The 72,089-nt window shown below is 36.9% G+C and overlaps 3 protein-coding genes across 3 annotated transcripts; 1 reads left to right on the forward strand and 2 right to left on the reverse strand.

Moving 5' to 3' along the window:
* Positions 1-36,474: 36,474 nt before the first annotated feature.
* LOC104249273 (protein NSP-INTERACTING KINASE 2-like) lies at positions 36,475-41,152 on the forward strand. The gene is made up of 11 exons (XM_009805663.2): positions 36,475-37,049; positions 37,176-37,305; positions 37,393-37,464; positions 37,554-37,697; positions 37,783-37,854; positions 37,949-38,008; positions 38,349-38,443; positions 38,562-38,711; positions 38,804-39,145; positions 40,001-40,380; positions 40,651-41,152. The coding sequence occupies exons 1-11, from the start codon at positions 36,962-36,964 to the stop codon at positions 40,978-40,980; spliced, it is 1,863 nt and encodes a 620-aa protein (XP_009803965.1). The 5' UTR covers positions 36,475-36,961; the 3' UTR covers positions 40,981-41,152.
* Positions 41,153-42,423: 1,271 nt separating this feature from the next.
* Positions 42,424-45,272, reverse strand: LOC104249274 (F-box/FBD/LRR-repeat protein At1g13570). The gene is made up of 4 exons (XM_009805665.2): positions 45,116-45,272; positions 43,306-44,142; positions 43,012-43,170; positions 42,424-42,922 (listed from the first exon to the last, which is right to left on the reverse strand). The coding sequence occupies exons 2-4, from the start codon at positions 44,116-44,118 to the stop codon at positions 42,626-42,628; spliced, it is 1,269 nt and encodes a 422-aa protein (XP_009803967.1). The 5' UTR covers positions 44,119-44,142; positions 45,116-45,272; the 3' UTR covers positions 42,424-42,625.
* Positions 45,273-46,660: 1,388 nt separating this feature from the next.
* Positions 46,661-47,068, reverse strand: LOC138889503 (secreted RxLR effector protein 161-like). The gene has a single exon (XM_070172817.1). The coding sequence runs from the start codon at positions 47,066-47,068 to the stop codon at positions 46,661-46,663; it is 408 nt and encodes a 135-aa protein (XP_070028918.1).
* Between the last annotated feature and the right edge of the window lie 25,021 nt (positions 47,069-72,089).

The following is a 72,089-nucleotide window of genomic DNA, read 5'->3' on the forward strand; positions in this document are numbered from 1 at the left end:
ACACCATTTATTTATTTATTAGGCAATACCTAGATAGTTCGTCCGCTAAGCTATCGTCAGATGTTCTACTGTATATATTAAACAGCTACATGATTCTGATTAGAGTAAGCTAAATAATTTATATATACAAATACAATTCAGAATATAATTAAATAAATTTAGAACTTCAACTCTTCATTTTGTATCCATGCTTCATGTTTCAGTTTACAGTAACCAGCGTGTCAGTTGTGTACCTGATATTGGAAGCAAAAGAAAAGGGAGATCAGCAGAAATTCAGTAGCATACAACAACAGCAATACCCAGCAACCAGTAACAACCAGCAACGAGAAACTAGTGACAGATTTTAAAAACAAGATACAAATCTAGAAACACCAACAACAATCAACGGACAGAAGCAAAGGGAATCTTTTCAGCTTTGAAAGACTAGTTAATGTTTAGCCCTTAATTTCTGAATCCGTATATCAGAATAGTTAGATTGTATATCAGGTATATACTACTCTTCTTTTGAATTTCCAGAATGTTTTTCTTTTTATTTTTTGAAGCCTTAATATTTTCGGAATTTTTCTCTCTCTTCAATATTTAGCCCCCTCCCAAAATCTGTTCAAGTCTATCCTATTTATTTCTCAAAACAGACCCCTTAATCAATTAATCAAATAATAAAATCATCCACTTTCTCTTACCAAACCCACTACTACATAAAAAAATGTAATTATTATTATTTACTCAACTTTTCTTGAGCCCCGCAATCTTACTATGTCTTGTCCCCCATTTTTTATTAAACAAGTGCATTATTCCCCACCATTATGTCTTGTCCCCCACCATGTACTATTTTAATATTATTAAAATATTATTTAATCTTAATGGACAGAGCACTCAAAATAAATAATTGTTCAGATTTTTAATTCCAAAAATATCCCTCCGACCTTACTGAAATTACCATTTTTCCCCTGAAAATACTGCAATTTACCAATCTACCCCGTCAGCTATAACCAATTCACCTAATCAATTTTAACCAAAATATAGCAGCTATAACCAATTCCTAATCAAATTTTATGAACCAACTCAAACTAAATGATGAACAACAAAGAAACAACTGGAATTATTTTGACTGAACAATGTTTTTAAACAACAAATCTATTTTCAGATTCAACAACAATAACAAACAAATATATTCAAAGCATGAGCTCAAATTCAAATTAAACTTAAACAAAATAAATAAACAGATTCAAATCACTAAACTCAAAATAATTAATTGAACTTCAACTTAAATCTAACAAGATTATAATTAAACTAACAATTTCTACATAAAAATAAACAAGAACAAATGAAACAATCCTGAAGAAACAATCAAGAAATGATAAACACGAACAAAAACAAGAATCAAACATCTACTGATTTAAGATCCGAGAATATCAAAACAAAACTACGGACAGAAATGAAACTTAAACCCACTAACCGGGTCGGAATGACGACGAACTTGAATGAAAACAAAACTCGAACCTAGACTGCCAACGGCCTAACGGATCTTGACTTCAACGACAAACCCACCTTCCTTTTAACCTTGACGAACTCAAAACGACAAACGACGACCTCGACGGATTGAAACTCAAGATCGACGAGCAGCAGTTGTTTGTGGTTGAGCAGTGGCAGCCATGGATGCTGCACGAAGCTGGACGAAGCAGCAGCATCGAGCAGCAGCAACACGGACGAAGCCATGGCAGCAGCAACGAGACGGAGCAGCAGCGACGTGAACTGGTATCATGGTCGTCGAGCAGTAGCAGCCATGGTGAGCTGCCTGAAGCTGCGACTGGAGCTGCGACTGGAGAGGAAGAAGCAGTAGCGATGGTGGACGTAGTAGTTGTTGATGCTGCATCGCCAAGCTGGAGGTCGTTTGGGACGTGAACGCTTGGGTTTTTCTGGAGGTCGACGAGGCAGCTGGGGAGGTGAAGGAGGGCAGTCATGGGGGTTTCGTTTGAAGCTAGAGCTTGGAGGAGTAGAAGAAGAAGAAGACGCAGCAAGGGCAGCCATGGGAGGAAAGTTTTGAAGCTAGAGCTTGGAGGAGTAGAAGAAGAAGAAGAAAAAAAAAATGGGTGGGGCGGGTAGTTTAGGTTTTGTTTAAGTTAGGGTTTTCTAAATAAAAAAACTAAATAAAAAAATGGGAAGATAGGGATGGGTCGTTGGGCTATGGGGCAGACCGGGTCGACCCGGTTTGAAATGGACCGGGTCGTAGGGGAAGGTTGGGTATCTTTGGGCCTGTGATTTAAATTGAAGAAAAGGCCCAATCCGGTCTTCTTCTATTTTATTTTTTACTTATTAATAAAACTAAAATGTTAAAATTAAATTATAAAAACCAAAAATTATCTGGAAATACTAATTAACTCTTAATAACAATTGACACACAATTAAATAACAATTAACGATAAAATCACACAATTTGGACGTCAAATGCTAAAAATGCAAAATACATATTTTTATGATTTTTTTTCATTTTGTAAAACAAACTTAATTACTCCTAACTGTAGAATTAAATATTAAATGCAAATGCGACATATTTTTATATTTTTTATTAATTTAACAAATAAACATGCACAGACAAAAATGCAAACAATACAAGAAAAATAACACAAAATTCACAACAATTGCAAACAATTAAAAAATTGTTTTATTTTTGGAATTTTTCGGGAGTAATCATCATATAGGGCAAAAATCACGTGCTTACAATAGCCCGCATAGCAATCCACAAAAGACCCAATCTCATGTTTGGCACAATTATCAATCAAAATGTGGATATTTGGCAATGGAAAGTTGTCCTTTGGATTTGCTTTGTTGAGATCACGGTAATCAACACACACTCTAGTCTTACCATCCTTCTTTGGCACAGGCACAACATTGGCTAATCACGTGGGATACCGCATGACCCGAGTGACCTTTGCATCAAGCTGCTTTGTGACCTCTTCTTTAATCTTCGCACTTATGTCAGTTTTGAATTTTCTCAACTTCTGCTTGACGGGAGGGAATGCTGGATCAATTGGAAATTTATGGACCACCAAATCGGTACTTAAGCTTGGCATGTCATCGTACGACCATGCAAAAATATCCTTATACTCAAGTAATGCTTTAATTATTTCTTCCCTGATTTGTGGTTCAAGATGGACATTTATCATAGTTTCTCGAACATTATCTGGGTCCCTTAGATTGATTGCTTCCGTATCATTCAGATTAGGCTTGGGTTTTTCTTCAAAATGACTTAGTTCCTTACTAATCTCTTCAAAGGCCTCATCCTCATCATATTCTGATTCATTATCACACTCTATTTCTTGGATTATTATTTCAGAATTAGATTGACTTTTAAGACTGGGCCAAAGATTCCTCATGCATTTCATGTCATTGAAACCAGCATAAAAAGAACTGTACAGAGAAGAAAAGAAAATAAAAATAAAACTATCAAGAGTGATGGAAAGGGAAAGTGTATTTCATTAAAATAAAGGATAATAGGGTTTGTACATGAACAAGAGGAAAATAAAAGTTTGAGTCACAGCCTTGGAATGACTCAGATAGAAAGGAAAACAAAACAAACTTCCAAGACTCCTTCCAGGTAGGGAGAGGAGTAGCCTTCCAATTGTTAAGCTTTGCATTCGGCCCGATGAACTGCACGTCCGCTTTGATAGAACCTTCTCCAACTTCCACCATGTTCACATCATCAAACAACCTCTGGAACCTTTCAATTAACTCCTCATCAATGTCAACCATAGAACTTGGAATTGTCGTCAATGGGCGTTTCCTAGCACTGGGCTTGACAAAAGACCTAGAGAGACATGGAACGGGCTTTTGAAGTGCCCACGCCTTCTGTTTCAACCTTTTAGCTCTTTTCACATCTGCCGCTATAGGTTTGAATCCAATACCGAATGTACCCAAATTCTTAGGGAGGGACACTGGCTGTATGATACCCTGCAGAGATGTACCCAGACCTTTACTAGGCACAAAGCCATTTTTCAGCATTCAAGGGCCACCATGACTGATGCGGAGGTTATCTTTGGGGTTGGAATACATTTCCCTTCTGGAACTTTCTCGACCAGCATTGTTTCAAAAACCTGATAGACCTAGGGCCCTTTGTCATCTTTCAACCTCAATGAACGGGACAGAGGCATCACTGTGAGCACACAAATTATCTTTGCCACACGATGATCTCCTGCCTATCCCATTCGAACTTGACCATCTGGTGCTGAGTGGACAGGGCTGCTTTAGCGGCATGAATCCAAGGGCGACCTAACAGCAAATTGTAGGAGACGGCCACGTCCAGCACCTGGAACTCCATGGTAAATTCCACTGGTACAATTGTCAACTCAAGCAATATATCACCGACCGAGTCTTTTCCTCCACCATCAAAACCTCGGACGCATACGCTATTTTTGTGAATCCTCTCATCATCAACTTTCAACTTGTTTAGAGTAAAGAGTGGGCAGATGTTTGCACAGGACCCATTGTCAACTAATACCTTGATAACCACAGAATCTTCACATTTTACCGTAAGATAGAGAGCTCTGTTGTGTTCAGTACCTTCCATAGGCAACTCATCATTAGAGAAGATGACCTTGTTCACCTCAAATATTTTGTTGGCGATCTTTTCCAGAAGGTTCACTGAAATTTTGTCGGGAACATGAGCCTCGTTCAGAATTTTCATTAGGGTTCGACGATGCTCATCTGAGTGGATTAACAATGACAACAATGAAATCTGAGTAGGCGTCTTTCTCAACTGCTCCACGATGGAATATTCTTGTACCTTCATTTTTCTCAGAACTCATCTGCCTCTTCTTCAGTCACTGCTTTCTTCACTAGAACTGGGTTATCTCTGGATGTTTTAGCTTTCCTTAACTCTTCTGGGGCAAAGAATCTCCCCGAACGAGTTAATCCCTGGGCCTTATTGACTTCTTATTTCACTTCCTTTCCCTTATAGGTCACTATCACCTATTCATAGTTCCATGGGATGGCCTTGGTGCTGATTACCGACAATTAGGTTACAGGCTTGATGATGACAGGATCAGTATGGGCACCCTCCACAATTATGATAGGCTTGTTGTCTACTCCTGACACAACCATTTTTGACTTTTCTTGCTTTGCTATAACATCACTTAGGGATCCTTTCTTAGTTACCACAGATAGTTTGCCGTTTGTCATGCTCAACTTGTTCACTGATTCTTCAACTGTTGATTTTTTAACTCGTTTGACCTCACTGGACCGAATCATCATGATGGTCTATGAAGGCTTCTTGGGCTCCCCTCCCTTATGTACTATCTCAATCATGTTTGTTTCCTGATGGGTTGGCAGTGGGTTCTGGTTGATGTTGGGTGCCTCTGGAGTTTGGACTTCAATCTGGTTCATGTCAATGAGCTCCTGAATGGAATTTTTCAGGTGCCAGCGCTTCTCTGTATCATGCCCCAGAGTACCAAAATAATATTCACAGCTCGCGGAGTAATCAAGATTCTTTGGGGGAGGGTTTGGCAATTTCGACTAAATTGGCCTCAGCATATCCAATTGCCTCAATCTATGGAATAAACTGGTATAGGACTCTCCCGGTGGGGTGAATGTTTTCTTCCGCTGCAACCTCTCATTTTTGAATGCTGGATTGGGTCGAAAACTTGGACCAGCAGGATTCGGTAGGCTCGTAGGGGTGGGTAAGCATTTTGTGGAGCTGGGTAGGTGTTTTGTAGGGCTGGGGCACGCCATTGTGCGTAGGCAGGAGGTTGAGTATATATCTGGGAGTGGTGGACAGAAATATAAGGGTCTGGTGATGGGAAGTAGTGCGGACTATATGGGGTTTGGGTGTAGATTCGGTATTGGGGTTGAAGCTGGGGATATTGGTGTGATGGGCCCCTGGGTCCAAACCATGATCCTGAATCAATTGTCGCCACGTCTTCTTTATTCTTCTTTCCAATCACTCCCCAGTACCGTTCTGAATGGCTTGGGTAGTTGCCTTGATAGTCGAGTAACTCATGATTTTGCTTGATTTAAGCCCTTCTTCCACCATACTACCCATCTTTACTACCTCATTGAACGATTTGCCTATGGCCGATATCAGATGGCCAAAGTAAGTGGGCTCCAGAGCCTGCAGAAAGTACTCCACCATTTCGCTCTCCTCCATTGGGGGGTTAACTCTTGCTGCTTATTCTCTCCAACGAAAACCATATTCTCTGAAACTTTCACTAGGCTTCTTCTCAATCTTAGTTAAAGACAAATGATCTGGAAAATTTTTAATGTTGTACTAGAAATAACGAGCAAATGCTTGGGCCAAATCATCCCAGGTATACAATCTGATGTGATCTTGATGAGTGTACCACTCCAATGCCGAGCCACTCAGACTTTGGCTAAAGTATGCCATCAATAGCTCATCTTTCCCATTGGCTCCTCTCATTTTACTGCAAAATCCCCTCAAATGGGTCACCAGGTCTCCGTGCCCATCATACAAATAAAACTTCGGCGTCTTAAATCCCACAGGCAACTGAACATTAGGAAATAGACACAAATCCTTGTAGGTTACACTCACCTGGCCTCCCAATCCCTGCATGTTTCTGAATGACTGTTCCAGACTTCTAACATTCCTGAACATATCCTCCTGTTCTGGGTTTTTAGGTGGTTTCTCAATCTCAACAGAGAGGTCGAAACGATGAGTGTAGGGGTAAGGTTCTAAGGCCTTGAAAGTAGGCTCCGGGGGATAGTATTGGTTATTTTGGGTCTGGAATAAAGGCTCACTAGAGGATCGGTGGAGTGTAGCGGGTGGGGGTGCCACGAAAATAGGGGTGAATGGTGGAGGAGGGTATGGAACTAGTTTGGGTGGTGGAGCTTGTAGTGTTTGGGAAGTGGTTCCCTGGTAGTGGTGGTAAATGGGGAAGCCTGGAGATGAATCAACAGTGGGAGGTTCTTTGGATTGAGCAAGCAACGGGACGAAAGCAGGGTTGGCGGGGTAGAATGGTGGTGGATGCCCTTTTACCCATGCCTGGTATATCTCTGTCGTCTAGTGTTTCACAACTCCTCTTTCAGGTTAACATCAGACTCATCCCCCTCTCTTGACAGGTCAATAACACTTACATCCAGTTCTTGGTTAGCCATGATCAACTTGTCTTTGGACCTGGTGTTGCACGGATGAGTTGCCAGAATGCCAAACAAACTAACCACCTGCCTGGACTTGATGACAACAACAAACTTGTTAGTGATTAGAGCTTAACAGATAGGCAACCGGACGGTGGGGATGCAATGCACCTAAACAGTTAACCACTTCTATTATGCATTTGATCGGTCGCTTGCATCATCCCGGCTTTCCCTAATTTTCACTTTGCAACTTCTCTCTCTTTTTCATTCCTGCTTTTCTTTTCTTGATTCTTATTTTTCTTTTATTCCCTCATTTTTCTCTCTTGTTTTGCTATTATTTTCTTCCCACAATTCTCTTGTTTTCTCTCTTTTTTTCATTTTTCATTTCATCGTTATGATCGAATCCTATGAGGATTGTCTATGTATTATGACACCGCATGAATCAGACCAAGCCTAGTTCTGGGGGATAAGTGTAAAAATAAAAATAACACAAGCATTTTTGGGGTTTTCAAATTTTCATAAAAATAAAAACATCTTGATTACAACGACTCATTCTACAGAATTTAATCATAAAAACTAACAGACTCGAAAAAGGGGACTAACAGACTCTAATAGAAAGATGAAAGTGCAGACTCCAAAACAGACTAACAGACTCCAACAAAGAAAATGAAAATACAGACTCGAATGAAAATCATGAATACATCAATGCCTCAATTGCTCCACGGGCCCGTAGGATATCAGTCGGTCTTGCCATGGGCCTATGCGCAAGATCCCCTTGAAGACACTCCAGATCACTCATTATTTGGCGAACAAAGGTCATTACTACAGCAAAGAAGGTGGTTCTAGTCATGTCTTCACATTTATGGCACTTTATGATGATATAGTCTGCAATTTCTCTAACCCTCTCCCTGATGATACCCTTCTCTTGGAGTAAATGCCCTATTTGCTAAGACCTTGCTTCTAGCATCTGGGCATCATGATGGTTCTGATCCTGCAACTGTTGCATATCTTCCTCTAGCTAGGCCATTAATGCATAGCGATGTTCCCTTTCTACTTTAAATCTCTTAGCTTGTTTAGCCATCTCATTTTCGAGGTTAGTTACCCTTTTCTTCAAATTGGTGACTGTTCCCTCATATTTCCCTTTCAACTGTCATACGAATTCCGCCCGTCCCTCTGCGTTCTTTGCTAACTGTGCCCGGGCTCTCGCCAGGTTACCCTCAGATTTTTCCAAATCATCCTCACATTCAGCTATTTTCCTCTTAAGACCACCTATAAGTCTTTCATCCTTTCGGCTCCTTTCTTGACTCTCAGCAGCTATTTTCCTTTTTTGGATCTATGCTTGAAGGGCCTTGTTTTCTTGAGCCAATTTCTTCTTCTCCCCTTCATCGGCAGCGGCCTGTACACTTTTGTCAAATTTAAGATCCCAAATCTGTCCCTCCAATTTGCTTATGGTGGCTCTGTAGCTTGCCTCTTTTTCCAACCAATCCCATTGCTCCTGCACTTCATCAGTGAATTGTTGGACATGGGGCCTTTTTGCGGGTCGTTCGGTCTCTAGATGGACTTGGGACCTTTTACTGTACCAAATTGTGTAACTAGGCTCCAACTCGCCTCTGGGAAGATCTCGTACCTGAGTCTTTGGCTCTAAGAACCTACATTGATGCCAAATCCGACGCGCCCTTTCTTTCGGGAAAGAAGCTTTTGATTCCAATTTGATGACCCGCCGACTCAAATCCTCGTCATGCGGGACAGTCTGGTACCTGCCTAACTGGCGTAGAACTCTATGCGGGGCATAAGGCTAAATGCTCTGGAGACCCATCAATAGAAGAAAACACACCTCGGTCAACATATAAATGACTTCACTGACCGAGAGCCACCCGAATGTCCATTCGATCTTGTTTGCAGTCAGGGAGCTCAGATGTGCAAACCATGCTTCCGTACCATCGAGAAAATCATAGCCCTCCACCCGTTGTTCATGTTTTTCAATGCATTGAAGATTGGTCATACCAAGGTTCTTGTACCCCGAGCAGTGACATAGGTGTTCCTCCATCCAGAGTTGTAGAAGCATATTGCATCCTTCAAAAAAAATTCCTCCTTCTCGGTAAACAGTTAGAGCTCGGTAAATCTCCGCCAAGATCATCGGTACAATGGTTCCATTTGCTTTTTTAGTCATGAAGTTGGCTATTCCCACAAGCTCCAATTCTATGTTTCCATCCTTTCTTGGACAAATCAAAACACCCAGGAATGCCGCTATAAAAGCCAATCCCTGTCGAGCTTCCACTTATCTTTGTTCCCCGAATGAGTAAGACTGGTATCTGGCATCTCAAAACTGCGGGGATTCCCATAACGTCGGTACAAAAAGTAGAATGTGCAGAATCCCTTGGCCAAATTTCGGTCTTGAACTTCCCGACTGATGCTTAGAAGGTCCAGAAACTTATGAGGAGTCACTGTTCTAGGTTCCACTAGGTATTGGTTTCTGAGATTCCCACTAAAACCGGCGTAGCCCGCTATTTCCTCAAGCGTATGAGTTAGCACAAAATCAGTAAAATGGAATACATTATGTGTTGGGTCCCAGAAGGGTATCAAAGTCTAAATTATATCCTTCCTTGGCTTAATCTTCAGAAGCCCAACAAGACCACCCAAAGCTTTTATCACAATTTTTTTGCTGACTTCTCCCAAATTATTCCACCACATATGTAGTTCTAACGGGATTTTATCACGGACTGTGAACGGTTCATTTTCAATTGTGTTCATCCTGCACATTTATTTAAGGTGATTGATTAAAAGACTGCAATTTACTTTGACTCAAGAGAAAAACACAATTTCACAAAATTTAAACAAAAATATTTTTACGCATACAGCCCTTCAGCACCTCAATAAAGAAAATTTTAGGGTTGTGTTTGTTAATCAACCAAGATTTGGAAAAGGACCCTAGGTGGCTATTCTTGCAAAAACAGTCTTCCAGTGCCCTTTGCATTTTGGCTATTTTGGACAAGAACGGCGTCACCTAATTTATTTGTGACAATACAGTGACACTACATATTTTTTGGTTTATTTTTTGCAAAAAAGGAGTTGGACCCGATGAGGGTTGCCTACGTATCCCACATCCAGTGAGAATTAAACTTGCGTAGTTCGGTCAATTTTGACGCAACAGAAAACACAAACTTTTGAAATAGCTTTTATCTTCTTTTTTTTCTGGAAATTTCGGCGAGGTTTCGGGGAATTTTGGACACCAAGTTTTTCATAGGCGGGTAATTTCCTCTCTCTCACCTCAATTTGGTTTTTCTTAATTTTCTCTCCCTCATTCTAGAAGCCGGTCAACATGCAATCCTAGTCAAATAAATACGCAAGTAGCAAGTAAAATGCATCAAAATGGTCTTTTGAATTTGGGTGCACCTGTCCTAGACGGACCCAACCCTTGTGTTGAGTCCTCAAAGTTAAATGCATGTGAAGCAAACAAGCGTTCCTACTAGGGATCCGGCATGAGGCTATGTTATACTAGGTTTGAAAACCTGGGTTCATTTATTCTAGACCTGGCTTACCTGAGCAGACAGCTCGAGCCGGGGGGAAGCGTACCGGGAATACAGAAGCTTCACCGGCTTTGCAACTTGTCCGAACCTCATTCTAAATTGGGATATGACTCTAACAGAAGATAAGTCACACGAAGTGCACACTTCCCAGATGATTTAGAAGACTGAGAGAGAGGAGGGTTTCGTAACAATTTATATACAATTCAACAATATCAAAGCGGTAAAAGAGCGGCATTTAGCACATTAGGTTCAAACATATAAAAAATCAGATAATAAATAAAGCCAATTATAACAGATATTCTAAGCTCGAATTCTGAACCATGAACCAGAAGTTCTGGGTTGTTATCCCCAGTAGAGTCGCCAGAGATGTCACACCTCCTTTTTACTACCCCCAAAAGGGTATATGGTAGTTTGTCCAATTAAAGTGACAATCGAAATGGGATTATTTTATTTAAAATTCAGAGTCGTCACTTGGGATAATTTATGGTGTCTCAAGTCACCGGTTTCAAATCCCGAATCCAGGAAAGATTGACTTTATTTTACAGTCCGCGAACACAGAAATATGGGAAAGAAATTCTATTAACCCGGGAGAAGGTGTTAGGTATTCCCGAGTTCCGTGGTTCTAGCACGGTCGCTCAACTATTATTTTTGGCTCAATTGTGTGATTTTTAAACACTTTTAAACCTATGTGCATTTTAAACTTTAAAACCGCTTTTATTTATTTCAGGAATTGATTTAAGGTTATTTAAAACACATCGCAAGCCACGCTATATGAAATGCACCCATGGTTCACGACACGTTCTATTTAACCTTGTTGGAAATTAAAACTGGGTCACATGAAATGCACCCCCGGATTTTAGTACTCAAGATAATTATATTCAATGCGCCTAAAGCAAGCTACAAAGTTCATTTTTAATATCTAAATTAACATTGGTGAGGTCCATAGATGATTTAATTGCTCATGGCACACCTCAAGCCTATTTCTGCAAATGATTCCTTGGTCTAGTCTTACGAGGGCCATAAATTATAAGTTTTATGGATATGGCACACCCCAATCTAATTAAAGAGTCCTAATTAATTAAAGATTAAGGCAGTTTGATCTTTGTTCAAATTAATTCGGTCTTCATTACAATACGCAGCCTATTCAAAGTGCTACATATTGGCCTAACATTTGGAGAAAGCGGATTTCAGACTTAAGTAACAATAGACAACAATTTAAAGGGCATTGGGCTCAAGGTGAGGCCCAAAACTGGACGGGATTAGCAAAACGGGTTTTGGATGTAACTGGGCCAATGACAAAGGCCCAGTTGCGTGATTCATGACAATTACTTGAAACAAATTATATTTTTTCATGAGAAATCTTTAGATTAAAACAAGTACTGACAATTCTTGCTAGTTTTAAACAGATGCAAAGTGTATTTTGATGCCAAATCACATTCTATAATGAAGATGCAATAACTAATGTTATAAAGCTCATACACAGTTTGTCTCACTATTTAAAATATAACAAAATTCATGAATTCTAACCAAACACTAACATGATTTCAAAAAAATACCATTACTAACATGGACTCAACTCTGTCCCACTCCAAACATTAGATCCAAGACAATAATGGACTAATTCTATGAAATCTTTAACGTTAGACTCACAAACTTTCTTTCACTAACATTCATACACCTGTTATGCATATGCTAATATTAAGTGCAGGGCAGTCAAGCTAACACTCAAAGGTGACAACTTCAGAACCCTTAAACTGATATCATTTGAGCAAAAGTATTGATTCTTCAAGAACATACAACGCACAGGTACATCAAAGCTAATTGTAACATTGGTTTCAGCACATGAAACTAGTGAATCAAGCAGTAATATGTCATGTCATTAGACCCCTAATAATGAACTAGAAATCCATTCGAATACACTTGAAGCTAATGAAGCAAACTGAAAGTTCAAACTTACGATTATAAACAACTACATAACATTCACTGAAATTATACCAAGTTCAGTTAAAACTGTAAACAAACTAATTGATAAACATCAAGCCATAACAAGACTACTAAGACCAGACTTTAAAGTGAGGCTGGAATTTAGACATTGGAACACCATCTTTCATTCAACATTCATATTTCCACTCCAAGGATTCGAAAATGTACCTGGATATAACCAAAAACAGCTACAGAATTTCAAAAGAGGAGGGTGAGATCAATAGTAGCTTAGCAGCAGTAGTTAACAGCAAAAAACAACAATCTTAATCCATTTGGAATCCAAAACCAGCAAAGTATTAGATCCTCTTTCAAATCCCAGAAAATCAGCCAATGTAACAGAATTTTCTCCTTTTTCTGTGTTTTCTTGTTAATTTTCTAACTCTAGCAATGTATATTTCCCAGCTGTTTCTGAATTTTTAGGGTTCTGATCTCTACTTCTAAATGAAAGAAAGCAACCTTATATAGAAAGTCCTAGGGCAGCAGAACTGATTTCCCCATTTTATCAATTAAACCTTTCCCCCAATTTTATCAAACTACTTCAGACCCCAATATTTAGCATGTTTGTTAAAACTAACCCCAACCCCACCTTCCTGGAAGTTTCCCAGGAAATTTTTGAAGATTCCCTTTATTAAATTCCCTAAACTACCCTTTAACCCTCTGTTATTTACCCGCAGGAACCAAACATGGGTCAAGTTGACCCAAAAACCAAACCAAAGACCCTGGGCTTACAACCAGAATTGACCTTCCCCCTCTTTGGGCTTCTGACCCACAAAGCCCCAGTTCCAATTCAAAAACAAAAAATAAGAAACACAGGCCAATGGAGTTTGTAAACTCCTAATATCAGAATTCCCCCGAAACAAAACAAAAAGAGAATTAATCAAAACCAAACACGAAATCAAAACAAACGTAAATTGTATTATTAAACTAGTATGATTTTAATTCTAAACATGCAAGCAGAAAATGATTTAAACAGAAAAATAATAAAGAAAAAGAAAGGAATCAGAAGGAGACGAAGACGGGAACAAAACAAAGGACGGAGAAAAATAAGAAAAGAACGGAGATGCCTAAATAGGCAGGACAAGGCATGACAAACCTCAGGCAGACTTCAATTTGAACCGAAATTGGCATCAATCGCGTGTTCTCGTCGAGAACAGACGAACAATACCAATTTCAGCCCTAATTATTCTTGGAAACTCAAGGACTTGGGAGATTTTTCTTTTTCTTCTTCTTTTTTTTTAGATCCAAAATTGGTCCGATTTGGTGAGGATTTGAGGAGATGTGGTGGTGGATTGGGAATCAGGTGTGGGTGGTGGTTGTGTGGTAAAGATTTGGGGTCGATTGGGCTCTGCTGTCGGCCGGTGGAAGCTTAGGAGTTTCAGGGCGACGGGCTAGGGTTCTTGACTTTAAGAGAGATGAAGGAGAAACTGAACAAAAATCCTAGCATGTTCTGAGGCCATTCGGACAATTTTAATCAAAATGGGGGAACCTTCTAGGGTCGTTGGATGAGATAGAATGGAAGGCCATAATCTATTCTAAACTCTTAAACTCAAAACGACGTAGTTTTGGTTACATACTACGTTATTTGAGTTGCCTAGATGACTGAATGATTGGACCGAGTAATGGTCGAGTTTGGGCCTGAATTTGAGGCAGAATTCTAGATGGGTTTTCAACTAAATTGGCCCAATTTCAAGGTTTTGAAACAAATTCTCAATTTCCTTTCTTTTTTATTTTTTTCCTTTTATAAATGTTTTCTTTTTCTCTTCAATTAACTAAAACCTAGATTAAACCCTTAAACTAAACTAACTTACACAATTAAGCTAATAATCCACCATAATAATTATAAAATTAATTAACTCCTAAATTAAAAGAAGAACTACAAATTTAAAATTAAAAGGTTAAAATGCAAAGTGAGCCATTTTTTGTGATTTTTATTTTTTTAATAAAACCAATAATTTACTAATTAACCTAAAATGTAAAAATAAATCCCAAATGCAATGCAGGGTATCTTTTTGTATTTTTCATGAGTTAAATAAAACAAACATGCATAGAAAAATGCAAACAATTAACAAAAAATCTACAAAATTGCAAATAATGGAAGAAATTTATTTTTTTGAATTTATGGGAGTAATGCATGTAGGGCAAAAATCACGTGCTCACACTACCGGTTTAGTATTAAATCTATGGGGTTGCACACTAACGAGTGGTCTGATTTTTGCTAAAGGATTAATTAACTTATTATTTGATAATTAAATTAAGGAATTTAATTAGTCAAATATATAGTTATTAGTCCAAATAAAATATTGTTATATTCTTTGCTAGCACAGAGGATATAATTAATATTGTGAATAAATTGAAGTTTTCTATTTGGAATAGAAAATTAAATTATATCTCTTGGTTGAAATATATATGTGATATATATAAATAAATTAGTATTGATTTATATAAAGTTTATGTATATAATATTAATTTATTCTTACCAAATTGGAATTGGAATTGCAAAGTCCATAAGACGTATAAGTTAAATCCAATGTTGGATTGGATTAACATGAATCCTTAGGATGTTCGGCAACTTAAACCCATTTGGAATGGGATTATATTTTCAGGAAAATATTAATAAAAAGTTTGTAAATTAGTTTCCTAGTTAGAATTCGATTAGCAATGTAAAAGTCCATACGGACTAGTTACGACCACACGTCGTCGGAATCTTATTGTGAATAGGATCGATATTTTCCAAGAAATTTCCATAAAGTTTATTTTTGGAATAAACTTTTACCCTAAGTAAATCATTACCTCAACTAAATAGGAAAAGGGTTTGTAGGTGATGCTATATAAAGGATGATGAAGAAAATTTGTCGCATTATTAATTCTTGAGAAGAAAAATCACTTTGTGAAAGTGAGAGTGCAACAGAAGCCAAGAGAGAAAATACAATTACAAGAAAAGTGTTTCTTGTTCTTCTAACATTGAGTTGAGATTTTTGAGAAAACTTTCAGCACAATATTTTGTTCAAAGAGTTGATAGCAAGGGTCGGTATCGGTGTGGATACGCATAGAGTCTTCGCACTATCGAAGAATTTGAAACAAGACTTTCTTCACCAGGTACGTCTTAGATCCGATCTATTAACATGTAAATAAATTTTAAACATGAAAAGATCTGACTAGGATTGTTATTGTCTTCCGTTACATGTTACGAACACCTATATGCAATCCTTCAGGTTGAAGGTGTATCACTTATAAATTAAGTTATATGTACAAATTTTGTACTGTACTAGTATAGTTTAACCTATTATAGGAATCTAATGTTATTTTATTAAGTTACCATCAATACTTATTAACGAGCTATTGTCTTTTAAATGACTTAATTGTGTACATAATTTTTACACCGGCAATTATAGAGCTTAACTTAAATTATTCCCAAACTTGTTTCCATTATCTTGAATGTTTAAAGATAATTCTTGAGAGGCATCGCTAGACTCGCCCTTTATTCGGGTTAATGTTGCCTTAAAAAAGGATAAACTAAATTATCTTGATCAAGGTTCATTAGATAAAATCCACTTTTATCAAATGTGTTGATCATAATGCTTCAAATCCAACCTCACGTGTAGCATCTTGTTTGGCTAGATTACCATGTTGGATGCCAGCAATATCTCTTCAAAAAGTTGATTAGATGTTATTAATGATGATTAATCTATGGATTTAATCGTTAGATTTTGTTGCAAATGTTGTTTGTCTGTTTGTTCTTCTTTAATTCTACTATTATACTATTATTGAAGTATATCTTTGTCCTCGTGTTGATTCTTCCACTTTTCCGCGCTAATGTCTCCAAAGAGAAGTTAAATCAAATTAGTGATAAAAATTATTTGGAGTCACTTTAGTTACATCAGTGTGACTGACAAGTAGGAATTGGAGTGTAGCGGAGCCAACAAAGATTGATAATCATGAAAATCATACTAATATTTAACTTTCAGCACTAAATTAAATAACAATTCTTAAAAAATTTAGTATATATATGGAGACAATACAAAATTACAATACATTACAGCATTATTAGTTATAATATAATATTTAAAACAGTTTACGTATGATTCTCCAAACAGCATTGTACTAGTGATTCTAGTTCATGCCAAAAGCATCAAGGTTTCAACATCATATACCATGAAAGAAATTGTAGAGCATTTCATTGTCTCCTTGAACTTGTTTTTTTGTATATGTATACATAGATCATTCACCACTATCACTTAAGTCTTAAATTGTTTGTGTTGCTATAATTCAATCGCTACAAGAAATACCATGAAATTCAGATAAAATCATCGAAAAGCAGTGTAAAATCTAGGAGTTTTGAATAACTTTTTTTGACGAAAATAAAATAGGAACGACCATGCTTTCATAGTAAATCGACCTTCATACTAATTCTTGTTCCTGGCAGTGGGCGGGGCAGGGCGGTTGCGGTGCGGGTTTAGATTCAACCCGCCCCACCCCGCACCGTATTGTATAATTTTTTGTTTTCAACCCGCCCGCGTGAACCCGCCCCAACCCGCCCCACTTAACAAAAATCTTTCATTTTCTTCTATATGCTCTCTGTTTCGTCAAAAAAATTTTGTTCTATGCAACTTTAATTTACTGAAGTTTGCTAATTTAAGTCAATTACCAAATCTTCTCATCTATTTTTTGCTCGTTGAACTGATATCTTAGCTATGCTATTTATATATTATTATTTAATCTTAATAAAAATTCATACTTCCTGATTTGGTTACCACTTTGTTTTCTCTTATTGCTCTTTTAGTTAACAGCAACATATTTATTTCAAAACGAAAAAAGGAAACAAAGAACATGAATGAAAAAAGAAAAAGTGGAAAAGAAAATTCATTTTCTAGTTAATATTATAACCACGGCCTTCAACTATTAAACATCCAAAATCTCATTTTAAAGAAAAGTATGAGAAGAAATGCTTCAACAGTCTATATACTCAGTGGCAAAATTTACTTGAAATTGAAGAACCCTCCTCACATGATTTTAACCCGCAACCGCCCTGAAACCGCTTTTAGTTTTTAGAAGAGTGTTGTGACCCGCCCCGCTCCGCACCCACCTCGCATTCATCTGCACCCATCCCGCATGATCTCAAACCCGTACCGCCTCGTACTCACATCGCCCCATTGTCATCCCTATTGCTCCAACATGAAAATTCTTTCAGAGAAAGACGACATACTATGATATATTCTATTTTGTCGATAACATATCAGTTGATTCATCAAAATTTTGTTTGATGACAGCCGCTGAAGATATTGACGTTCCATTTGAACCTTGCATAATTATATTTAGTAGAGGATTATGACATTAGTCGAGGGTTTATCGGAAACAGTCTCTTTACCCTTTCAGGATAGGGGTAAGGCCGCATATAGTCTACTCTCCCCAGACCCTACTTGTGAGATCATACTGGATAATTGTTGTTGTTGTTACAGAATTATGACATTATTTTATTTTTGAAGAGATTGAAAGGGAAATGGGGTGGGCAGATAACTATTTTCTCCCCTTTAACTTTATTCTGTGGGAGTAGGAATTTGGAAGGTGAAAGGTGATGTATAAAAAACAAAGGTTAAGAAGGATGGCATCACATGCTTTTGAGAGCAAATCTTCAAATGGCTCAAATTAATGGGAATATTTACTAATGTTGCTCTAAGGTATATATAGAAAGGGCAAGAAATCCCTTTACTTTAGTTAGTAACTAGTATTAGTACATGTGCGATGCACGAATAATTAAAAAGAATGATCTATACCGTAAAGTTTAATATGTTAGTGTTAATATCATCTTTACAACCAAACATTAAAAACATTTTAAGACTCCTGTAAAACTTTCATTCCATCTCCTAATAAATGTTCTATAAAAAATAATGATACTATACAATTTGTTTGATATGAATGTTCCACAAAAAATAATGATGCTATACAATTTGCTTGATATGTAGCACGTGCCTAAGGGAACATTTTTGTAGCAAATGCTCGTGACATATCGCAGGGCATTTTCCAGAAGTTGTCCTCTGTATTGAGGTTTATCACTACAAAAAAAATATGGGTAAAAACTCAAGAATTTCTGGTGAACCCTTGTCACTAACATTTTGAAAAATTAAAAACCTAATTATGCGTAAGACACCTTATATTTCCTAATGCTTGTATTGAAAGTACGAAAATCCCAATAGTTGCATGAATTCAATCTCCCTAAAATAAAAAATTTGAAAAAAAATTTAAGTTAGTAAGGCGCATAAGTTGAAGAAAATATATCACAACTCGGAAAAAAATAACATGTAAAAGAGTATGCACCTTTTCATCTTGAATAATTAATTCAATTAAATTAAAATTTTCTGGTTTCTTGCGGTCTAGAATGTGTCATAATCTAACAACACGAGCTTTCAAATTCCAACTCATTTTGGACATTAATATTTCGCTGATATAGTTATAGTTTGGAGCTATATTTTGCAGAAGTTTGTGTGGAAGCTAAACCCTAAGTAATGTAGAGAAGCCAAACCTAAGCAAAAGTTGTTTAAATAAAGATTTCTAAGAAAAAGACAATCTAGTAAATCAATTTTTAAGTATATGAAATCCTAGTATTTAAAATGGTATGTGTAAATTAATTTGTATGAGTGAGTGCGCAAAAAATGATACGGATCTTCATTTTTTAGCTTTTGGCTTATTTTAATTTTCAACGTTTTTTTTTGTGGTTAATTAAAATTTGTTAACCACCAAGCCTTAATTTTTCTTGTCTTTTTCCTTTGTCCTCTTGTTCATTTTTCAATATTATTTCCTTTAATATAATATAGATGTAAGATACAAAACGTTTATTTAATTATTTTTTTCTTGAAAAAGAATACCTACAATAAATGAATTATACACTAAATTTAATTAAAGATATCTATAATAATGTATATTGTTCGTAAATAAAGTCAGATAAAAAGCTTGTACTAAATATAGAATTATTATTCAACTTAAAATTAATGTGTAAGATACAAAATTAAATTGTAATTGATTCTTTCTCAAAAAAAAGGATACCTACCATAACTGAATTATACACAAAATTTAATTAAAGATGCCTATAATTATAGTATATTGGTCTGCATAATGAAAATTGCGTCTTTTTTTTTTTGTACGACCAAAAGATTCTACTTTGGTCATTAAAAAGAGAACATTTTAGTTTAATTAATTCTTTCTTTTTTCAGTCTATTTTCTTTAGTATAATATAGATGTAAGACAAAACATTTATTTCATTGATTCTTTCTTAAAAAGGAGTACGTATCATAACTGAATTATACACAAAATTTAATTAAAGATATTTATAGTAATATATATGATACATATATTAATGTATATTATTCGCAAATAAGGTCAGATGCAAAGTTTGTACTAAATATAGAATTATTATTTCAACTTAAAATTAATGTGTAAGATACAAAATGAAATTTTAATTGATTCTTTCTCGAAAAGGGATGCCTACCATAAAAGAAATCCTTAATAATATTACAAATCGATGATCCTGTAATTTTGTATGGCAAGTGTGAGTAATCATATATTGTCATGTCACAATGATCTTTTTCTTTTACTTATTTTTGGACTTTGGTCCATAACACATTTTTGGAAAGAATTTTTTCTTTCCGTTTTTATGTCAGCAGAATATTTCATACCTTTTTCTCTTACCCATATTAACTTAAAGCATTAATTTCATATTTCAACAGAATATTTGTCATATGTAATATTACTCCAAATATGGTTATATATGTTCACGGACAACTCCATTTCATATTTCATTGCCACCAAAAAAATTAATTGTTAATTAGATACAAAAGAACATCAAATAATAATTTTTTGACGAAAACCATGAACTTATCTATAATATAATATGGATATGGTAATATATGTTCACAGATAGCTCGATTTCATCTTTCTTTCCCAACAGATTTTTTATCCAATTAATAATTAGATACAAAAGAATATCAAATAATATTTTTTTCAATGTTATACAAATAGAATCCAACAAATAGATTTCATAAAAGTGCCAAGTGGCTTTTTCTCAATACGCCACTTGGCCTAACCTCATGCTTCATTACTCTCCTTTTAATATAATATAGATAGATTGAGTAAGATCTTATTTTGCTACTTGGAATTATTTAATTTTTATACTCAATAAATTTTTAGTATCATAATAAATTTTAATTTTATTTTATATTTTCACATACTCCAAAATATAAATAGTCATAGATTATTTTAATTTACGTATTTCTGTATTTTTATTTTTTTCTATGATAGTTTTTAACGTTTAATTAATTTTTCACTTCCATATTTCTAGCTAATATAGAAGAAAATCTATGAGTGGATCAATGTATAGATATACATATAGATACAAATATATATATAAATATACATATATAGATTAGATTTGTCTAAGATCTATTTAGATTATGTATAAGATTTATTAAACTACTTCCATTAATTATATTTCTATTTATAATTTCTAACAATTAATGTTGTCTTAAAATTGCCAAGTGGCTTCATTTTTGCTTGTCACTTAGCTTAACCACATGTTTCACCACTCTCCTTTTCATATAATATAGATATTCCTATTTTTATCAAGAATGCATCTTATTCACTGAATAAACAATATTTGTTGATTTGTTCTTTGTCCTTTAATATAGCCCTGGAGCATCCGTATGTGGTAGAAGCTTGGGTTTATAATAAGCTAGCGTTTGGACAGAGATTCGATTGAAACTTAAAAAAAAAGTTTTAAAGTTGTGTTGAAAAATAAATTATTGGAAGTTGAAGTTGTCTTTGGATATGCATTTTATTTAAAAAGAACTTGAAGTTTTATGATTGGAAAAAAATCACCCTAAACTATCCTAAATCAGTTTTTGGAAACTTGAAATTCTTTTTCAAGTTTTTTTTTCAAAAATTAATCATATTTTATGAATAATTAATTTTTTTTTTTTTTGAAAAAAAGTAACCAAAATCTACGGCCTAATTGGAGCTAAATTCTCTTTACTATATTAAAAGGACATAAATCAGGCCAATTTAATGTTGGTTTAGTTAGTTTTAGTCACTTTATTGTTTCTTTAATACCAAACCAAACCAGGAAGACAAGTAGTCTTGCCACAAAAGTATAGTTGTATCAGTTTGTAATAGTCCTTAGTTTTTAATAGAATAAGTCTTACAAAAAAAAGGTGTGAAACCACTGTTTTTTCTGGATATACAACTGTAATTAGTGTGCATGAAATAAGCCATTTTTTATTATTACCAAATGAAAGCAAAATAATACTATCATTTTTTATTACAATATCACACCAAATCACATCAAATGGAGTAATTTTAAACTTATCAAGTCTATTTGAGATTTGTTTTTTATGGTTTTATTGTACATTCCTATGATCATTATTGTGGATTCTGTATACATTATCAAGTATACAAATCATTAATAGGGAGGGGGTGTAGGGGTTAAACTTTCCTTTAGCATATGGAGGTGGATTGGTTGTTAAATGAGAGTGACAAATGTGGGGTTGGGATTGTCAACTATTTTTGATTCTTTTTGTGATATCGTATTCTCCTTTAAATAGGCAATTCCATAGACAAAGAATCATGTGACTTCGTACACATATATATATCTTACCCATAAATAAAGTATTTCCTCCGGTTCATAATAAATGATCAATTTACTTTTTAATTTTGGTTCAAAATAAGTGTTCATTTATATAATCAAGAAAGAATTTAATTTATTTTTACAAAATTACCCTTATGTATATATCCCTAAAAAGTTTTCTTACTCTTTACATTAAATATATAATTAAGGGTAGTTTAGTTATACTGGATATTTTTGTATAGAATTTAGTATTTTCTTAATAGGTGTGTCAAAAATAAACTGGTCATTTGTTGTGGACTGAAGGGAGTAGTACGTAGTAGAAATAGTGTAGCTCCATTCCCTCATTCAAACAAAGACAACTAGTAGTAAACAGAACAATAATTTCCCACTCATTTGGGTACCACCCACTAAATGCAAATCTCTTCGTTAAGATTATGATCAATAATAATTAGCCTTAGCCCCACCCAATTGTTTGACTGTCTTTTCCCTTCAAAGACCCTTGCCAGTTGCCACAGAGCAAAAAGAGAACACAAAAGAAAAAGTATCTGATGTGCATCTGTGCTTGTAGTTGTAGGTTGTGGGATTTTTTTTGGAGGGGGGTGGGGGGTATTAAGTACTATATTACTTTTGCTAATTAAGGAGAGATACAACACATTAATGGAGTAAAGGCATAATACTTTACTCCATAACTAATATTATCTCTGTTTACCGTGAAAATGGTAATAATAATTAAATTTGATTTAGTGGTTCTAAAAATACATGATATATTTTTATGCTAGTTGTTAGGCAGTTGATGCTATGAGAAAGATTTAGAAACGAAATAAGAGCTTAAGAACGAGGTGTTAATCAAACCGGGTCGTTGTTAATCGGGGACTCGAGCTTGCCTGTTCGAGGGCCTCGGGTCGAGTCCGTAGCTCGGCTGGGAGCTATCGAAGGTGGTCGATGGGGAGTAACAACTATAGACGGATCAAAGGTGGCTCTTTATGGCCAATAATAAGCAATAAATGAAGAACAATAGATAAAACACAATAAATATGAGCAATAAATAAACTAATAAGGTCAAGAGAATATGTTAGAGAGCAGAGGGAATGTTCTTGTATATTTAGTATGGAGCAACAGATGTTTACAAAATGACAAAGATCCCCTTTATATAAGAGAGGGAATCCTAACATAGTACAAGTGCATTTATTACAAAGATATGGAGATGGGACATCTAGCTAATGCCACGATACGGGCTCAGACTAGCCTGACAGATTTTGTCGGCTCTAGCTTCACACCTTGGGAACTCCCCATTTTCTTCCCATAACTGTCGATCCCATACTGCCCCGAGGTCGAGCGTCGATGGCCCTCGAGGGGTGAGACTCAACCGTGATTTTGAGCCTTCGAGACGTTATAACGATGGAAAATTGGACCCTCCGATTTTACCGTATACAATCTTCGTTTTTAAAAAGATTGACACATTCCTATATTTTCATAATGTGTGCATTTACAGCCACACAAATTTTATGTCTTGTTTAAGACTATAAGTTTCAAAAGCTTTATAATCACACAAACGTTATGACATATTTAAGATCACAAATTTTGAAAGTTTGTATCTCTCCATTAAACTTTGTGTCAAGTCAAACTAGAATGAAAAAATTGAAATGGAGATAGTAGTAGTAAGAGAATTGAGATGGAAAAGAAAGCAATTAGTGATCATTTCATCTGTTTGTTTCATCTTGGATGGAGTAACACTTACTATTTACTTGAGCAATTAAGCAATTATTAATTTGGGGCAACTTTTTGTTGTTCTTAGTTAAGCTATAAGATGACCTACTTGACTCATTCTTAAAAGATAAACTCGCCCTTAATCCAGTCATAATTACTAATTTCTAAAACTTGATTTAGAACGTTAAGCTTCATTTAATGATTAAGGATAAGGGCATCTCAAATAATACTATGCATTCATGAATAATGATCCAAAAGCCAATCAACCTAAAGAATGTTTGAATAAGGTCAATGATATGATGACATCCACATTGCACGTGCATGTGAGAGTACAACATCATCAAACCAGCCTCTGCTATAACAATATAACAACTCTCGAGTGCGACCCTACATTTCCATCTGTGGTCATTGTACAATATAGATTGAAACAAACAAGGCAGTTAATTTTTCTAAGATATCCGGTAATAAAAAAATCCACTGTCCATTAATTCAGATTTGCGCTTTGTGCTGGATAGGTATATTGAGAAGAATAAAACGTTTCCTACAAACAGATCCTTTACTCCCAGCGTTAGAAATCACTTGTGGTTAAATGTGATGGGATCTCAATCTTTCCACCACATTCTACCCTCATATGCTAATCACATGGCTTTAATTGTATTTAGTTTCCTTAATTCATGATCGATCATCTATCCTTTTCTCCTCTCTTTTTTTCATTTTAAAGAATTTCTAATTAGGGAGTCTTTCTTCTAATATAGAAAATAAATATGAATATACAATTATTATGAGGTGGCTTGGTTTGGGGGTGGAGAACGAAAGAAGAGGTTTGCCAAGGAAAGGAAATTTTGAGGAAAAAGAATGTTACTCTCAAAAGGAAACTCCTACTTTAACCTGTCTTTAGAGTTTAGACAGCTAAACTTGTTTATCTAGAAAAATGAAAAATGATGAGTAAGTTTTCAGTGCCTTTTGATTTTCAAGAGCAAGCCTCTCTTTTTGGAGTTGTAGAAAGTATGCAAGTAAATTGAGTAATTTAAGATATACAGTAGATTGATTGATAAAAGAAATTATACTTTCAGTATTAATATGATTAATTTAATATTATAAATTGTTGGAATACCTTTTTTGTCTTGATAATGTAGAGTGGACTTGAGCAAATAAAAAAATATTAAAAAAAGTAAAAAAATAAAATAAAATATGTTAAGAAACAATAAAAGGAGAAGAAGAATATTGCAGAGAAAAGTAAAGAAAGAGAATTTTTATTTATTTGGGATGATTTACAATGGAATAGAACCCCTTTATTTATAGGAAAAGAGTGACTTAGCCACCAAATTATCCCTAAAATCTCCCTAAAATATATACATTCACCTTAAATACAATTCTATTTATAATACTCCCCCTTGAATATCTATTCAACATATAATGTGCCTCGTTAAAACCTTAACTAAAATAAAATCCAGTGGGAAAAAAATTCTTGAGAAGGAAAAGGAGTACACATGTTTAGAAATACGCCTTTTTGTTGCCTCGTTAAAAATTTTGCAAGAAAAATCAAGTGAGACAAAACCTTGTAAGGAAAAAAAAGTACAACACGTATTAACTCCCCCCTAATGAGAGCATTAATTCACATCTTTGAGCCTTCACATCCCAATCTTGTGCACTAGCTTCTTGAAGGTTGACGTTGGCAGAGATTTGGTGAATAAATCAGTTATATTAACTCCAATGAATATGTTGTGCCTTGAAAATCCTCGCTATCACATTATCATGCTTATAGTTATAGCAAGGTACAAATGTGTCCAAATTGCACTTAGCATGTAGTACTTCAAGACCAAGAATTCGATATGCTTTAAGCAATTTAAATCCTTCAGGAATTGTCATATAAGTTATTCATATAAGCCATATGAATGGACTTTAGATGCATGTCAAGTTTTTATGCCATGCTAAACATATAAGATAGATAAATGTGATTTCACACACCATTGACTTTATACTTTCAACTGTTTGATCTGCAAATTCAAAACTACATATTTTTCATATGAAACCAATTCTACTTGAATTGTTCCTCCAAGCTTAAAATCCTCATATATATTTAGTGTTGTCCTCAATATAATCGATGAACATTTTATATCGGTTTCAACCACCTTTTTTCATAAAGACATGATATAGAGATCTCTTCATTCATATTTTCAAGTATCTGAACCTCTTCTGAGACTTTATGAAGTGTTATGTCATGTGATCTTCAAGATCACTTACCTTATTATTATGATCATTATCATCATCTGCTCATCTTCTATTTCAAGAATTTTATTTGAAACTGATTTGCCTATACACTTAAGCGTACCATAAATTTTATCCTTGTAGGACTTATTCTAATAGAAGCATTTGCAGTGAGAATATAGTTACTTTCTTTGGGTAAGCAAATGCATCAGACATGCTTTGCAACATATTGCAGATGAATTATATTTTTATGAACTTCAAGTTCACATTATCTTATTCAAAGATATATCTAGATGTACAAATGATAATTCATTCCATAACATTTTCTCAACTGTTTATCTTGTCTCCTCCTCATGTTAAAAAAAACTAACTCGCTTCCTCAACTTTGGAAACCTACCTTTGTATATTATAGTGTTAATCGAAATATACACTGCACGTCATTAATAATAAGATAAAATTATTTGGTTCTTTACCCTGAACCACTTGCGAGGGGAGAATGTAATATACTTTCGTATATAACATATATCAAACTGATATAAATAACTTTGTTCTCATAAGCAATAGTTTAGTTATTAAGTGGAGGCACTCAATAAATCATTTTGCTAAACCAACTGTGAGTAAACCAACTTATCAAGATGAACTTTTTGAATAGAAAATCTGAAAATTATGCTCTAAATTTAATTATTGAGCAACTTACCTCGCAAACACCAGGTTGCGGGTTAATAATAATTTTATATGTAACAGTTTCATAGTTGCATCTTGTGTGGTATACATGGCAGGTGAATGAGCCCATATTCACCTTTGATATTTCTAGCATTCATGGGATTCAATCCCAATTTTAGTTGGTCTCCTAATTAGTGAGAACAAGCAACATAAGAGAATTCGTAAAGAACTTTCTAGTTCTTTAATATTTACCCATGTGAATTCTCTTTTATTTTTGCATATCATATTAAAATTAAAATGGCTAAATCAATTGTGCCAACTGAATAAATTATCAAATATTGATTAACTTAAGGTTTACACCATGACGTGTGCAATTATAAAAATATCCCAAGTTTATTATGATATTGATTTTTATATCAATAAACATCCAGTTTACTGCGTCATATAATTTCATCATATTCTTTATTTGTGTAGTACAAATCAGGAAATAAAGCGAGTAGTTTTCATATACATATTATCCCTCTACATTTGTAATAATATAAAGATATTAAATCTTCTGATTATTTATAGTCTCAATATAATCAACCGCTTTCGAATACTTTAGAAACACAATAAGTTTCTTTGAGACTTACTATAACACAATGCCTTATTGATAATTAATTTTATTCCTCTATAATAGCAATAATTGAATCTTCCACAACTCTCAATTAATTTGGTACTACCACATATTCATCAACATCCATATGGTGATTATCTCTTTTAAAGAGAAAATTATACAATTATGGCCACAATAAAAATTATATGCAAGATCTGTTTCTTGCATTACTGTTATCCTTTAATAATCACATTAGCAAAATATTTTGGCGTACAATAGGTACGTGACCAATGACCATTCATGCCATAACAATGACATTATTTTCTTATATCATCTCAAACCTCCTACTAGAGGTGAGTATGGTATATTTACTACCACTAGCACATTTTATTCTTTCAAGAATGAATATGTATTCATAAACAACATGTTGTCACATTCACGTCGTGAATGGACCATAATCTTCTATATGTTCTTTACAAAATCTCATGTCAATTGATGACAAATATTATTTCACATAGTGAATGATATTTTGAAAATCCTTATTATTTTCATTACCATAATAATGACGATTATAGTTTCATATATTGTCACGTCAACATCCATTAATACCTTACCACTTCGGGTGATTATAATTTCTTACAAACTCTATTAGAGTTATAATCATAATTTATTATCTTTGTTTGTATTTAAAATCAAAGTATAGAATTTCAATAATAAAAAGAGAAAAATAAGGTGGAATACTTGCCTTAGATCCAGAATTTATTCCTGAAGGAAGTTCATGAAAAAATTTACAATCATTAATTATGCTCAATATTATGTGCAAGTTGAGCTCCATACACGTATCCCAAAGCCTGGTGACCAAAGCAGGCCGCTACTCAATTGGTTAGTGTCTCGTGCTCATAACATGGTATAAAATAATAAGAGAAGAAGAAGAGTATTGCACAGAAAAGTAGTGAGAGGGAATTTTATAGATTTTGGATCCATTATAATGGAATAAAATCCCTCTATTTATAGAGGAAAAGTGACTTAGCCACCAAGTAACAAATCTTAAAATCTCTCTAAAATATAGACATTCACCTTAAATATAATTTTATTTATAACATAATAATAATAATAATAATAATAATAATAATAATAATAATAATAATAATAATAATAATAATAATAATAATAATAATAATAATAATAATAATAAGAGAAAATGCATAAAGACCCCATTCAACTTGTACTGGAAAGTCATTTACACACCTAAACTTTACGGGTGTCCTAACACCCCACTATTGTTTAAAGAACTATATTTATTTGCTCCCTCCTAAGGCCTGACCCAACTGTAATAACTTCAGTGGAAAACACGCGCTTTTATTATGAAGCCACGTAATTAAATCCTTCCGTAAATAAACATAAACATAACATATTACACAGTCACTCATTAACCCATTAACCCCCTCAGTGAAAAATTCCCAAAGTGAAGAACCCTATTATCCCACCCTCAAAGATTCGATTAGCCTTTCCAAAATCAATTTGCCTGACCAAAATCGAAGGGACCTATTGCAATATCCTTCGATTTCGTTGTTGCTGGTGCTTTCCGTTTGTTCTTAATTGTTTCATTTGACGATTTGGTTGAAGAACCGTTCGAAGTTGAAGGTCCCTGAAGAATCAAGTGCAAACGTTATCTTTGTTTTAGTTTGGAGGTAAGCACATCAACCCTAGCCTTTTCTATCATCAACCCTAAATGTTATCTCTGTTTTCGTTTCTTTAATATTATCCGTATCTAGGGTTTTGAACTTGCTTCAAATTTCTTCACTGTAATGTTTTCAATGTAAAATCGAGGAACAAAAATACAATTTTTAAGGTGTAATAATAACCAATTTTCAGTTTTTTCTTGTTGCATGTATTCTGACTTCTTATGTAGGGGTCTAATAGTAACTATTAATCCTTAATTAGTTTATTTTCTACTATATTCAGGTATTTCAATGTCTTTTGTACTTGTTACACTAAGGCTTTTCCATGGTGGAAAAATCTCTATGGATAAGTTACATTCCTTTTCAGTGGAGGATTATGTTGGTGGGATGATTACTGATTGTGTTGATGTCGATGTTGATATGTTCTTATATTTTGAGCTTTTAGGTTATGTAAAAGAGTTTGGTTACAATAGTTCTTCTGCTGTTATTTATGTTAGACCACCTAATTGTCCTGGTTTGGTAATAATTAAGGTTGATAGGGACCTTATGTGTATTTGTGAAGAGTTAAAAAGTGGGGATATTTTGGAGGTTTATGTAGATCACTTGGTTGAAGAAGCTGTAGTGGTCCCCCCTCTATTAGAATATGTCAGCCAAGTTGTGGATGATAGTAATGTCTTTTAAGAAATAATCTGGTCAAGATTTGGGGGGCTGCGAGGGTTTGGGAACTTCTGAAAAGGCATCCAATACTGCTGAAAATAGTGCCAATAATAGTGTGCCCATAGTTGTTACTACTGATGATAGTTCAAACTCCTCATCTGAATCTAGTAGCAGCACTGATAACAGCTCAGATTCAGACCATGAGGAGTTGTTTGAAGAAGGAGAAGCTGATTATGGCAGTGATACACATAAGGAATACAGGGCATTTAGGGCAGAAAGAAGGACTGTAGAGAGGAGGAAGAGGAAAGAAAGTGCTCCTAAACAAGAACATGTTAAACTATGTAAGAGAGGGCCAGATGTGGGGTATGATGAATATGAATCTAAGAAGAAGAAGAGTTTAGAAGGTAAGATAGGTGGTGATGAGCCTTATTACTTCTCAGATGAAGCTGCTAGTTTTGAGACAGATCCAGATGATGTTGATGATGAAGGTGAAGGGGAGGTTCAACAGAAAGTTAAAGCTAGAAGAAGAAAGACTCAAAGAAGAGTAATATTTGACAAGACCTGCAAGAAAATAGTCTGGGAAACTGGACTTGCATTTACAAGTGTGAGAGATTTCAGAGAAGCTGTAACTAAATATGTTGTTCAACAAAAGGTTTCTATAGAAAAGTATGTAAATGAACCTATAAGGGTGAGGGTTAAGTGCAAGAAGGCATCATGTCCTTGGCTTCTAGTTGCTAGTTATGATTCTAAGACTAAGAATTTTGTAGTCAAGAACTACAATCCAGTTCACAAATGTGACCCTACTAACAGAAACAAGCTGTGTAATTCAAAGTTCTTGGCTAGAAGGTTCAATGAGAGGGTAAAAGAACAACCTAACATTAGAATATTCAAGTTTCAAGAGTTGATTAGAAAGAAATTGGGATTATATGTTGGGAGGACAATTTGTAGGAGGGCAAAAAATATTGTGTTGAGTGAGATAATGGGTGATCATAAACTGGAGTATGGCAAGATTTTAGATTATAGGGATGAGTTGCTTAGATCTAATCCAGGTAGTACATGTGTAGTGAAACTTATTGAAGAAACTTTTGAATGTGGGAAGAAAATGTTTGTTGGGTTCTACATTTGTTTTGATGCAATGAAGAAGTCATACTTAGCTGGTTGTAGACCATGCATTGGATTGGATGAATGTTTTTAAAAAGGGGTATGTAGAGGCCAACTACTTGTAGTAGTTTGCAAAGATGGAAATAATCAGATGCTTCCACTTGCTTGGGCTATTGTTGAGATTGAAAATATGCACAATTGGAGGTGATTTGTCAACCTTTTAAAGAGTGATCTTCAGTTTGGAGATGGTACAAATCTGACCATAATAACAGACATGCAAAAGGTAATAACTTGTAGTTTGTTGTTATTTTTCTACTGCTGTTTCACTTAAAACTAACTACCATTGTTAATTTTTCCAGGGGCTTGAGAATGCTATAGCAGACCTGCTTCCAAATTCTGAGCATAGGATGTGTGCAAGGCACGTCCTAGCTAACTAGTCTAAGAAATGGAGGGGCATAGAGAGAAGGAACTGCTTCTAGAGGTGTGCAAGGTCTACCTATGAGTGGGAGTTGAAGAAAAATCTGGATGACATGAAGAAATTGGGGACTAAGATAGTTGATGAACTGTTGTACTACAACATTGAAAGATGGAATAAGGTGTATTTCAACACATTCTGCAAGTCTGATAGTGTTGACAATAATATGCCAGAATGTTTCAATGCTTGGATTTTGGCAGCAAGGCAGAAGACTATAGTGACAATGCTTGAAGAAATAAGGGTGAAGATGATGAACAGAATAGGTCAGCTCAGACAGTTTGGAAACACTTGGATTACTGATTTTTCACCAATGGCCATGAAAGTCTTGGAAGAGAACACAAAAAGGTCAATGAAATGTATCATTTTCTGGAATGGTGAGTATGGATTTGAAGTGAAGCAAGGATCAGGTGCAAGTTAAGTGAAGCATTTGGTGGACATCAACAGGCAAACATGCACCTGCAGAGCTTGGATGTTAAAAGGCATACCATGTGCTCATGCAGTTGCTGCCCTGCATTATAAATATCTAGAGCCTATGAACTATATTTCTCACTGGTATAGTAATGCAACTTACATGAAAACATACAGTTACTTTCTTCAGCCTGTCTTGGGTATGAATTGTGACCAGAGTCACAAAACCCAACTGTTATACCACCTCATGTCAAGAAGATGCCTGGAAGGCCAAAGAAGGTTAGAAGAAAAGAGTTTGGTGAAAATAAGACAGGAAAAAGTAGAGTGGAAATGACATATAGCAATTGACATAACAAGAGTCATAACAAGAGGGGCTGTGCAAAGGCTACTGGAAGTAATACTGCTGCAACTTCAGCAAGTTCTGTGCCTACAAGTGTTGGTAGTTCAAAGCCACCAAAGCAAAGTATATGAAGAGGAAGGGGTAGGCCAAAAGGTTCTAAAGAAAAGGTGAAGTTCTTCCCTTTAATGTCTTCTTTCTCTTTTTTAAATAATTACCAAATTTTTAATTTTGATTGTTTGATGTAGGATGTTGGTAGTAGCACTGATGTAAGAACACAATATAAGAAACCAATGATGGTTGGGATGGGAGTTTTACACACTCAAAGTGGCTTCAAAATTCAAAATGTAAGTCTAACACAAACTCTCATATTTAGGTGATTTCATTTGTCTGATTTTCTGTTGGGTTTTGGCAGCCTTGAATGTCATCTACAAACTTTAAGGATGTGAGGTCCTCAGTAGAAGTAACTGAAGATCTAGGCCATCAACCAACACGAGGTGTTAAATGGAAAGGTAAAGAAGCTATGACATCAAGGCAGCTTCAACAATTGAGAGGCAAGAAGCTCATTCAAACAAGGTCTAGGGCTGCTAAGTTAAGCCAGGAAAGCACCACTGCAAATCAACCCAGATGATGAAGCTATGATTTTGTTTGATGACTGTATTGCAATAGACTGCATTATGCAAAAAATGTTAAGCAGCTATAGACTGCAATTCTGTATTTTGATAAGGATTTGTAGGTAGCTATAGACTGTAATTTTGTTACATTTGGTGTCTGATTTGTTGCTGCTACAATGACAACAAATAGCTATTTTGTTAACTCATTTTGTGATTTTTATGCAACAAATGCATATATGATGTTTTAGTGATCTATGAGTTGTACAAGTTGATAGTATGTGTGTTTGCCATGAAATCAAAAACTTCAGTATGCAGTTTACTTTCTTCAGTATGCAGTATGCAGTTTACTTCCCAATGTAAAAACAACGCTTCTTTAGAAACAACAATTTATAAGCAAGAAGTACAAATACATATTGAGATGAGAATACTACAAAATATTGAGATGACAAAACTACAAAAGGCTTACATTCAAATGAAAGTTCCATTGTAAACATACAAAATAAATCCTACAAGAAATACCTACATTCATATTGAGATGACAAAACTAGATTCACAATGGCAACCTCATTGCATCTTCTTTCAATGAGATTCCTAGATACCCACAACCAACAAGAATAATACACATCCCCAATATAATGAACCAAAGTACATTTTTCCTAGCCTTTGACTTAGCTAATTTACTCTTCCACTTCTTTTCCTTCTCTTTCATCTTCTCCATATCATCTTGCAATTTCACCAATTGAGCCCCAATCTTCTTCATCTTGTCCTCTTCTATGTTGTTTTCAATCTTTAAAGTTGTCCTCGGCTTGGCAAGATTTTCAAAGCTTTCTAATGCATTCTCAAGTTCACCCATTTTGTCAAGCAATTTTGGAATAATAAATTTGGACCTAGGATCAATTTCGGAATCCTTCCAAACCCAAAAATCATAAGATCGTGGACCCTAAGATGAATAACAAAAGAAAATTAATGAATGATAATTTTCACAACTAAATTAGTGAAAGAATTTTTACTATCATTTACCCCATAGTATGGATAAAACCCAATATCTTCTTCCTGGGTTCCGAGGGGTCCAAGCTGTTAACAAAGGCAGCACATAGCCATGGTTGCATCGAATTTCTCCACTTGACTCATTTTCTTCCTCTTCCGTGCAAAGCCTTGTCAAATTCAAGCCTTTTGAAGGCATTGCAACAACTACAACACAACAAGATAATATCAAAGTCAGATAATTTGCATTTGCTTTCAAATATCGGATAATTGAATTTTAGAAAAAAGGCATAACAATACTAAAAGAAAGAAAATAGTGTTCTTAAGAAGGAGAAAGGTTAACCTTTGCCTTCAAAGATTAAAACTTCAAAAGGGCAATTTGAGGGATTTTCGGCAGAAATTAGAAGAAGAAGAAATTAGGGTTCTTCAACTGGGTTTGGTAAAATATTGGGGAAGAGGGGATTTTACCGTTGGTTGGGGTTATATTAACGTTAAACATTTATTTATTTCTATTTTTTTTGGGTGTTTTCAACGATTAAAAAAGTAAGGACGCGCTCAATTCAATTACGCGCGGCTGCCCAGGCCTTAGGAGGGAGTAAATAAATACAGTTCTTTAAACAATAGTGGAGTGTTAGGACACCCGTAAAATTTAAATGTGTAAATGACTTTCCAGTATAAGTTGAATGAAGTCTTTATGTATTTTCTCTAATAATAAAGGAAAAATGCAAAGTAAAAATAGGTATGTAATTCCTTCCACAAAGATATCAAAGAGGAGTCATTACATTGCGAATCTCAAGCTTGTCTCGAGATTGATTCCTCATCTCCTTTTCCTTTTCATGATTATACATGTAAAAGGTTATATTTGAATTTTGAACAATACAGTTTTCTCCATATTTTCTTTGTTTTTTATATTTCCTTTTTTCTTTTCTTGTCCCCTAATGTCTTTGAGTCTTTCCAGCTTTTACACGCACATTATGCTTGCAGAGAAAATGTCATTTTGATTCTTTGGACTAAAGGGCATATGTTGTCCATTTCTTTTCAAGATTTTATTTTTTTTCTTTTTCCTTTATCAGTAGTGACATTTTTCTGAAATAATATATTGCATTGTTTAAGTTAGTGGCAATATTGTTACTCCTATTTATATATTCTCTTGTTTCTTTAGTCACGGTTAAGTTACCAAGTGGATTCGAGTATAGAACTATGTTTATTTTAAGGTTTTACTTTTTATATTAACTTAATGTTTAATGGGTTTTTAATACTTTGTCACACCCTAGACTAGGGGAAGAAGGAATCCGAACCCCTCTTTAGAAAAATTACATTATCTAAATTTAAATACTTTTTAATATAATATATCAGATATTAAATTTTCTTAGCTTATTCACGGGTCTACTTTTCTTGAATCTCCTTCCCTCGCTGCCTACAACTCTGTAAGTACATTTCTTACAAAAGATTCGACATTTTTTATTAAATGAAAGATCTCTACCTAAAGAGGGAAAAAATACATAAAATAATGTCCACCTCACCCCCAAAGTCAACCCTCTCTCCGATGGTCCTTCCCTGCCCACATTTCCTTTAACACAACCCCCTCTTTGTCATACAGTAGTATTTTCTTTTTGGCAAGTGAATAAGGATAAAATTATCCAACTTAATTGATTCTACAATATAGCTTTTTCAAAGAATTCCAATAAAATATTTAAGTGGAAGGAGGATCTTCATTCTTTTCCTGAATAAAAATGCATAAGCATACTCTCCATCAATACTGAGACATCAGATGCTGGACATAAATTTTAACTTTTAATTAATTGGTTTACAAATGCAAACGTTATTAAACTAACACTGAGTTCAATACATTTACCTTGAAAATAACCTTTTTTTTCTTTTACATATATGATTACTTAAAAACCAGATCATTGTTTGTATTTTGGCCACATAGAAAAAAGGTCGCCAGATTACACTGATAACATAAAATTTCGTTTATTCTAACATACCTTTTCCAAATTCAAATGCTTATGGTAATAAGAGAACATTTTACCAAAAATATGAGTAGCTCCTTTCTTTTCTCCAAAAGATTTTGATTTTAGAATAAGGGAAAAAAAATGAAAAGTCCCTAGCTAGCGTTCAAAAAAGAAAGTCCAAAGTTAGCCTTGAGCACGAGGAATCCTAGTAACGCAATTATTGATCACCTAAACTTTTACAAGGTTCGATTACCTGACGTGGCATCCACCTTATTAAATATTAGTGCTACGTAGGGTTGGATGTCCACTTTGGACAAACTTAACAAAAGAAGGGTATATTTGAACAAATAATATTACGATAGAATATATTTGGACCCAAAATATAACGAATAATATATTTAAGCCTTTTCTCATAATACAGGAGTATATTTGGTCATTTTCCATTTTCCATTTTCCTTTTCCTTCCCACTAAAATTAAAAAAAATGAAAAAAAAAGGCTTGGGCACTAGTGGGGTTGGGTGGGGCTGTACATATGACTTCACCCTCCACAATTTGATTGCCTGATGCCAGGGAAGATACTGTCTTCTGGATTTATGCAAAAACATAGCTTAGTATGTCTGCACATATATCCATGATCTTTTTTTCCTTAAACAAATCAATTTTGCAGATTACCAAACTCACAAGAAAACTCAGCAAATTGAAGCAAATCCCAATAAGCATGTTCTTATACTTCTACTATTTCAGTCTTCCTTTATCCAAAGCCTACACCCCCCCCCCTACAACAACTCCACATGTCCCACAAAGTGTTATCTGATTAAGTACATTTATATTAATCATTATAGTGCTTAACAGTCAACATTTGGAATACCTTTTCATTTTAAATTCTTGAAAAAAAAGTGAAACTTAAAAGTTCTGCATAGTGTATAGTCACCTTCCCTCTTAGACAATGCATGATTGAAGGAATTTTCTTTTCCACCATCTTTTGAATTTCTCTAGACTAGGACAATTCAAAATTTCCATGCTCTTTTACTTTTCTTCTTTTATATATATTCTTTGCTTTACTTTGCTGAACAAAAGTGGCATGCATGTTATTTGGCTCTCACTTTTAACCACTACCAACCTCTAGTTTTGTTATTTGAGGGCTCTTACACAAAGCTGTAAGTGAATGAGTGAGTGCAACTAGTATGTTAATGTGCAGTTGTAGAGGAGGAGACTTGGTTGAAAGTGTTTGTTTAAGGGGTTGAAATTCATACCAAAACAAAGTCTACTTTCAATCTTCTTTTCTAAATAGCTTATTTCTTCATCAAAAATCTCATTTTGGCTTCCGGGAAGTTGTTTTCTTGGACTTCTAAAACCAGTAAAAGCAAGAAAAATGATTGCTATTTTGGGATATTTGACCTTATTCAGCTTCTTGGCTTATGCTAATGCTATGCTTACCCCAGCTGGTGTCAATTATGAAGGTTAGTTCTTATGAAATATTGTAGGATTTTGGTTTGGTTTGTTTTATTTCTTTTTGCAAATTCTTTTCCTTTTGTGGGGCTTCAGAAAAAAAGTCTCAAGAATTTTTTTACCACTGATTTTGGCAGTGCAAGCTCTAATGGAAATAAAGAAGGCTTTAACTGATCCTCATAATGTTTTGAACTGGGATGAAAATGCTGTTGATCCCTGTAGCTGGAATATGGTGACTTGTTCAACTGATAAATTTGTCATTAGCCTGTAAGTAAATAACTTTCTGAGCCTTTGTTTACACTTCTACAATTTTTAGTCTATTTTCTAATAATGGTTGAATTGATGATTGTGCAGGGCAAGTCCTAGCCAAAGTTTGTCTGGCAAAATATCACCATATATTCACAATTTGACTCACCTTGAGCTTGTGTGAGTACTTATTACATAACAACAAAAAGGAAATAAAATATCAAATGATTGATTCTTAAATGTTACTAATATGAGTGTTTTGTTTACAGACTTCTGCAGAGCAATAATATTTCAGGATCAATTCCTTTGGAGCTTGGAATGCTTCCAAAACTTAAGACAATTGATCTTTCTGATAACAAGTTAACCGGCAAAATCCCTTCCTCTTTAGCTCAACTGAAAAACCTCCAATACTTGTAAGCAAAGTGGACTTTAAGATCTGATAAAAACAAGTTTTAAGTTAAGAAGACTAATGATTGTGTTTTTAAATGTTAATTATAGGAGATTAAACAACAACAGTCTAACTGGAGCAGTTCCTGTGGACTTGGCCAATATGACTCAGCTGTCACTTATGTGTTTCTCTAAAACCTTTTTCTGTGAGTAATTCATATTATCTATAATACTTCACTTGGGAAAGTCAATATGGGGTTCTGTTTTTCATGTTCAGGGACTTGTCTTTCAACAATCTCAGTGGTCCTGTACCAAGGCTTCTTGCTAAAACATTCAAGTAAGGCTCTCAAAGAAGTCTCTGTATTCCACTTTCTCCCCATACCAGTAGTATTAGTAGGTAGCCTTGTATTCTATTAGTGTTAGATCTCCATTACTACATGTCGATCATTCCGCTTATTTCCTTATTATCTTGTTGTTGTTACTGCTTGTTGCTACTGCTTTCTGTTCATCTTTCCTTTAGCCGGGGTCTATCGGAAACAGCCTCTCTACCCTCAAGGTAGGTGTAAGGTCTGCGTACACACTACCCTACCTAGACCCCACTTGCGGGATTTACTGGTTTTGTTGTTGTTGAAACCAGATATTTGTATTTATATGTCTTTTTGCTCTTATTGATTCAGCATTTTAGGGAATCCTATGATATGTGCAACTGGTAAAGAGGCAGAATGCAATGGAACAGCACCCATACCCCTCTCCTTTTTATACAATCCACAAGGTAAGAACTAGCCATAGAGATTTATGATGTAAATTGGCTTCACTAGTTTTCTCTGCTGATAAAAACATGTAAATTTGCATAGTTCATTCCCAGCTGAAAGTCTTGTGTGCGATCTCAGATAATCAGCCTTCTGGAAAACCAAAGACTCACAAGTTCGCCTTCGCCTTTGGGACAAGTTTAGGGTGCATCTGCCTACTAATAATCGGCTTTGGCTTCTTTCTGTGGTGGAGACAAAAACACAATAAGCAGATTTTCTTTGACAGTAATGGTGAGTATTGTTTAACATGAGCAATTTGAAGGTACTAAGCAATAAGCATGCAGTTTTAGCTCCGCGATCCTCTTACTTGTTCATAATTGCAGAGCTACATCATGAAGAAGTGTGCTTAGGCAACTTAAGGAGATTCCAATTTAAGGAACTTCAGGCTGCTACAAACAACTTCAGCAGCAAGAACATACTAGGGAAAGGTGGTTTTGGACATGTTTATAAAGGCCGTCTTCAAGATGGGAATATTGTAGCTGTGAAAAGGCTCAAAGATGGAAATGCAGCTGGAGGCGATCAGCAATTTCAGACTGAAGTCGCGTTGATCAGCCTAGCAGTGCATCGCAATCTTCTCCGGTTGTATGGATTTTGCATGACACCAACTGAAAGGCTGCTGGTCTATCCTTACATGTCTAATGGAAGTGTAGCTTCACGGCTCAAAGGTAAACATATCCAAAAACTGCTGCTCTTTAAATAGTCTTTTCATCCTGTTAAAGATTGTGCATTCAATAGATTTCTGTTTTTGAGCAAGTCTTTTCCCAAAAGCTTCCAAGTAATAAATTTGTGAAAAAGTATAAGAACACCAACAAAAAAAAATGCAACCCGGTGCACAAAACATCCCACATTTACGTAGGCTCCGGGGAAGGGACACACCCTTAGGGAGTGTGATGTAGATAGGCTACCCTAATGCAAGCATTATTGGCTGCTTCCTCAGTTAGTTAAAAGAATAAAATTAGCTTATATTATGACAATACTAGGTAGCATAGATATCATTGTAGAAAAAATTGATCGATGATGATTATTAATACAACAAAAATAGAGACTATCAATTCTTTTTCCAAATTGGAATCCTTAAAAGAAGTCTAGGCGATCATATGGATGCTTGTCCCTATTTTGACTCTTGTATTAGAAATCATAAGGTGTACTAGTAATTGTTTGGTTAGAAAGAGAAATATCCCTCCCGGACCAGAACTTCTTGTTTTCGAGAGCGAAGGATTTGGATTTGAAGTTTATCGGGTTCTAAAATTGCCACTGAACTTGCCACTGAACCAATAGCTCGTTTTAGTTACTGGGTTCACAACTAGATATTCATACATATTTAATGGATTTCCTATACTAATATAGGTTCTAAGCAAAAGCTTCCAAGTTCGTGAGAACCGTAAGTAATACTCTAGTTCCGCCCCTGGTAATGAACCTTCAAAATCTACTAGTCTCTCTGACCCTACATTACTCTCTGACCCTACATTACTTTTTTTTTTCTTCTTATATGCTTTGCTGATAGCTGTCATATGTTGCAGCCAAACCAACCTTGGATTGGAGTACAAGAAAAAGCATAGCTTTGGGAGCTGCAAGGGGTTTATTATATCTGCATGAGCAGTGTGATCCTAAGATCATTCACAGGGATGTGAAAGCTGCAAACATATTACTTGATGACTACTGTGAGGCTGTTGTGGGAGATTTCGGATTGGCAAAGCTTCTGGATCATCATGATTCACACGTCACAACCGCGGTTAGGGGAACTGTTGGGCATATAGCTCCCGAGTACCTTTCTACCGGACAGTCCTCTGATAAAACGGACGTTTTTGGTTTTGGTATTCTCTTGCTAGAATTGATCACTGGCCAAAGAGCTTTGGAATTTGGTAAAGCAGCAAACCAGAAAGGCGCCATGCTTGATTGGGTAAGTATGACAAATTCCCCATACATGATTCCACAATAGAAAAACTTATAGGCAGTTCGTCTAAGTATAGGTGCACGTGCATTCACTGTCTGAAACATGGACTCGTATAAGTAGTAGGTGCACGTGCATTCACTGTATGAAAACTCGTATAAGTAGTAGGTGCACGTGCATTCACTGTCTGAAATATGGACTCTTACGTATATGTATTAAGAGATGCACTGACCATGTTTAAATCTTGAATTCGTCCTATGGACTTGTCTCTTCTTGCAGGTAAAAAAGATACACCAGGAGAAAAAGCTAGACATGTTAGTGGACAAGGACATGAAAAACAACTATGATAGGATAGAGCTAGAGGAAATGGTACAAGTAGCATTATTGTGCACTCAATATCACCCAAGTCAGAGACCAAAAATGTCAGAAGTTGTAAGAATGCTAGAAGGGGATGGGCTAGCAGAGAAATGGGAAGCTTCTCAAAGAGCAGAACCTAACACAAGATGCAGTAGAGCCAATGAATTTTCCTCTTCAGAAAGATACTCTGATCTCACTGATAATGATTCTTCATTGCTTGTACAAGCAATGGAACTATCTGGTCCAAGATGATAAATAAAGAGCATCTGAGACAGAATGCCAGAACAAGAATCCTGTGTGATATTTGAGATTGTTTATAGGATCATACAGAAGCTGCAAATAGAATATGAATACATTCCGACTGTAAAGGATAATTTGTGAACAACTGATTAGGCTGAGAATTAATTTTTCTTTTTTGTTTCCTGGTTGAGTGAAAATGTTTATGGGATGTTCTTTTTCATATATATATATAGAGAGAGAAATAGAATATATTTTACTTGCTAATTGATCAGTTTAGATGCAAAAATCACAGACCTTTACTACTAATGCACAATCTAATTGAAAACTCTTCATTTGATGCAACCAATGGACTATTGACTTCATCTAACAACCAATGTGATTAGGGGTGGCAATTTGAGCCCACCCCATTTGACCCACCCAACCCATCCAAGGTTGGGCTAGTCATTGACCTGCCCATTTGTTGAACTTAGCCTATTTTGACCTAATTCATTTCAGCCCACCCAAAGTTGAGCTGATTTTTAGCCCAAAACAATCCACGAGAAAAATTCATTTACTAAAATATATTTAAAATAACTTTTTTTTGTCTGATATGTTATATATGATTTGATAATTAAACAATTCATAAGAAAACAATACACATCAATTAAAGCTTTGGTAAGAGTTGAACGGATTGGACTATGACCCAAATTGTAGCCCAACTTGATCCAACCAATTTCAGCCCAAGTTACTTGTGAACCTGTCATTGACCTGCCTATTTATTGATTGAGCCCATTTTGACCCGCCCAAATTCAGCCCAACCCGTGATGGTAATTTTACGAGAAGAACGAATAGTATAATCGCAGTTTGCTCCAACTCTAGTATCCTCACTCTGCTCACAGGCAATAGAGAGTGAAATAATTGCAAGATCGCATTTCAGGTTTCTGTGGAACTCTCAGAGCATCTTGTATCCCCTAGTTTCACTTCAACCTCGGCTCTACATAATGCTCATCTGAGTTGTAGGGATGCTCTGTTTCTAAATCGTCAACCATTTCATTGTATGAAATCACTATGTTATTGTTTACAGAATAACAATTCTTACATTGTTATTCACTGTTATAACAATCTATACATGGTAATCCATGCATAATTAATTTATGATACTAACAACATCCCATAAAGGTATTTTTGAAAACAAATACTCCGTATTACTTAGTTACAACCTTTGAGATTATGCAGATTTTGGTACAACAATAAAACTAATCCAGTATTTATTTCAACTGCAACATAATCACCATATTATAATCTGTGTAACTTCCCTGAGAACCAAAGGACACCTAAAGGTCAAGTATATAGGTAATGTTTTGCTATAGACCAAATTTCCAAGTAGTTATCCTTGTATATAAACACTTCCCCCACCAGTGATGTCAAAATAGCATCCTTCCTTTGATTTGTCTCTAGATGTCAAATACACAAATCTTTTCTGACCAAACACAGTATAACATTTAAAAAAAAATAATCAAAATATCTAGTATGATATCCATAAAGTAAAAAGTTGTGAACTACACATATCATGCTACTGATTCTGGTAAAGACTTCCAGATCAATTTTCTTTGCTATAGGGGAAAAAAAGAAAGGAATAGAGCAACAAAGAGGAAAGAACATACGCTTGTACATGAACCTATAATGGCTCTTGAACAAATTTGACTGTAGCTAAAGGAGAAGCCCGTCGAAAAGTTAACAAATCAATCAACATTTTCACCACTTTATCCGTGACATATATAGTAGGAGCAACAATCATTTGTTCAAGCACAGGCGAATGTCCAAGTAAGAATTTGATAAATGCTATTTCATGCGGCAGACCAGAGAAATCAGACATCTGGACAATCTTCAGTTTACCGAAAGTGCAGTCAGCAGGCCAGTCTTTCTCCCAAAAGTCCAGATCATAAATATCAGTTGTAGTTGTGATTGAGGAACTCTGACAAAGACAAGGTGCATAAACAGGAGCATTTTGTGAAAACCTATATCGTTTAGAATAAGAAATCAAACATTTTGACTAATACTTACTGATATCTGAAGCTCTTCTAGATTAGGGGAGCTCACAATCAAGCGAAGCACAACAAGTAACTCTTTCATGTCTTCAAAACTAACTTGGTACAGTTCAATGAACTTCAGATTTTGATACATAACGGGAAAGCTTCCTTGCTCATTACCTATACTCAAATACTGCGCACACACCACACACAGAGGGTGGAAGGAGGGGTTAGACTATAGATATTCAATCTGTAATTAAAACATTTCCGGAAAAAGAGATACATGAAAGTATTTTATGATCCGACGAATTTCGGGAAAGAACCTTACTTTAGTGAAGTAAATATGGCCAATAAGCCTCTCAAGGCGAGGAACACAACCAAGAAACTTGTCAAAATTGCAACCTGAGCTTTGTTCAAAGTGCTCAGCTATATCATCAGTCATATACATAGCAACTGAAATGCCGATCAAATGTGGGGTGTTCTCAAGGCGTATATCCTTAAATTCACCTTCCAAATTCAAATATTTGAGATTTGGTGCTCGAATAGTAAGCTCCAAACTGTCAAAATATGACAAAGTCAAGCTCTCAAGAAGAGGGCAACTCGAGATCAGACCTTCAATATCATGTGGAGGAATGATAACTTGCTGCAGGCTAAGGTGCTTCAAAGACAAGAAGCCTTTGAAATTTGGAGGAGGGTTTAATTCACATCGAACAAGCACCAAATGAGTCAACTTCGGACAAAAGAACAGACAAGAAGGTGCTCTAAACCAGTCATCTTCTCCTATATCAATAATCAACTCTTTAATATCTTTACGCGAAAGGAAAAGTAGCCATTGATCTAAATCAGGAGAAGTTGGTGAGTAGGAAGTATTCAATTCAAATTTGTGAATTGGTCCGTCATGAAGAAACAGACAACGAGTAATGAAATTTACAAGATTGCAACTGATAATTGCTTTGTCCTGGCAAGGAATCAGACATGTGTCATTAAAAACAAGCTCCGTAATGGTTGCCCACTTGTATCTCCATTTCCTTGATAATACGCTTGTCCTTACAGCATCTAGTAATGGAAGTTTAATGAGGATGGTTTCTATGATACTTTGAGGCAAATCACTTATTAAATCTCTACCCGAATCAGTGTCCATTCATCAACTTCAGTTGAATAATATCTGCACAAAGATCAAATTCAACCTCTCAACTTTCAGAAAGACAACTGAACTCTTTGTTACAGATTCAATTTAAAGACCTAAAGAAAGTTACACTACTTTTTCCTCATAAAAAGAGCATTCAGAAAAGACATCACACTGTTAATTGTCAACAAACAGACCCTCTTTTAGAAAACTTCAAATTATACGAAACTAATGAGATCTCTCTGTCTGCACCACTTCATTATGCAGAAAACGGAGAAATGGGACAGAAAATAAATTATAACACAATATCACAACCTCTTAACCTATCCCCCCACCCAAGCAAAAGGGCAAGGGCAGATGTAGAGGTAAAGTTATGGATTCATCCAGACCTAGTAGCCTTGGGTTGGACCCCATATATATATATATATATATATATATATATATATATATATATATATATATATATATATATATATATATATTGATTTCGAACCCATAAATCAAATGAGTTGTGGCAGAATCTCGAACTCGAACCCACAAAGTTCAAATCTTGGATCCGCCTGTGGACTAGAAGGTGGGTGCACATAAGCATTTATGCAAAGAGACTGTTTCCACGACTTGAATTCATAGACTACGAGTAATCAAATGAGCAAGTATACCGTTGCATCCCTACCCTCAATAGAATAAAACTTAATATGGGTCTCAAAGAAAATGTACAACTTGTAGTCATCAAAATCAATGGAAAGAAATTTTTAAAATCATGTATTTGCTAAATCCCAGAATCCCTAATTCAAGAATTTTCCGATCAACAAAACAAACACACACTTAATGTCTACATCATATATAGCCTATAAATCAACAGATAAATTTAACCTCTATCAACTTTTTGGACAAAACCCATATCAAAATTAGCTAATTTAATCACACCCAGATGATAAAAATGTAATCGTTAACAAAAAGCTGTACAGTACCAAAGTATAAAGCAAAATAACAGTTCAATTAAAAGGTAAACCTGAGATTGAATTTGAAGGGGCTCTTGAATTTTTCGGACAGTTGATTCTGTTAAGTTTCTGATCGGTACATCGGTCGAACAAGACAGGAGACAGGAAAATGATACGAATTACATGCGGGGATGTCTGCGAATGCGTGACAAGTTGATGTTGCTACATATGACGGCAAATTATGAAATGAAATATAGTACTCCAATCTGTAGTTTATTAAAAGTATAAGGACCTGTCATGTATTTTGAAAATTATATTTCACCCTCTAAAAAATTGTTGAATTTTAGGACTTCTTGGTGCTCTTGTTATCTTTTTTTTTTGGGGGGCGAGGGGATTGAAAAAATTAAATAAACTCTTAAAATATTTTATAAATGTTATAAAATAAAGACGGTAAAGTAAAAACAGGGATAGAGAGAAACTGATATATTATTCGACTTCAAACTCATGTACATAATGAACTGAAATCTCTTCTACTTATAGAAGAAAGGAAGCTGATGTGTAAGTTGTTACTATACCAGATATGGATAATCTTCTACTGAGAGTAATGTTTATCCATAACGGAGTACTGAAAGAATAAGCTCATTGTACCAGGTATAGATAATCTTTTACTGGGGGTAATGTTTATCCGTAATGGAGTATTGAAAGGATAAACTCATTATACCCGGTATGGATAATCTTCTACCGGGGGTAGTATCCATAATGGAGTATCGAAAGGATAAGCTTATTATATCCGGTATGAATAATCTTCTACCGGGGGTAATATTTATCCATAACCGGGTACCGAAGTGATAAGCTTCTTCAGGAGGCTTATTTCCAATAGAGTATTAAATAGATAAACATCTTTACGGCGGAGTCTCATATGGATAAGCTTCTTCAGGAAGCTTATTCACAACGGAGTACTAAATAAACATCCATAATATAATATATTTATAACACTCCCCCTTGGATGTTCATTAAAAGATAATGTGCCTCATTAAAGCCTTACTAGGAAAAAACATATGGGAAAAAATCCTAGTGAAGGAAAAAGAATACACATATTTAGTAATACGCATTGCTTGGTGCCTCATTAAAAACTTTATAAGGAAAATCCCATGAGAAAAAACCTTAGTAAGGAAAAAAGAGTGCATCGCGTATTTTACTCCCCCTGATGAAAACCTTGTTTTAAATATTTGAGTCTCCACATTCCAATCTTGTATACTATCTTCTCAAAAGTTGAAGTTGGCAAAGATTTAGTGAATAAATCTGCTGGATTATCACTTGAACGGATTTGTTGCACATCAATGTCACCATTTTTTTTGAAGGTCGTGTGTCTAGAATAATTTTGGTGAAATGTGCTTCGTTCTATCTCCTTTTATAAATCCTCCCTTCAATTGGGCTATGCATGCAACATTGTCTTCGTATAAAATTGTGGGTCTTTTCTCACATTCCAAACCACATTTTTCTCGAATAAAATGAATTATTGATCTCAACCATACGCATTCCCTACTTGTTTCATGAATAGTTATTATCTCAGCTTGATTTGAAGAAGTAGCAATAATAGATTGCTTTGTGGAGCGTCATGATATGACAGTACCTCCATATGTAAACACGTACCCGATTTGAGATCGAGGTTTATGGGAATCAGATAAATAACCTGCATCTGCATAACCAACAAGATCTGCACTATATTTGTTAGCATAAAACAAACTTATATCAAGAGTTCCCTTTAAATATCGCAATATATGCTTAATCCCATTCCAATGTCTACGTGTAGGAGAAGAATTGTATCTTGCTAGTAAATTAATAGAAAATGCTATGTAAGGCCTTGTAGCATTAGCAAGATACATTAGTGCACCAATTGCACTGAGATAGGGTGCTTCGGGACCAAGGAGTTCCTCATCCTCTTCTGGAGGTCGGAACAAATTCTTATTCACTACAAGTGATCGAACAACCATTGGTGTACTCAATGGGTGTGCTTTGTCCATGTAAAAGCGTTTTAAGATCCTTTATGTATATGCAGATTGATGGATAAAGATCTCGTCTGCTAAATGTTTAATTGCAGGCCAAGACAAAGTTTTGTCTTTCCAAGATCTTTCATCTCAAATTCTTTCTTAAGATATTCAACTGCCTTTTGGAGCTCTTCTGGAGTTCCAACAAGATTTATGTCATCAACATAAACAGCAAGTATAACAAATTCTAATGCCATTTTCTTTATAAAAATACATGGACAAATAACATCATTTATGTAACCTTCTTTCAGCAAATATTCACTAAGGCGATTATACCACATGCATCCAGATTGCTTTAAACCGTACAAAAATCTTTGTAATTTAATTGAATATATTTTCCTGAGATTTTGAATTCGCTTCAGGCATTTTAAATTCTTCAGGGATTTTTATATAAATTTCATTATCAAGTGAACCGTACAGATAAACTGTAACTACATCCCTTAAATGTATTTCAAGCTTTTCATGTAGTGCTAAACTGATAAGATATCGAAATGTTGTGGCATCCATAACAGGTGAATATGTTTCATCAAAATCGACTCCAGGTCGTTGTGAGAATCCTTATGCAACAAGGCGAGCTTTGTATCTTTCAACTTTATTTTTATCATTCCTTTTTCGCACAAAAACACATTTATGACCAACTGGTTTTATACCAGCATGTGTTTAGACTACTGGTCCAAAGACCTCTCTTTTAGTAAGTGACTTCAATTCCGGTTGAATTGCCTCTTGCCATTTTGGCCAATCCGATCTTTGTCGACATTCTTCGACATAGCGGGGTTCAAGATCCTCACTATCTTGCATACTATTAAGTGCAACATTATATGCAAAAATATTATTCACCACTATTTCAGATCGATTTAATCCTATCACCGGTAGTACTTATTAAAAGTTCCTCACTCACTTGAGCTTCAGGTTCATTGATTTCTTCAGGAATCTCAGAACTAATTAGATCTTGGGTCTCTTCAGGAGATCCCTTCATAGTATCGTTTTGATCATTTGTCGATTTTCTTTTTCGAGGATTTCGATCCTTAGAACCTAAAGTCCTACCACGCTTCAGGCGTGCTTTAGGTTTACTAGCTCTCATGCTAGTAGATGGTCATACTGGGACATCAATTCAGATATGCACATTCTCTGCAGGGATTGTCACACCTCATTTTCTACACACCCGAAGGGGATATATAGGGGAGTTTTTCCAATTTAAGTGACATTATTCGAAATGGGATTAATTAATCTTAGAGTCGCCACTTGAAATATTTTAATTGGTGTCCCAAGTCACCGGTTTATTTTAAATCTCAAATCGAGGAAATTTCGACTTTCCTTTTGAAGTCTGCGAACCAGAAATTCTGAATAAGGAATTCTGTTAACCCGGGAGAAGGTGTTAGGCATTTCCGGGTTCCGTGATTCTATCACGGTCACTTAAACTATTATAATTAGCCTATTATCTGATTTAATACATGTTTTAACCCATGGTTCAATTTTAACCTTTATAACCGCTTTTTAACAATTATTGTTACATATTGCGAATCATGTCACGGGAGTCGTACCCACGATCTACAACACGTTTAATTTTAAAGATTAAATTATGGCCGGGTCACATAAATGTACCCCCAAATTTTAGTAATTAGGCGTCACAAACTACGTCACGGGAACCGTACCCGTAGTTATGACAATTATTTAATTAACGCGCCTAAAGCAAACTACGAAAATTCAAGGCATTTCTAAACTAATTTTATATTTATACAAGGGCCATAAATTAAAAGATTTTATTTGTGTATGGCACACCTCAATTTATTCTTAAAAAAAGGTTGTATATATTTTTAAAGGCAAACTAGAGGTATTTCTATTTTTAAAACTAATTATCACAACCACGCCACGGGAACCGTACCCGTAGTTATAATAATTCTAATTGCGCGCCTAGAGTAGAGTACGGTACCCGTAATTATTTTTTTTCTAAGCTCGGGGGTTTTTGCGAAGCCACGAAATAGCGTGAATCGTGTATTAGTCATGTATGAAATCCCAAACTAAAGAAACATAGACCTTAATGAGGGCATTGAGGAATTTCTGTATGCAAAAGGTCGTCCAAATCCATTTTTAGCACCACACTATAGAGTTACCGACTAAATTGATTAAATGCCCATGCTAGGAATCTCAACAAGCTTAAAAGAAAACAGAAATGGGATCATCGAGACCCAGAATGCGAAGGTCTCCCGCGATGAGGACATAGACACATAAGTCATTGAATGAATAATATCGGGGTTAATTTAACCCCAAATCCCCAGTTATATTTATCACACAATGAGCCCAATTCCTTTGAGGCTTATCTAAACCCAAACCAATCCAAATATCCCAATTCATGTAAATCCTTAATGAAATAAATTATGGGATGAAAAGCATGTGTGCAAAGAATCACATCAAATGCAACAAACTAATAGAACATTACAGTACATCTAATGTAATGAGGCCAACTTTGAATAATCTGATGCCTTCAGACACTCACTCACGTGTAACCTTATACATGCACACTCACAATTAATGGAATAAATTATTGGATGAAAAGCATGTGTGCAAAGAATCACATCAATTGCAACAAACTAATAGAACATTACAGTGCATCTAATGTAATGAGGCCAACTTCGAATAATCTGATGCCTTCAGGCACTCACTCACGTGTAACCTTATACATGCACACTCACAATTTATTTTTATACTACATTAGTCACTGAAAATCAGTAGAAACACTTCTCCTCAAACTTTTGCTTCTTTTATTTTTTGTTTTAGAAATATAGCAGAATTCTTTATCAGCAAAGAAACATAACAAATTTACGGCACAAAGAATTCAATGCTTTCTACATCCACACGAATTTAAATGCAACAATCCAAATGTTTAAAATTAACTTTTAGGCATTAAAACAAATTTGAACCAAGTTTAATCATCACAAGATTGGAAAGAAGAAAGAAATAGAACTTGGATCTTCAACCCCCACCAATAATCGCTTCTTGGAACCAAACACTTTTAGTAATTGAACTAAACAATACTACATCACACGACTTCAAATAACTATGCTCATAATCACATACAAGATACCCAATAGCAAATGAGAACATATTAATCAATCTATTGAAATGACAACCTTTATTTTGGTTCATTATCAAAAATCAGATTTAAGTGTAATAAGCAACTTATCAAGAAAATAGTCAAGAACATGGAGACGAAACATCAGAAATATAATTCATTCAAAATTTTCAGCCCTTTTCATGAAGAAACAGTACAGATTTGAAAGTGTGTACCTAGAATACTTAACAAATAAAGCTCGAAATAGCTGGTAGAGAGCAGAAATAAAGATGAAGGAAGTTCAGCCACGGGTAAAGCAAAAAACCAGCAAATAACAGCAAACGAAACTCTAGCAAAGAAATGAGATCAAATCTGGACTCAAAACTAAAGTTGAACCATTTTTTTTTGTTTTCTGAAGAAGAGATCGACTGGAAAGGAAAGACCAGAAGAGAAATGACAACTAAATTTTTTTGAAATTTTACTCAACTCAGTTTTTTGAAGATTTTTCTACGATTTTCCTCTCTCTTTTTCTCTAACCTAGCACAGAAGACTTGCCTCATATATATATATCCCTCCAAAACTTTCGAAAATCTGCCCAAATCCGAAAAAAATCTTCAGGTTTTTTAATAATTTTGGGACAAATGGAGGGCGTGGATTGATTCACATCTATCCACGACTCCCATTCATCCAACAATTGTCCTTTTGCACCCAAAATCGTGCGATTTGAGAGAGAAAAATTCATACTCCTCTCTGACAAAACCATTGGGAATCAAATGACGTGGAGGGGGGACCATTTTGAGTGAACTCGGGTGAGTGATGGTGAGTTGAGGCGAGGAAGATGATGAATAGTGCAACTCGGCGCCGCTTCTGATTCTCTAGGTTTAAGGTTTGAATTGGGGGGAAATTATAAGGGGGGTTTTATATTAAGAGAAACGGGCCGGTCCGGTTTCTTGTTGGGTTGAACCGGTGGAAAAAGGGTCCTTTGGGCTGAAGGTTTAATTGTATATGGGGGAAATTGGGCCGAATTTGGGTGTTTGAAGATGGCCCAATTCCCATTCTTTCCAAGTCTTCCATTATTTCTAATTTCCTTTTCTTTTTTTTAATAATAAAAAAAATTTAGTAATTAAAAATTCCTAAATTATCTAAAATATGAAATTAAACTAATTAACTAATTATAGAAATTGTAAGCATCACTTAATTCTAAATAAAAAAGGAAAATCAATAAACTAAAATTAAAAGACAAAAAATGTAAAAATGAAATATTTTTTTGTGATTTTTCATTTTTATAAAACAACTAATTAATCTAAAAATGTAAAATTAAGTCCTAAACTCAAATGCAATGTATTTTCTTTTTGTATTTTTCATGAATTAAATAAAATTTAATATGCACATAAAAATGCAAATAATTAGAAAAACTAGACAATAATTCCTAGAATAACAAATAATTAAAAGAAAAATCTAATTCTTTGGAATTCTATAGGAGTAATTCTTGTGAGGCAAAAATCACGTACTCACAGCTGCCCCTCTTTGCTCGGAGACACGAAGGATTTTCGTGCAAAGATAAAATGAGCAATGATGAGGGATTTTTGCCCATTTGAAACTTCATGGGAAGCATTTTTGAAAAGAGTCTGACCGAACCTTGCTTCACAGGTTGCCTACATATCCTTGGCTATAAAGGAATCAGGTCAGTGTAGTTCTGGAAGTTTTGATAGCTGAGACTACCGAAAAGCTGTGATTTCACTATTGTTGTTGCTGTTTCTGCTTGCTGAGCTTCTTATTACACCAAAATGAAAGATGAAAAGCTAAACTAGCTAAGCCTATCAACTACGAGTTACAAGATTCCTATCTATAAACCATTTAAAGCTTGATCTTGAGTCTTGGCTAGTTCTTCCTATAGACTCTGATCTGAATCTTGATGCTCGTTAGCTGCAACCGCTGGTTCATTCTTCTTTAGCTTTTCGGATCAAGGCGGGACATGCAAAGCTTGTGACTTCAATCATATCTTGAGCAGTCTGCATCTTTTCTCCGCTTCTACACTTAGATTTCACTTCTTTTCTTGTTTTTCTTTTCTTTTATTTGAATCGAGACTTCTTTTGGGCGCCTCGAAACTTGTAACTCAAGGTAAAAACCTGCTCAAACACCAAAACAAACAAACAAACGAAATTTTCTGCCCCAGTTTTCACTAGGAAAATTTCGTGAGTTATTGTAACAAAAATCTAAACTACTTCTTTATATAAAGCAACAAAATTAGGATTGTATATCCTTGAGGAAAAGAGATTAGGGAGTGGAGACTTTATATCTAAAATGAAACCAAATGGTGATCGGAGGCCCTAAGCTCGAAAGATTGCCAGGTTATGCTGGACAAATGATCGGGTTATGCCGGAAAGGTCCTCGGGTTATGCTAGGGAAGGGCATCGGGTTATGCCAGAAAAGAAAAAGGGTCCTAGGGTTATGTCGGAAAAGTCATCGGGTTATGCCGGGGAGGTCCATGAGTTATTCCGGGAAAGTCATCGGGTTATGCAGAAAAGAAAAAGGTCCTCGGGTTATGCCGGGGAGGTCCACGGGTTATGCCGGGAAAGGTCATTGGGTTATGCTGGAAAAGAAAGGTCATCGGGTTATGCCAGGGAGGTCTACGGGTTATGCCGGGAAAGTCATCGGTTTATGCCGGAAAAGAAAAAAGATCCCCGGGTTATGCCGGGAGGTCCACGGGTTATGGCGGGAAAGTCATCGGGTTATGCCGGAAAAAGAAAAAGGTCCTCGGATTATGCTGAAGAGGTCCACGGGTTATGCTAGGAAAGTCATCAGGTTATGCCGGAAAAGAAAAAAAAAGGTCCTCGGGTTATGCCGAAAAAAGAAAAAGGTCCTCGGGTTATGCCGGGGAGGTCTACTGGTTATGCCGGCAAAGAAAAAGGTCCTCGGTTTATGTCGGAGAGGTCCACAAGTTATGCCGGGAAGGTCATCGGGTTATGCCGACAAAGAAAAAGGTCCTCGGGTTATGCCGGGGAGGAAAGGGTCCTCGGGTTATGCCGGGGACAACTAGGGAGTGGGACCCTATGTTGAAAAAGATTAACAGGTTATGCTGGCGTCAACTAGGGACTGGGACCCTAATGGAAATATTACCAGGTTATACTGGCATCGGCTAGGGAATGGGACTCTATGCTACCATGATTTTGAATTTTCTTCTTCTTCTTCTTCTTCTTCTTTTTATTATTATTTTAGAAAAATGAGTAAAAATGCAGGAAAGAATTTGGAAGAGACTTCATTTTCGGATTGATTATTGTTGCAAAGCTGTTTCTAGCACTTGCGCATTTCTTTTTCCTTTTTGGTTACACCTGCTTCTTGCATGGTTGCTTTGGACTGCACTTGTTTCAATTATTCAAATAAAGAACAATTATTAGTTTGAAACAGTGGTTGGTTTTGTGGCCTTGATTGTTTGTGATCACTTGATCTCGGCCCAACTCTTTTGGTGATAACCTCTGCTGTTCGCTGGCTTTTCTGAAGATTGATCTCTCTCCTAAGACCGAGGAATTCAATTTTCCAAACCTTCCAGATGACGGTTCAACTGTATGAGGTTTTTAGCCCTTTCACCTTATTCTACCTCTAGAGGCTTTTGACTTTGGATTCCTTTTCATTTTCAATAATTCTAATTTTGGAGCATGGGTCATCATGGCCAGTCGGGATTGACTTGACGCACCTGCTGAGGCTGGGTACTTTTCTTTGGACTTGGCTTTTATTAAGAAGAACCCTGTAAAACCAATCTTTCCACCTTTTTTTTGTATTAGTTTCAGAACAGAGTTAGACCGAAAGGGATTCAAAGAAAAGTAAATAAAGGACAAGAAAGTGAATTTTAAGGAGAAGTGTCCCTTTCGGGGAAGAAAGAAGGACTTATCTGGGGTGCGTGTAGACTTCAATAGACATGACATGCTTTTTGGACTAGATGTCTGATCTGCACAACTATCCAACTCCTCATAAACCCATTGCGACCATGTTTTAAAACCGAGAAACCTTTATAGGACTCTTTCAGTGCCAAAGGTGGTTAGAGTCTTCTTCTTTTCGATCAACGGCACCCTTTTCGGGTTTTTGCCAATCAATCTCTCTCATTTCTCTTCTCACCGTCGCCTTATAGTGCTCTTTACGAGTTTTCACTAACAAGACTCTCATGTTTTTCAGTTTCTCTGCTCACCATCGCCTTACGGTGCCCGTAGGTTTTCACCAATAAGATTCTCTCATTTTATTTCTCTCATCCAAATAACTGCGTTCTCTAATTTTGAAAACCTTTCACCGATTGATCGAAAGGACTTGAACAAGGTTTGGGTAAAAAAAAACTTAGATCGAATTACAACTTTGGAACCGTTCAGGCGAGATCATCGCCGAACCATTATAGCATCTGCCCCAATTTCATTTTTGGGGGAAATTGGATTTTTGTTTTGGTGTGACTGAACCCTAGAGAGAGGCTGCCTACGTATCCTTTTGGAATTAAGCCAAACGTAATTCAGGGAAAATTTTTGTTTTTATTGTTTCTGTTTTTTTTTTCTTTTTTCCCAAACATCTTCAAGTTCCAAAGAGGGTAATGAAAGGAGGGTAACCGGCTCAAAGGGTTAGCAAAGGATTTGTCATCCCAATCAGATAATGTTATTGCTGCAGAAGGATTAGACATAATACCTTTTGACTGCATCTGCATTTACAGCTGTTTCAGGGTCATTTCCTTCAATGTCTCCCAGATATAATGCCCCTTTTCGCAATAATTTTCTGATAATGTATGGGCCTTTCTAGTTAGGAGAAAATTTTCCTTTTGCTTCCTAATGATGGGGGAGAATACGCCTTAAAACGAGTTGTCCTACTTCAAAGTTTCTAGGCCGCACTTTCTTGTTGTAGGCACGAGCTATTCTTTGTTGATACAACTGCCCGTGGCAGACTACCGCCATTCGGTTTTCATCGATTAGGGTTAACTGTTCCAGACGGGTTTTGACCCACTCACTATCTTCAATTTCAGCTTCAACAATGATCCGGAGGGAAGGGATTTCAACTTCTGCGGGTATTACGGCTTCAGTGCCATAAACCAAAAGGTACGAGGTTGCTCCGACTGATGTGCGCACGATAGTGCGATACCCCAATAGTGCAAACGGTAACTTTTCATGCCACTTCCCGGAACTTTGAATCATCTTTCTCAAAATCTTTTTGATGTTCTTGTTTGCTGCTTCGACGACACCATTAGCTTTGGGACGATAAGGGGTAGAGTTCCAATGCGTTATCTTGAATTGTTCGCATATCTCCCTCATCATGACTATTCAAATTTGCAGCATTATCCATAATGATAGTTGCAGGAATACCAAAACGGCAGATGAGGTTGAAATGCACGAAGTCCACTACAGCTTTCTTGGTGACAGATTTGAGAGTAATTGCTTCCACCCACTTTGTGAAGTAGTCGATAGCGACCAATAAGAATCTATGCCCATTTGAAGCTTTCGACTCAATCGACCCAATGACGTCCATGCCCCAAGCAACAAATGGCCATGGTGCTGACATGGGATGCAGTTCTGTAGGCGGTGCATGAATTAAATTACCGTGCACTTGACATTGATGACATTTCCGGACGAAACTGAAGCAGTCTTTTTCCATAGTAATCCAGTAATAGCCCAGGCGAAGGATTTTCTTTGCCAAAACATACTCGTTCAATGGGTTCCGCACGCTCCTGCGTGCACTTCATACATGATTCTTCTGGCCTCTTAGGCGTCAACACATCTTAACAAGTTGAGATCCGGAGTCCTTTTGTACAAGACATCACCGCTCAAGAAGAAACCACTTGCGTGCCGTCTAATGGTTCTGTTTTGGTCTCACTGGCTTGCTCAGGGTATTCTTTAGTTTTTAGAACTTTTTTGATATCATGACACCATAGCTGAATATTTGGTTCTGCCTCAACCGTATTGTAGTAATCGTGCCTTTCCCGGATTTGGATTTCCAAGGGATCAATGTGGGCATTGCTTAGGTATGGCAGCATCGAGGCCAAAGTAGCAAGTGCATCAGCTAGTTCATTGTGACAACGATGGATGTATCTGAACTCTATTGACTTGAATCGCTTGCTAAGATCTTTCACATGTTGCCTGTAGGGAATAAGTTTGACATCTCGAGTTTCTCATTCTCCTTGGGCTTGCCTGATAATCAAATCCGAATCTCCCATGATTAACAATTCTTCGACATCTTGGTCGATTGCCATGTTCATACCCATAATTCAGGCTTCATACTCGGCAGTGTTGTTTGTGCAAAAAACTGTAGCTGGACTGTGGCTGGATAATGCTGACCAGTTGGTGAGATCAAGATTGCCCCAATTCCAACACCTTTCGCGTTCACAGCTCCATCAAAGAACATTTTCCAGGCACGGGTGTCTTCTGATGTTATCTCAACTGAATTTACCTCTTCATCTGGGAAGTATGTGCTCAAAGGCTGGTATTCATCGTCAACCAGGTTTTCAGCTAGGTGATCTGCTAATGCCTGGGCTTTCATTGCCGTGTGAGTGATGTAGACTATGTCAAATTAAGTGAGTAAGATCTACCACTTTGCTAGCCTCTTTGTGGGCATTGGCTTCTGGAATATGTACTTTAAAGGGTCCAACCTGGTAATGAGGTAAGTGGTGTATGCCAACAAGTAATGCCTTAGCTTCTGAGCAACCCAAGTTAAAACGCAGCAAGTTCTTTCCAACAAGGTATATTTGGCTTCATATCTTGTGAACTTTTTTCTCAAATAGTATATCGCCTGTTCTCTTTTCCCGGTTACGTCATGTTGCCCGAGGACACATCCAAAAGAATTCTCCAAGACTTTCAAATACAAGAACATAGGCATTCGCGATTCAGGTTGGACCAAAACTGGCGGGTTCGACAGATATTCTTTGAAAATGGATTCACATGTAGACGTCAACTGGGCAGTGAATCGGCTGATGTAGTTCAATCTTCCCAGCAAGCTCATAACATCTTTCTTGGTTCTTGGAGGAGGCAACTCTCGAATGGGTTTTATCTTTGTTGGGTCTAACTCGATGCCCCTACGATTGACTATGAATCCCAAGAGTTTGCCAGACGGTACCCCAAATGCACATTTGGCTGGGTTTGACTTCAAATCATTTTTATGCAGCCGCTCAAAGAATTTTCTCAAGTCCCGAACATGGTCATCTTGGGTCCTGGATTTGATGATCATGTCGTCCACATACACCTCTATCTCTTGGTGCATCATGTCATGAAAAATGGCAGTCATGGCCCTCATGTAACTTGCCCTGGCGTTCTTCAGACCAAAAGGCATGACTCTATAACAGTACGTGCCCTAGGGTGTGGTAAAAGTTGTCTTTTCTGCATCCCCTTCATCCATCAACACCTGATGATATCCTGCGTAACAATCGACGAAGGGCTGTATCTCATGTTTGGCGCAGTTATCAACAAGGATGTGGATGTTTGGCAAAGAGAAGTTATCCTTAGGACTTGCTTTGTTCGGATCTCTGTAATCCACACACACTCGAGTTTTCCCGTCCTTCTTTGACACTGGAACTATATTGGTTAACCATGTGGTGTATCGAACCACTCGGATCACCCCCGCTTTCAACTGTTTTGTGACCTCTTCTTTAATCGTGTCACTGATATCAGTTTTAAATTTTCTTTGCTTTTGCTGGACAGGGGGATAATCGGGGTAAGTTGGCAATTTATGAACCACCAAATCAACACTTAGTCATGGCATGTCATCGTATGACCAAGCAAACACATCTTTGAACTCAAACAAGAGTTGGATCAATGCGTCCCGAGTTTTTTTCACCTGTATGAATGCTTATCTTGGTTTCCCTGACTTCTTTAGAACTACCCAAATTAACCGGCTCGGTATCATTTAAGTTTGGATTAGGTTTATTCTCAAATTGTTCCAATTCTCGATTTATTTCCCTAAAAGCCTCTTATTCATCATATTCCGGTTCTTGGTTCATTATTTCACAGTTAGACAGCACGTTTGAATCTGAGCATGAAGTCCTCAAGCATGTCATGTTATTTAAAGCCGCATTATTAGAACTGAAAGAAAAATAAGAGAGAAAAATAACAAAAATCAGAAAGAGTAGAGAGATGAACGATGAAATATTGATTTTATTTCATTAAATTTGAAAATAACAGGGTTTACATTAGAAATTAAAGACAAGAAACTAAAGAAAACATTACACCCTGAAATAACTCGTGATACAGAAAAAGTGGCAGGACTGGACTACCGGGATTCCCGCTTGATTGGGAATGGAGTAGCCTTCCAATTTTGCAGCTTAACATTGGGTCCTATGTATAGCCCCTCAGCGGTGCTTGAGTCTTCCCCTGGTTGGACCGTGTGGGTTTAATACAACATCTGCCTCATAACCCCACATAATTTCTTCAATTTCTTCGGCCGTGAAGGCCTCATCTTCCTCTTTCTCATTGTATTTAGGCATGACAAATGTTCTCTAAAGATGCGGAATCGGCTGAGGCAAGACCCAACCATTGTTCTTTCTTTTATCTGCCCATTTTCCATCAGCTGATGTGGGTTGGAAACCTACCCCAAAGAACTTCTCACTAACAGCCAGGGTGATAGGTTCAGTAATTCCTTGCAATGAAGTCTCGAGCCTCTTCCCGGGTTTATAACCATGCTGATCATTTCTTTGGCAACCATAATTGATGCATTTGAGAGAAAGGGTTGAAGGCACGAGTTTCCTTCTTCACATTGGTCCGCGACCACAACCTCAAAAGCTTGATAAACTATATGTTCACTTCATTCTCTAGCTCCAAGACAAGGGAATTACGGGTCCCAGTTGATTGACTACTCATCTTCCCCATGAACTACAATCTCCTGATCTTCATGTTCGAATTTCACCATCTGGTGGAGAGTAGAAGGCACAGCCCCTGCTGCGTGAATCCACGGTCTTCCCAAGAGGAAATTATAGGAAGTATCCATGTCCAAGTCCTGAAAGGTCACTTCAAAATCCACCGGGACGATAGTCAGAATCAGATCAATCTCGCCTATTGTATCTCTCTTAATGCCATCAAAGGCACACATACAGACGTTGTTGGGTCTAATTCTCTCAGTACCGATTTCCATTCATTGCAGAGTTGAGAGAGGGCAAATATCTACCCCAGAAACACCGTCTAGCATGACCTTTTTCACATAATACCCCTTGCATTTAACTATCAGGTGAAAGGCTTTGTTGTATGCGGCCCTTTCCGGAGGCAAATCATTCTTGCTGAAAGAGATTTGATTGACTGCAAAAAATATCTCCGCCATCCTCTCTAACTATTCTACAGTGGTTTCAATGGGTACGTATGCTTCATTAAGAGTTTTGATCAACACTTTTTGATGTTCAGTTGAATTCTTTATCAAAGTCAAAAAAGAGACTTGGGCAGGAGACTTTCGAAGTTGGTCAATTATCTCGTAGTCTGCCATTTTCATTTTCCAGAAAAACTCCTCTACTTCTTCAGCACTTACTGGCTTCTTGGGTGGGAAATGCTTCTTTGTGGCATTATTTACCTCCTCTAGATTGAGGTATTTCTCAGCCGGGTTATTTTTCTTAACTTCTCCCGAGATCTCTTTACCTTTGTAAGTTACTACCGCTTTGTTATAGTTCCCTGGAATGGTAGTGGGATCTGTCATAGTCCTTTGCAGTGCGCGGCCAATGGCTCATTCATCCTTGGTTCAATTATTGGCCTCCGCACCACGTAGGTCCCTTTGGGCACATACATTTTAGCTCCCTTGTTTAACTCAAACCTTCTAGGATGACTCAATGACATCTGTTGTTTCTTGTGGTCTCGGGGAACATAGAGAACGACATCTTTTGAGGGCGCTGCCCCAGTTTCAGCTTCCACTTTCTTTTCGGTTTTCTAAGGGATAGGTTTACTCTTTATTTCCCCTTCGTCTCATTTTGCGACAACTTTTGGTTTCCTTTCCACATCGGCTATGGAAATGATGGATTTTAGAGCTGGGTCAAACTCTCTATCTTCACAAATCATTCCAATAACCGGCCCGTTGTTGTGGGCTGGTAATGGATTGTTGGTTACATTAGGAACATCTTCGTCCCTTAGCACTATTCTCTTTTGTTCTATCAGGTCTTCCACAGCCCTCTTCAAGGTCCTACATTATCTGTATCATGCCCTTCTACCCCTGAATGATAGGCACATCGGGTGCCATGTTGGTACGAGGGTCACTCTGGGTTTTGCCTATTCGGGGGTACGGGTTACAACAAACCCATTTGGACCAATTTGGGGAAGATGTTAGTATATGACTCCCCAATGGGCATGAAGTTTATTTTCCTTGGCGGCTCTCGTGCACGGGCGTTGTAAGGGAAATTATTTTGTGGAGGTTGGGGATTATACTAAGCTTGGTGAGGAGGTTGATTTCTGGGAAATGGAGCTCGGTTTTGATTGACGTTGTGGCCTAACGTATGGTTGTGCATTCATCACTACATATGGCTAAGGAGCCATGTCATAGGCCGCATCTTGATGAGGGTAGTAGTGTTGTGGGGTTCTTTTAGAGAAATGAGGTCTGGCCAGACGGGGTTTTCTTACACTCAAAGTTGCCATTGCTGCTTCTTCCTTCTTCTTTCGGTTTGCTACTCCTCCAGACCCACCTTGGATTTCTTGGGAGGTAGCCCTTATAGCAGACTGACTCAAGATTCGCCCTGTTTTCAACCATTTCACCGATTTTGATGGCTTCGGCAAACGACTTTCCCATTGCAGACATCATGTTTTGATAATAATCAGCCTCTTGGGCTTGAAGAAAGACACTGACCATCTCTGTTTCGTCCATTGGAGGCTTGACTCTGGCCGCTTGTTCGCGCCATTTGATAGCATACTCTCGGAAGCTCTCCGAGGACTTTAGATTTGACAATGAATTCCTGTCAGGGGCAATGTCGATGTTATATTGAAACTGCCTGACAAAGTCCCAACCCAAGTTGTCCCAGATATGCCAACAGGATATATCCTGATCCATATACCATTCAGAAGCAATGCTGACCAAACTCTCTCCAAAGTAGGCCATAAGAAGCTCTTCTTTTCCGCCCGCTCCCTATAACTGGTTGTAGTACGTTTTGAGGTGGGCAATAGGATCCCCACGCCCATCATATTTTTCAAACTTCGGGGTTTTGAAACCCAAGGGTAGATGTACGTGTGGGAACATGCACAGGTCAACATAAGATATGCTCTTTTGCCCACTCAGAACCTGTATATTTTTGAGACTTTGCTTCATGCTTCTCATCTTTTTGGTAATCTCCTCTTATTTAGGTGTTTTTGTGGCTTTTTCCTGCCCTGCAATAAACTCGTACCGAGGCAGCTGAGGGTAAGCATTAGTAGTAAACTGGGTAGGTTCCAGTGGGAAAGATGGGGCTTGAAATGTGAAGGAAGATGGATCGACGTTAGGCCTGGGTAGAGTAGGTTGTGCCGTAGCTGAACAAGGTGGCGCGGTGAATATGTTTGAAGCCGCACCTGATGTTAACACCTGGGGGCAAGCCTCAGAAGGTGTTCCAGCGAAGTGGGCTAAAATGGTAGGATATCCCAGTGGGGTATTTGGATAACTTATGGGGATATTGGAGGTCCCACTTGACCTGAGAAAAAAGCTCAGGGAATCCAGGGATCGCACTCGGTGGTTCTCTTCCGTTGGCCCAGGCGTCCCACATTTCCATCATACGGAGACACAAAATTCTATTTTCCTCAGCAATTGTTGACTCAGAAGTTGGGATGGACGAGATCGGACTATCCTCCGGAATAGGAACTGTTGGCAGATAACTTTCCGAAGACATTTCAACACTTCTTTTTGACCTCGTGAAGTATGGATGTGAAGCCAGACTACCAGAAAATCAACCACTTTACTATAGAACCTATACTTAACAGTAGACAACAAACCAATTAGTTTGGAGCAGTTAACACATAAGTAATCGCACATTGGGGGTGTGATGCACCTATATAGTTAAATGTGTTTCTACATGTTTCGCAACAGTTGCATGTTTCATCCTGGCTTTTGCTTATTTTCCCAATTTTCTTTTCTTTCCACTTTGGCTTTTTGTGTTTCTCCTCTCATTCCCAATTTCCATTCTTTTTTTTCTCTCTTTCCTTGCTCTCATTTTTTCTTTTGGTTTTTCTTTGGCTCTCTTTCCTTTCTTTTCGGTTTTTCTTTCGATTCTTTCCTTCCACATCTCTCTTTTATTTGAGTTATTTACAAAAATTATGACCGGATCCGATGAGGATTGCCTACGTATCACAACGCCGCGTGAATCAGATCATTACGTAGTTCAAGAAATAAATGCAAAATAAAACATTTTTGGTATTTTTTTTCAAATTTTCATTAAAACAAAACATTTAATTTTCTCTGTTACAAAAACTCGATCCTACATACTTGAGAATTGAAAACTACAACAGACTCGAAATAGACTTTAGGGAATGAAAATACGGACTCGAAAAAGAAAACACAATCAGTAGTACATCAGTGCCTCCAATCTTGTCCTAGGAACACCAACTGATCTTGCTGCAGGGCTACGTGCCATGTCATCCTAGAGGCGATAGAGATCGTCCATTATCTGGCGGACAAAGATCATTACTGTGGCGAAGAACATGGACCTGGTCATGTCCTCGCACTCGTTGCATTTCATCACGATGTAGTCGGCGATTCTTCTAACCCTTCCCCTGATGAAACCCTTTTCTTGCAACAAACGCCCAATCTGCTGAGATCTAGCCTCCAAGACCTGAGTGGCAGTATGATTATGTTCTTTTTAAATACTGTAGGTCTCCCTCTAGATGTGCCATCAAAGTGTAGCAATGTTCTCTCTCGGCTTTGAAGCTCTTGGCTTGCTTGGCTCATTCTCGAGGGTGGTTAACTTTTTCTTCAAATTTGTGACTTCTCCATCGTATTTCCTTTTTAGTTGTCGAACAAACTCTGCCTGACTCTCGGCGTTCTTTGCCAACTGTGTTCTAGCTCTTGCCTGTGAGTACGTGATTTTTGCCCTATATGAATTATTCCCATAAATTCAAAACAAAATAATTTCTTTTCATTATTTGTAATTTTTGTGGATTTCGTGGCATTTTCTGATAATTGTTTGCATTTGTCTTTGCATGTTATTCTATTTAATTCATGAAAATACAAAAACACACTGCATTTGCATTAGAATTAATTTTCATATTAATTGACAAATTAGTTGTTTTATAAAAATGAAAAAATCACAAAATAGCAACTTATTTTTGCATTTTTAATTTTAGTTTCGAATTTTGGTAGTTTTTCTTTAAGTTGGCATTTAATTAGTGGTGGTAAGCATTATTTAGAGTTAGTTAATTCAATTTTACAAGATAATTTGATTAGGAATTAATTTAGGTTTTATGTTAATTTGAAAAGAAAAGGAAAGAAATTGAAAAAGAAAAAGAAAAGAATTTCAACAAGAAGTCTATTTGGGCCATTTTTATTCAAAATCCCTCAGGCCCAAACAATTGTGCCTGAAACCCGTCCAATCACTCGAAACCCGGCCCAAACCCTCCATTGAACCCGGTCCAAGTAGTCCATCACCCAGGTCTTTGAAACGACGTAGTATAGGAGTGAGACTACGTCGTTTCGAGTTCGTTAGCTTTAACAAAATCCTGGTCGTTCAATCTAGCTCATCCAACGTCACCCACGCTTTCCCCCATTTCTCTTAAAAATGTCTGAATCCATCAGAGACCAGTCGGTTCCGTCTCGTATCCTTCATCTTCTTCACCTATTGATTCTCTGAAAAACCCTAATCCACCATTTTCACAGGCAACAGAGCTCCAAACCTCACCAATTCGTAACTATTCCTTCCCCACACTCCCTCAAGCACTAGGCTGGTAACAATTTTCCCAAGAGCCCCATCCTTAGCGCCAAATCTCGAATCTGATGTTAAAGTTGAAACTCAGGTTCTGTGCCTTGTTCAAGTGATATTTGGGCCACTAATGGGTCAGAACTTATGCCAACCGTTTGTTCTCCATAAGAGCAAATGGTTAGCATTGATTTTGACTCATTTCGAGGCTCATCGACCCCATGTAAGACCAAAATCAACAAAGCTTGTCAGGCGGAACCATTCATCGAATCTTCTGTAGGTTTCTGGTGGAAGAACGGACAGTACATGTCCTCTCTCTTGACGGTATGTCCATTTCAGTTTTAGCTCTGTTCTTCTGGTTTTCTCGATTCTGATCTCAATTTGTCTTCCACTCGCCTCTTTATTTTTTATGGGGATTTAGCTCAATAAGGTAGTCCTTTTGTTCTCTTCGGTTTTACCAGAATGTTAAACTTCAGGAGTAGTCTAATCTAATCGGGTGCCTGATCTTTTTCCCTTCTACCTAGTGGTAGTTTTAAATAATTAATTCACTACTTTAGGATTCTATTGGCTGAATTTTTGTGTGTTCAATCTGAGTTTTTGGTTTCTTATTATGGGTTTAAGAGTTCCTTTTGGGTTTGGGGTAAGGCAGACCTGGGCATCGGATGGCCATCCGTTCAGGCCCAAGTTTGGAATCCAGTTAGGCCATTGGGTCAAGCCTGACCCGAGTAAAAGGCTGAGGGTAATTTCAGAGGCTGTGGAGGGTAGTCTGGGAAGTTTGGGTTTGGGAATCTTTTTGTAACTGCATTGGGAAGCTTCTGGGAAAGTGGGGGAAGTGATTGGCTTGCAAAAACTGATGTAAGTTGGGGTTTATGTTGAACAAAAAGAAAATTGGAGAAGGGGGTAACTGATATTTAACAAATCATTACTACTGCCCTAAAACCCATCTATAAAATCCCTATTTCCTGAACTTTCAAAGGGGATCATACTTGGAAAAACCAGAGACGGTTAGAGAAAACAATAAAAAAGGAAAACACTGAAAAGGTCTGAAGAATTAGAGGAAAAATAAAAATAAAGGCACCAAAAGGCATTGTTTCATTGAGGCTATGTGTGTTTCTTAAAAATTTGACGTAATCTTGACTCTTTCTGGGATTGAAATGGTTTGAGCAAGCTGGAATTGCTGTTGATAATCTGGTGAATTCTATCTCCTTCTGCTGCTGATTTTCTCACTGTTGTTTGCTTTGATTTTACCAGGTATCTCCCATTCCTTGGACATGTAAAATGGAAGAACAAGAGTTTTATTTGATTAAATGGCAGGCTGTGTCATACTAGCCTGTAAATTGTAGCTTCTTCTACTTTTGAAAATCAATTGGATTTCATAATTAGCTTGGTTTGTTGTCACATCAGTTTCTTCCTGGTTCATTTTGATTTTTTTTGTAGCTTTGGATGAATTATGAGTTTTAGCCTATTAGGATAAATGAGATCAAGATTTGTGTTTGTATGAATGGGTTTTAAGGTTGTTATAAAGAACTCATGTGATGTTTGTAGGTTTAGGGGTATTTGTTCAGCTTCTGCTAAGATCAGTACTATTTTGGCATTAATTCATCTCTAAATGTGTTAGAATGCAAGTAATGGTTTGTTTGCTCATAGCTAGAAACATGATTCCATCGTTCTGTGATTTGATATTTAGCTTGCCTTTGTTTACATGCGAGCATTTGGATTTGAAATGGTTTTGGTATCTGCCTTGTTTGCACTTGGGGCTGCTCCTTCAGCTAAATAACTTGTCTGTTTATCGTTGCTGCATCTTTATGGCAAGATGACCCAAAAATGCATGAAATGTGGAGTTATAAATTCAACCTAGGTAAATTGTATTGCTGTCTAAAGTCAGAACGGGATTTTGTTTAATTCGATTCCACGTCTGTGTTTGCATCGATTAATTAACATTCTTTGAGTGGCATGAATAATTTGGAGCATAAGAACTGGGCCTAATGCAGGCCCAGCTGAAGGATAAACGAACTCAGGCATCTTTCCTCATCATGAGCTGGGCTCGTTTCGAGCCTAAGCTTGAAGGCATTTTTCAGAAGGGCCCGTTCAGTTGTCTTGTCAAAGTAATTTCACTTATGCAATTGGTTTTCTAATGCGACGAGCTTCAGTTAATTAGTGTGATCGAACTTTTAGTTCAAAACAGTCAGCATTCCCATAAGCTTTCCTTAATTAATTGATTAGATCTTTAATTAGTTGAGGTGTGCCATCCGGAATAATAAAATAGTTTATGGCCCTCAAGAGATTAGTTTTGAATTCCCTTTAAAATTTGGAGTCGAGGCGCGTCGTGCCAAACAAAATCCCAAAATGCATGGTCCTCGCTTAGTTAATATTTGAATCCTTAGAATTCGAGGCGTGCCATTTAGTTGAATTTCCATAGCCCTCGCAAAGTTGAAAGTGCGTAGTTGCTTTAGGCGCACTATTTAATTTACCTTCCTAAACTCGGGTGCGCATTTATGTGACTCAAATCCAAATCTCAACGATGTTAAGATATGTCAAAAATCACGGGTGCATTTATGTGACGTGGTTCGAGACGTGTTTTAATAACGTTGCAATTTTCTTTAAAAAATGAATAAAAGCGGTTACACTAAAAATGCACATATGTTTTAAACTTGTACTAAAATTAGATAATTAAGCCGAATATAATAGTTGAGTGACCGTGCTAGAACTACGGAACTCGGGAATGCCTAACACCTTCTACTGGGTTAACAGAATTCCTTACTCGGATTTCTGGTTCGCAGACTATTAAATAAAGTCAAGCTTTTCCTCGATTCGGGATTCAACCGGTGACTTGGGATACCAGAAATCTCTCAAGCGGAGACTCTGAATTTTTAATAAAATAATCCCATTTCGATTTGTCACTTAAATTGGGAAAAACTCTCTTTACACTCCCCTCGCGGGGTGTAGGAAAAAGGAGGTGTGACAGCTCTGACGACTCTACTGGGGATCGAACCTAGAATCTCTGGTTCAACGTTCAGAATTTGAGCTTAGATAAATTGTTATATTTGGCTTTAGCTGATTTTTGTTACATGTTTGGGCCTAATGTGCTAAGTGATGCTTTTTACCGCTTTGATATTATCTGAACTGTATATAAACTGCTACGAAACTCTTCTCTTCTCATCTTCGGGGATGTGCTCGCTGGTCGAGACTCCCTATTCTGTTAGTATCATACCTTGAAATAAGAAGGAGGCTCGAACAAGTTACAAAGCCGGATGGCCTTTTGGTTCCCGGTACGTAGCCCCCTCCTCAGCTCGGGTTATCCGCTCGGGTACACAAGTCTAGAACAATATACCCAGGTTTTTAGCTTAGAATAACTCAGCCTCATGCTGGATCCCTAGTAGGCACGTTTGTTTGCATCATGTGCATTTGACTTTGGAGATTCAACACAGGGGTTGGGTCTGTCTAGGACAGGTGTACCCGAAATGTAAAGACCATTATGATGCATCTTACTTGCTACTTGCGTATTCATTTGCTTCGGATTTGCATGTTGTCCGGCTTACAAGGAAAACTTGATGGTTGAGAGGGATAAACGTCTATTTTGAAAAACCAATGTCCCAAACATACCGAAACTCTGCCGAAATTTTGAAAAAAAAAAGAATTTTGTAGTTTTCAAAGAAAAGAAAAAAAGAGGGAAAATCTTTGTGTTTTAGAAAGGAAAAATATTTGGTTTTATTTTGACAAATTTGCCCGAACTACGCCAGTTTGATTCTCATAGGATGTGAGATACGTAGGCAACCCTCATCGGGTCCAACTTCTTTTTGCAAAAATAGCCCAAAAGAAACAAAAAATTTACTTTTATTTGAAAATAATTAGGGTGATGTCATTCTTGTCAAAAATAGTGAATGTCCCTAAAAGGGCGCCAGAAGGCTGCTTTTGCAAGAACAGCTGCCTGTGGCCAGTTTTCAAGGTTTTCACTGGTTAGCCAACATAGCCTTAAAATCCTCGTCTCCGAGGTGCTGAAAGGCCGTATTTGCAAAACCGGATTTTATTTAATTTGAAAAAAAAAGTGTCAATTTGTTTTTGAGTCAATTAAATCGTGATTTTTCTTAACCACCCTAATAAATGTGCAGAATGAGCACAAGTCAGAATTTGCCAATAACAATCGTGAACAAGATCCCTTTGGAGTTGCATATGTGGTGGGATGATCTGGGTAAATCGAGATAAGACACGGTCAATCTATACTTGGGAGGCCTCACTGGGTTGCTGAAGATTAATCCTAGGGGAGACATCATAAAGGCGTTGGTTACATTTTGGGACCCGGCCCACAACGTATTTCATTTCTCAGATTTTGAACTTACCCCAACATTGGAAGAAATAGCCGGATATATTGGGAATCCCAAAGTTCCCCTGAGACACCAGTACCTGATTGCTCCAAGGGCTGTAGCCGTACACAGGTTCTTAGACTTTTTGAAAATAAGCAGGGGGGTCCACAACCCAGACTTGACAGCTGATTTTTGTACTTTGCAGTTTATATACAATAGATATGGTCATGTAGGAGGGTTCAACAAGCCAGAAAATAAAATATGCAGCAAAGGAAACCGCCTTAAGTGGGAAGAACACAGGTGTTTCGCATTTATGGTGGTCTTTTTGGGACTTTTGGTGTTTCCTAGAAAAGATGGGAATATTGACATACGAGTAGCCGGAGTTGTCAGCATTTTGCTTACTCAGGCCAACAACACCCTTGCACCCATGATAGTAACTAAAATCCTCCGCGCTCTCACAGCCTGCAAATCTGGAGGAGACTTTTTCGAGGGGTGCAACGTGTTGTTGCAGATGTGGATGATCGAACACTTATGCCATCGTCCTCAATTTATGAGTTATGGGTCGACAGAGAAAACATGCGTAGAAGAATTTTACACAAGGGTTAACGGGATCAGCCTGTCGGAGGGGGTCACAGAGTGGGTAGCGCGCCTCCTTTCCATCACTGCAAACCAAATATAGTGGACATATGGATGGCTGTCTGTGGATGAGGTCATAAACATGCCAGCCACCGGGCCTCATTTCCTCTTGATGGGACTCAGGAGTATCCATCCTTATGCTCCATATCGGGTTTTGAGGCAGCTGTAGAGATGCCAAATAGTTCCGAGAGATGAAGATCTTAATGCCCAAGTAGTTGAGATCGGACCTAACGATTAGTTTCATGAAGCAGCAGTCCGCCAAATTTGGAGCGAATGTCAATACTTAACAGCCAATACCTGTGTACGTGATCGATCCAAAGGTGAGGTTTCACCAGGGTACCTTGCTTGGTATAGGAGAGAAATTGAGTTTGGGAGGCCGGCTAAAAGACCCCATCTTCAGGAATTCGTCGAGGCGTCACAGGAACAATGGGCTTGGTTGACTAAGGAGAATGAGTACAGGGCCACAATAGGAAGGTTGTAAAAACAAGTCAAAGAACTTCAATTCGAGAATAGCTTGCAAGCAGCGGCGGACGAAGGTGAAAAGAAAAGACTAGCCAAAGAAAATGAGGTCCTTCGAACCCAAATTCAGAAAATGAAAATAGCGGCAGAAAACCCCGCTCGAAGTGCCAAAGATGAAAAACTCATAAATAACCTGAGGCAAAAAGTAAGTGACTATAGTTTTAATTTGAACAAGGCAGAAAGTGAACTAGCCAGGGTTCGAAAGCAATTGGCTAAAAACGCAGATGAACGAGCACGCCTGGTTAAGCAGTTGAAAGAGAAGTACGACAATGAGGTCGTGGGATTAAAGAAAAGGGTCATCGCCACGGAAAACAAAATGATCAAACAGGCGAAAGACTTCAAGGTTGAAAGGGAACATTGTTATACAGCATTGGCACAATTAGAAATAGATTTGCAACAACTTCAGGAGCAGAAACATGTGGCCGAGCAAACTTTGGAAGCCAGGACCCAGCAGATCGGGCATTTGTTGCGAGAAAAAGGTGTCATAAGAGAAAGAATTAGAACCATCGCCGATTACATTGTTGTGAAGTGCCAAGCCTGTGAGGATATGACTCGCACCACCTTCTTCGCGGCAGTGATGACATTTGTTAAACAGATAATGAGCGACTTGGATCGACTTCAAAGGGATCTTGCTTATAGGCCCGCGGCGAGACCGAATGATGTCCCGCGGGTACCAGGAGCATTAATGTATTCATGATTTCTCATTTGAGTCTGTATTTCCTTTTCCGTTAGAGTCTGTCAGTTGTGTTGAGTTTGTATTTTCTTTTTGCTGGAGTCTGTCAATTGTGTTCGAGTCTGTATTTTCTTTTGTTGTAGTATGATAATTTATTTTTGGAGTTTGTATTTCGTCTCTTCATCCGCGTATGTGAGTTTCTCTTGGAGTCTGTTAGTTTGGAGTCTTTGTAATCAAAGCATTTGCTTTTATGAAAATTGAAAATCCTAGAAAATGTTTACTTTCACACTTATCTCCCAGAACTACGCTTGGTCTGATTCATGCGGGGTCATGATACGTGGGCAATCTCCATAGGATTCGACCATAACCAAAGAAAAGAGAGGAAAAACAAGAGAAAAGAAAAGAAAAAGAGAGAAAATAAGAGAAAAGAAACAATGGCAAAACAAGAGGGAAATAAGAGGATAAAAACAAAGAAAGCAAAGGCCAGAATGAAAAGAAAGAGAAAAAGAAGGGAAGTTGTAAATGGAAAAGCCGGGATGACGCAAGCAGCCGATCAAATGCATGATAGAAACGGTTAACTGCTTAGGTGCATTCATTCCCCAAATGTGCGGTTACCAATTTGTTAAAGCCCTAACCACTAACAAGGTCGTTGTTGATGTATTGAGTCCATGCAGGTGGTTAGTTGATTGGCATTCTGGCAACTCACTCATACAACACCCGATCAAAAGACAGGCTGAATATGGCCAACCAAGAACCGGAGACAAGTATTGTCGACCCGTAAAAAGAAGTGGAAGAATTGGATGTTAATGCGATGAAGGAAGAGATGTATAAGTTAAAGCACAAATGGCTGAAATGTACCAAGCCTGGGCAAAGGGGCATCTACCACCGGTTTATCCCACCAACCCTACTTATATCCCACCCTTGGCTCAACCTCAAGAACCTCCCACTGTGAACTCTTCTCCAGCCTTTCCCCTCTACCAACAATGCCACGACACCACTTCTCAGACATCACAAGCTCCTTCACCCAGACAAGTCCCACACCCTCCCCCACCAAGCACACTTGTTTTTGTGTCACCTCTACCTGCTACATTACACCGATCTTCAAGTGAATATCTGTTCCAAACTCACGACAACCAGTATTATCCCCCTGAACCCACCTTTAAAGTTCCAGAACCATATTCTTACACCCCTCATCTTGATCTCACGACAAAAACTGAGAAGCCACCTAAGAATCCCGAACACGAGGAGATGATCAGAAAGGTCAAAAGCTTAGAACAATTGTTCAGAGATATGAGGGGGTTAGGAGGTCAAGTAAGTGTCACCTAAAAGGATTTATGTCTGTTCCCAGATGTTCAGTTACCCGCAGGGTTCAAAATGCCCAAGTTCGATTTGTACGATGGGCATGGTGACCCAGTAGCACACTTAAGAGGATTCTGTAGCAAGATGAGAGGAGCAAGCGGAAGAGATGAATTGCTGATGGCATAATTCAGCCAAAGTTTGAGTGGATCGGCATTAGAATGGTATACCAGACAAGATCACAGCAGGTGGTACACATGGGACGATTGGCCCAAGCTTTCGCCTGCCTTTTTCAGTACAATCTTGAAATTATCCCAGACCGTTTGTCATTGACAAAAATTAAGAAGAAGCCTGGTGAGAGTTCCAGAGAATATGGGTTCCGTTAGAGAGAGCAAGCAGTGAGGGTTGACCCTCCGATGAAAGAAAGTGAGATGGTTGATTATTTCATGCAGGCTTTGGAGCCCACTTATTTTGGTCACTTGGTGTCAGCAGTAGGCAAGTTCTTCAATGAGGTTGTAAAAATGGGAGGCATGGTTGAGGAGGTACTCAAGTCCAACAAAATCATGAGTTATTCAGCAATCAAAGCGACCACCCAGGCCATTCAAAACAGTACTGGGGGTGTACTCGGGAAGAAGAAGAAAGAGGATGTTGCTACAATTGAGTCAAGAGCTTGGGTTGGATCCAGGAACCTTCCACGTTACTACAACCCGCCTGGAACCTACCATCAAACTTAC

Source organism: Nicotiana sylvestris, chromosome 4 (assembly GCF_000393655.2).
Source record: "Nicotiana sylvestris chromosome 4, ASM39365v2, whole genome shotgun sequence".
Taxonomy (NCBI): domain Eukaryota; kingdom Viridiplantae; phylum Streptophyta; class Magnoliopsida; order Solanales; family Solanaceae; genus Nicotiana; species Nicotiana sylvestris.

Bases quoted from the DNA above. Each gene is read 5' to 3' on its own strand.
- LOC104249273 (XM_009805663.2), top strand. From the start codon at position 36,962: ATGATTGCTATTTTGGGATATTTGACCTTATTCAGCTTCTTGGCTTAT. The intron at 37,855-37,948 runs GTGTTTCTCTAA...TTTCATGTTCAG, and splicing joins ATGACTCAGCTGTCACTTAT to GGACTTGTCTTTCAACAATC. The intron at 38,712-38,803 runs GTGAGTATTGTT...TCATAATTGCAG, and splicing joins GATTTTCTTTGACAGTAATG to AGCTACATCATGAAGAAGTG.
- LOC104249274 (XM_009805665.2), bottom strand. From the start codon at position 44,118: ATGGACACTGATTCGGGTAGAGATTTAATAAGTGATTTGCCTCAAAGT. The intron at 43,171-43,305 runs GTAAGGTTCTTT...GTGTGTGCGCAG, and splicing joins GCCATATTTACTTCACTAAA to TATTTGAGTATAGGTAATGA. The intron at 42,923-43,011 runs GTAAGTATTAGT...TGTCTTTGTCAG, and splicing joins TAGAAGAGCTTCAGATATCA to AGTTCCTCAATCACAACTAC.
- LOC138889503 (XM_070172817.1), bottom strand. From the start codon at position 47,068: ATGGACAAAGCACACCCATTGAGTACACCAATGGTTGTTCGATCACTT.